Source organism: Trachurus trachurus (genome assembly GCF_905171665.1).
Source record: "Trachurus trachurus genome assembly, chromosome: 19".
Taxonomy (NCBI): Eukaryota; Metazoa; Chordata; class Actinopteri; order Carangiformes; family Carangidae; genus Trachurus; species Trachurus trachurus.
In genome coordinates, this window is record NC_139913.1 from 20,536,029 (window position 1) to 20,587,536 (window position 51,508).

The 51,508-nt window shown below is 42.7% G+C and overlaps 2 protein-coding genes across 2 annotated transcripts; one reads left to right on the forward strand and one right to left on the reverse strand.

Moving 5' to 3' along the window:
* Positions 1–23,548: 23,548 nt before the first annotated feature.
* Positions 23,549–26,953, forward strand: dlx4b (distal-less homeobox 4b; the record flags this gene model as incomplete). The annotated part of the gene is made up of 3 exons (XM_083994759.1): positions 23,549–23,873; positions 24,834–25,027; positions 26,699–26,953. The coding sequence occupies 3 exons, from the start codon at positions 23,549–23,551 to the stop codon at positions 26,951–26,953; spliced, it is 774 nt and encodes a 257-aa protein (XP_083850885.1).
* A 6,608-nt stretch (positions 26,954–33,561) lies between these two features.
* Positions 33,562–35,482, reverse strand: dlx3b (distal-less homeobox 3b; the record flags this gene model as incomplete). Its single annotated transcript, XM_083994642.1, has 3 exons — positions 33,562–33,876; positions 34,170–34,354; positions 35,140–35,482. 3 exons carry the CDS (start codon positions 35,480–35,482, stop codon positions 33,562–33,564), a joined length of 843 nt encoding a protein of 280 aa, XP_083850768.1.
* Between the last annotated feature and the right edge of the window lie 16,026 nt (positions 35,483–51,508).

Genomic DNA, 51,508 nt, shown 5'->3' on the forward strand with positions numbered 1-51,508 from the left:
TGGCAGCTTTACTGTAACCCTCTGAGCTCGGTGTTCCTGGAAGTCCCACACAATGTCTCCGATACTGTTTCATGTCAAAAGACCTAAATCTTAATACATTCTGCTCACAGTGGTCAGGGCAGCCGCTCTGAGGTGATTCAAAAGCACCAGCCAGAGCACGATTTCACTCTTTTAACCTTTTCTCTGCCCCTGTTTGGAAAATCGTCCTCTCCCTTTTTTCCCACTGTCACCGGCGGTTTCGGCGTGGCAGAGCAGAGCTGCTTAGTTCATATACAGTTGTGCAGGAAGTGATTAACAGTAAAAGATCAAAGGCGGTGGACAGGATAAACATTCTTCCCTGGGACCCTACTGCTCCGGGGTACACAGCACCACTTCCTCTTTTTACAGACTGACTGCTGCCTCCACCGCCACAGCACAGCGCACACATTGTCACCACATGAGGCACTGACCCACAATTCAGATTGTGTGTGTGTGTGTGTGTGTGTGTGACAGACAGAAAGAGATGAAGTGACATAGGGGGAGAAGTGGGGGTCGCGATGGGTGCGTGTGTGACTCCTGAGAGCCGAGGCAACATCCAAGCAGCATTTAGAATTTGAAATGATTATGTTGTTATGTTGTGCAGACCCAACAATCAGTCCAGGGCCTCAGCTTATGCTAATTTCCCATATGATTCTCTCACTGGTGCACAGCTGTTGCACTAAAGGACCGCCATTGGGAGGTGATTATGTGACTGCAGCTGCAGGTGTAAGAGTATAAGCAGGAAGTGAAGGAAACCCTTTTCTGATGTCAGCAGCACTGAATACTGAATGCAAATTTGAACCAAAGCTGTTAGTGTGCAAAGCATTTCAGCTTCATGCGTAAGCTGATCAGGCACCAGACGGAATGAAGTATGCGTGCGTTACACAAAAGAGCGAGGCGGACAGACAGACACACACAATCACAAGTGAATACCACACATCTGATACTGGTATTAGAATGAAAACAATCTTTTGCACAACATTGCATACCTGTCTGTGACCTTCAACAGGGAGTACCTGTATGAATCATCCAACTTTGAACTTAACATTCAAATGTCAATTTCTTCAGTGCTGTCAATCTATATTAATGCATTGTGCAATTCACATGACATTATGTGACTCCTCCACTTGTGAATTCAGTGTGAAATCTGTGTTTACATCAATGTAGAGGCCTTCCTTTTCCTTTTCTGAATCTGGGACCATCTTCGACAAGCAACCACCCCCCCCCCCCCCCCCCCCCTCTAACCTGAGGTGAAACATAACCTCCTTCTGGGCTCAATGGATGGCAGATCACAGGCCCTCGAGATCTAAAAGAGACAATTATCCTCAATTGAAGGCTGACAGGAAGAACAAACGCTTCATAAGTGGTGCAGGGGTCTTTCTTCTCTTGGGAGGGGGGGGGATTAATCCACTCACAAGGGGCCACAGGAGTGACCAGGTCACCCCACAGCCAGGTGAAAGACCTCATCACCCATTCTCTGAATAAAAGGATGATGGCTGAGTGATCATACGTCTGCATGTGCAATATATACATGCATGTGGAGAACCATCATGGCATGAGGTCCAGTTTGCCCTACAGTGTGGCCCAGCACCAGAGTCTAAAAATACAGTGTTTGACCTTGATGTTCCTTTGAAGCTTCACTCTCAGGGACAATGTCTTTGTGTTGGGTTTGATGGTGGCTCCAGCAGCTTTTGCTGTGGTAGGCACATAGCAAAAATCCAAATGTGGGTTTAAAAATAGCGAGGTCTCGGGATGTGTGGCTTGCTCTCACTGTTTCTCTTGGCAGATTGAGGTCAGAGCATAATCCGCTTCATATGTAAAGCAACATAATGTGAGTCCATGTCTTAACAGCCTGTCGGTTATTCTTATAGTCAATCAAATTTGAGAACATGTCGATTATGGAGCAATATTGACACAAGGAAATAAATTGTTACACTGCTGTTTTTGCGTGCTGTCCCTGAGGTAACAAACAAGAATTTTTCCTCCACGTATCTGCCAGAGCTTAGCTTTTCATTCACATATTGGTTACAAATGAGGCTCATTTGGAATGATAACCAGAGAAATGCACATATGGCTTCTAAGTGAAAGACCCACATTAGGCCTCTCTGCCTGCCATTAAAAAACATTTAATCTGATAGAATCATTTGTCTTTGTGTCTGGGGCCAGGCAAGTCCAAGGGCAGCTTCCAGCATCTAATTGGTCGACAGGATCATTGACATCACAAAGGGTGAAAGGTCAATCTGGGACAACCTTGCAGGTTCTTTGGTGCCAAGTTCTGTTTGAGAGTTGCCAGGTGTGAAAAGCTTTACTTGTTGATCTTGGGCCGATGTGCACATCTGTGCCGGACTTCTAGCCAGTGCAGAGACAGAGAGTCATGCTGAAGCTGAGGATGTTGAATTCCCCTTAAAACATGGATAATTTCGGGAAAACACACTTAAGGGTGGGGAGGGGAATTGGGAATTAAATCTCTGTGTAGCTATGCATCAGGGGTCTTGTATTCCTTCAGAACACTTACTCTATCTGGACTTTCTGACATGAGTATTCCTGTAAGCAAATGAAATGCCTAAAGACAAGTGTTTATGAGCTATTTGTTGAAGCTCAAGAGTTTGACCAGCTACATTTATATCCTTACTGAATTTGTGTGTAAAATCCATGTAAATTCCTCAATATTTACACTAGTTTGAAACTATATTGATTTACTAAGTCTCAGCAATAATGAAATGCACCAAATGAGAAATAGTCAAAGACTGAAGCAATAAGATCAGGTGCTAGGAAACCATCCGGCCAAAAGTAGCCAAAAACATCACAAATTGAAGAACAGAGCATCCATATTGGATGACATATCTGTAAATGTCTCTGCCTCCAAATATAGGTGGTTATGAGGTTATGATACGCCCTATATGTGGCAGCACATCATCGGGTCAGATTGTAGGCTACAGTGAGTCGCTATTGGAAAGTGATGAGAGGGGCCTGGAGCAGCTGGTTAGCATGCTAACTTAAGTAGAATAAAACCCATGAGCAATGGCCTTTCTTTCCTCCACTGGTGGAGACAGTTCCTGTGAATAAAGAAATGACATTTAAAGCAGGATGTGCAAAACTGCCCCTTTATACTTAGCCTACACAATTCTTTTATTTAGCGTCAGGTGATATGACATTAGCACTGCCATTGTTTCAGTTTGCTAGCAGTTTCACTTGGGTGTATTGAGTAAAAATGTAATCTCTATGTACGTAATATGCACTCAATTTTAATGAAATGATGAAATACATCTCAACTTGGTAGCTACATATTCCAGCTGCACATATGCTTACATTTTCAAAGAGCTGGTGCAACATGTAGCTATCCTTCATTTCAAAGTTCAGCTAACACTAACTAACACTGCTCTCCTGATATAAATAGACAGTGTTTACTCACACATCTAGTTTACCCAACAATAGCCCGTCTCTACGCCTGACCCCTAACATAAACACAACATGGCTCCTATTCTCACTGACCCAGAGGGGTGCAGGTGGTCCACATGGACACCTCTATATGGGTTCTGACCCGGGTTCAAAGGTCAGACCCCTGAAATGACGGCCTTCCTTGCCGCCCCTAATTGCCATGTTTATTTTTAGTCCACACTGGGCCGTGTTGAGCTATTAAAAGAAACATGAACATGAGGCCGTCCGCTAATTACTGTTGGGCCAGCAGACCCTCACTTTCCCTGATTGCTACCATATGCTAACCCACTCAGAGAGGAGAGTCTCATCTGTCACCTTTGCTGTCTCTCAGTGGCTTCACTGTTTGTGTAGCACTGCAGGATGGCATATTTTGCTGCAAGTGTGTGTTCACAGAAATACCTACTGGCTTAAAAGTGTAAAAGTTCAAATTTACGGAAATAAATCTTTCGCCAAACAGGAACATTTCATGTAATGTAGCCATGAAAGTCTATCTGCAGGATGGATTTATCGTAAATCTCTGAGCTATGATTTCTTTCACTCTCCATGAGTTTACGTAATGTGTCACAGTCGTCTGAAATTCCCCCAAAGTCACAGCGGAGACACTCGCATGAGGACTGTGCCATTTGACAGGATACTCAAGAAGACAACAGATGAAACAGATAGCTATCACTGAGTCATTGCTGGCGAGTATCAGTAAATCTGGTTTGAGCATGTAAGGAAGCAGTAAGTAATTGGGTCGATTTAGACCTATTTGTGGTCAAAGTGAGGTTGAAATAATGCAGCAGAGGTGGCCATCTTTGTAGAAGTTGTGAAGTTTACTAAGGTTTGATTGCAGTGGGAAGCTGGTTGTATGGATTAGCACAGATGGGTCTGGACAAAGAGAGTACATGCTTCTGTTTAGTCTTGGAGACTGTTAGAGGAGCTGCAGACATCTGATATGACTATTAGAGATCTGTCAGTGGGTTGGCATGAAAATATTTAAATCTGTTGTTTCAAATCAGAATAAGAAGAAAGCAGTATGATATTATAGGAGAAAACTAAATTAAGAACGATAAGATAAGCTTATTTATATGTTTTAGTTGAAAATGATTTAAAAAAATTAACACAGTGGAAATAGCTACAGGATGTTGGATTGGCATGAGTAGCAATACTTTTCAGTCTTTTTCCAATGTTTATGTGTTGATACAGGTCCTTCAACTAGGCAGACTCCCTGCTGTACAACAAACCAGTTCTTTCAATTCCACATTTTCAGATATGTAGCTACTTGTTTCTCAGTCCTCGTCCCTCAGTGCCAGCTTACGTTGCTCGTAACACATGTGTCAGCAGTGAAGCTGGAGCTGTCGGGGAGGTGTCTGGATATTGTCAGACAGAACAGGCCCACCCGCCTCGCTCTGCCCTGATGGATTGGGTTTCCGCCGCACCTAGATGCACCCAAACCTGCAACTTCCTGCAGAAATGAATCACTGAGTAGGAGAAAATAGATATTCACTGGAGAGCAATGCATTATACTACTTAGACTTGTTAGAGTTGCTATGATGTGATATTATGCTTCCTGTGCAAATAAATGACTTTGGAAATGTCAACGCAAACCCAAAGGCAGACCTGTTCATGGTCAATATCTGAAGGTGGTGTTTAAACATGAGGTCTGGCAAGTTTAGGAAATATTGATTATGACCGGCAATTCATTTGCATGATAAGGCTCGTACTCTGGAAATGCTCATTTGTTTAAAACTGTGTAATTGCCTGTTGTTTAAAACATGCAAAACCATACTGGGTAAATGTTAGTGAACCTGATATCAACCTGTTCTGTTGGTCTTGAAATTTAAATCCGTGGCTGTTGGGTGGTCACGGACAGATTAGAGAATGGGTCCACTGGGCATAGACACAGGCTTCACCTGCGAAATGTAGTTTAAAGAGATGCGTACTATAAACAAAAAGACGTAAACAACCACTAAGACGTAAAATTAAACGAAAAAACAACTGGAATAGCGCACAAACAAAGAAAGAACAACAAACATTTATGATAGGTCTAGATTATGATCCAATAATATGTCTTATTTCATAAAAATCTAAAGATCATTTCTGAAATTTCCTAAAATTGACAAACAAGTATAATAAAAAGCAAAGTGGATTTTAAAAAGTGATTAACCTCACTGGCACCAGAATTGAATGGGTTCTTCCTTGGCCCAGAGTTTTACATGTCCTGTCCATGGTGACACGTAGGATATTGGAATCAAGCATTCACCATTTAATCAAATGTCAAATATGCACTATGTGTATGTTTATGCAAAATGTGTAACACTAACTTAAAAAACAAAACTGCAAACAAATCTGCAGATATTATCCATCTAAATGATCTGAGAATAATTTTACACCCCCAGCAAATACAGACCAATGTATCAAGACAATCAGAGACAGTGTGTGGGAACACCAAAAGTAAATATATAGTAAATTAATCAAATACACACATACAGTTAAAGGTAAATATCAGCACATCTCATAACTTGGGAAAATGCCAGTAGCTTTATCATGTCACCAGTGTATAACTCGAAGTGTTTGTGGCTGCATTTACAGGGACTTTGTTTGCTAACGTCACTCACGTCACCATAATTACCTCTTCCCCGACAGTTTGAGACGGTGAAAGTCGACTGTGTTTGGAGCTCCATAGGAAACCTGAGGCTCGTCTTTGCCCCTCTGTTAATCCCCAGACACTGCCACCACCCAACTGCCATCAGCTCAACAGAAACACGAGTTTCTCTTACATTTCCTATAATAACCTCCACTGTACGAAGGCAAACATTGAGCAATCATTTCTATGCATCACGTAGACTCATATGTTTAATTTCTGTCTGTGTGCATGTAAATATTATCAGACAGTCGCAGCATATCTGGTGCTTAAAGCAGTTGATTGGACATGAGGCGAATGTGATATAAAGAAAGCAAAGAGCAAAGATTTGATAACCTGGAGACTGATCATCATGTTGTGGCAGCATCTGGTAACACTTTGTAATAATGGCCATTTAGCCTGGTTATCAGGACTGAGCGCCGTGGATTACTCTTTTATCTCAACACTGGAATTTCAACCTCTCTGCTTTGTGAAAGCTTTAATTGTGGAAAACTCAGAGGTTTTGGTTTGGTCTGCTGAGGTAACACCCAGCTGTTGCAGAGATGTTAATATCTGGAGTGCGTCAGGAGCTTTTCTCGCCACTATTGCTGTTGTTTGTCTTTTCACCCCTGCGTAACATGGTGTGACTTTATATGGTTGAGGTAATCCTTAAATGTGCCGTGCAGATGTACAGTAGATTTTGTTACAAGGCTTTTTTAGCTGCCCGCTTTAAGGCATTTTGTTTTGGCATGCGTCACTCCTTAGGACATGAATATTTGATCTCAGACTCGAGTCAAGAGCCTTTTTGTTATTTACAGTCCCAGCATCGTATGTTCAGCATCATTTTATATGTTTAAACGAGGGTGAAGAGAGAATTGAGTACAGAAACATGTTTGGTTTGTGGCTTATAATGAAATAATACCAAAATGCCACTTTATATATTATATTATTTGTTTGTGAGTTTTCCTCTACAGGCTGTGGTTTCACTATCTAAGCAGTGGTGTCCATGTGATGTCAGCAGCTGGTGGGCCACTGTTGCCACCCAGACAGCTGTCGCAGAGCAACAGGCCACCTGATGAGCGCCTCGGCGTGACGAACGCACCTGATGGCGCTCGCTCTATAGCTTCTCTCAGGAGCCTCACAGACGGCAGGAACGTCGGTTTTGGGCAACGCTCCAACAACAACACAGAAGCCAACGGAAACCGAGTTTGAAAGCAAAGCTCATAAAATCACCAATCACACTTTTATGTATGCTAACAGTCTGCTGCCACCGAGGAGAAGCCCCTTTAATGAGGCTGCGTTCTGTTATTTATAATGGAGGGCTCGGTAATCGAAAACTGCTGTGTTGCAGTGGCGTTGGTTTCACATTTTTGAATATTAGCCAGACCAGTGAAGCGTAAAGAGTGTACAAGGTTGTTGCAATACAGCGAGGAATTTGAGACCTGACTGTTCCAAAACCTAGTATCTGGTCCTCCTCCTCAAAAAAAAAGCTGGAATCCCTTCCAACGAGGTTCAGCACCAGACACTCCCAGTTCCTCTAGCACCTCCTAATCTTCCTGAGAAACCAAGGTGGGACTCGTGGGTGAAAAGGTCACTGTCTCCGACATTCCTGGCTTGGCAGGGGGGCAAGGGTTGAGCTGAAATGGAGGGGCAGGGTGAGGTAAGCAGGGGCATTGTATGTCCAGGGGAGGTACCTTGGCTGGGTTTGGCACTTTGGCTTTTGTTGATGTTTTTTGTTGTCATTGTTGGTCAGACTAAATACAGCATTCCTCTTGGCTCTCCATTGAGTGTGTACTGGAGAAAGGTAGTGGTACAGGTGGGGGGAAGATGACAAACCAGATGGGTTTTAAAATCTTACGGGGAAACAATAGAGGGTGACCCCCCCTGAGCCATTTTGAGCTCTTGTGGCCTTCAGGGCCTTGAGCAGAAAACTGCATGACAATGATAGTAAACAGGCAGAGAAAACGCAAGCGACCTGAGGAACGTCACCTGAGGAAAGATTTCCTGAATGCATTGGTTTACCTCTGAAATCAACTACATAGAAACATATGAGGTCCAAGCAAGCTCAATCATTTCACTGTAGTCACCTGTGATACTTCAGATAACCTTTGCTTCTTTGACACTTTAGTCCCACACTTCGAACCTCTCATAATTATTTTTTCTTGCTTATCCTAAATTCACACTTTCAATATTTCAAACTGTTTATTTGCTCATCTTAAAAAGCAAAATTCTTCTCTCTGTTGACCTACATTAAAACAAAAAAAAACAAAAATACATTAGTTTGCCTGAAGTGATGTAGCCAGAGCTAATGGGGTCAAGCTCTGGTCAATTGGAGCTTCTACCGCCTTGTCTTTGTGTTTTCCAGGTTTTGACGCATGCAGGCTCCCAACTCAGACAGCTTTCCCATCGTTAAAGGACTGCCTTTTTGCTCTGAGGCTGGTTTTAAAACAGATTACAGGTAAATGGATTGCCTTACCCCAGAGCCTTGTGTCACTGAAATATGGATGTGTTTGAAGCGCTAACCCCTACACAACCAAAACGAAGAAGTTACAAGCTTGTCGATGAGCAGGATCACTCTGCTACCAGTTCGTCATGTCATGCTAAGCTCTGGTTGAATTCCTCAGCCCCAGATTGCTGTTGCTCTCTCGGCCTTATATAAAACCACTCTGCGCGGTGTGGCAACAAATAACAGCAGACCTATGTTGGACGCAGGGTTTTTGGCTGAATCTGTGGTTATGAATTAGCTCAGAAGAAACAGCGAAGTTATTCAACTTGCCCGCCAACCACAGGATATTTATTTGTCTACACATGCAGATTTTCAGAGGTAGCTATTTCTGTTATCTGAAGTTCTGCATTGAGAAAGAGAGACTTTCCTTTCTGCCTCATTCGAACAGGAGAACTGCCAAAGCTCCATCCATCAGATAAGAGATTTAGTTTTTTTTTTTTTTTCATCTTTGGGTCAGGCACATAAGAGGAACATTTTGCTTGGAGCATTTCTATGCAGTTACCAGGCAGGAGTTTTTTTTTCGTTTTTTTTCGAGGCGGGCCCCGGGGAGCAGATTATGACTAATGAGGTCCAAGTTAATGTGACCAGAGGAGGCAGCTGGCGAGAAACAGGCCCCAGTTTAAGCGTTATCGTGAAATCTCACTGTGGGCCAGACTGAGGGGACAAACCCACAGGAAGTACATCACTGCCGATTCCGGTCACGTCCGCAACAAATGAGCTACAGTGACTTATAAGGAAATGTTGGAGAAGACAAGACATTTGGGTTTACGCGGACCACTTTCTTAGAAAGAGCTCAAATCATTTTATAGTGCCTGTGTGCACAGTAAAGTTCGACACAACTGTAAGAGGTGATACATGTGATTGTGGCAGATGGTGGTGCGGTTTCACTGAGCTGCCTCAGTATATGTACAACACCTGTTCCCCTGTCCCCTGTCCCCTGTGCTCCTGATTTTGTTTTTGTGCTCATGTTTTAACACGATTATTCACAAGGGAGCTTTAACAAGTGATGATGTTTCATACACTAAACTGTATTCATTGCTATGCTTTGTTAACTTTTACGATCAATTATATGTTTGTAAAATGAACGCCACATTAATCTGAAATCATTTTGAATGAAAAAAAGTCTTCTGTGATTTTTATTCAATGTAACGCTCAGACAAGATGATTGCCATGGCAGTGTTTTCCAGCGTGAGGTGTTGGTCCCCTGTGACCAGTTCTGTTTTCCCCTCCTGCTGTTTTATTGAAACCCCTGCTGTCAAAGCTGACAAACACAAATAAGCAATCAGTAATTGTTTTGTGGTTCTGGGGCCAAGAATCAATTATTATGGCTCCCTGGCAATAATTTCCTTGTTTGATTTAAACACAAGCTCCCACTAGGTAAGTCATCAGGGCTAATTAAGACCTGGGGAGCTCCGCTGAAGGTTGATGGCCCTCGTTGCATGTTTCATCAATGAAGAAGACATCATTAATTCAGGCACACAGAAAATTAATCTGAGTTTGTCACTACAACATCATTATAACTTTGATTAGTTTGTACACTGACCTGCTCTCCACCTTGCAGGCCATTCATAGTGCCAAGCTAAGGTGTGAGCAGCAGGTGTGGGAATAATCCTGGACCCACCCAGTTTGCCAGAGCCCCTATTCACACTCCGCCTAAGCTGCCAGCCATTGTGTCGCAGACTAGTGGCTGAAGAGGAGCAGAGGAACAGGACAATTATGACATTATGGCTGGATGGCTGAGCAGCAGTCCCAGTTGGTGAGAAGCAGGAGGGAGGAATGGGCAACCAGGGGGCGAGTGTTCCCAGAGGGAAGCAATCCACCACATACAGAGACTATATTCTGTCTCCATCAGGGAAAGTCGTTGACACTGGTGCGCTCTTTTGGGGGTAGAGAGTTAACGATTTGATCAAACAGTGATTTGATCAGTTTTGTACGCATAGATTTATTGTATTTTAGTCTCCCATCCTGCCCTTAATACAGTTCAATTCAGTATTTATGCACAATTAGGTCCATAAATGTCATGTCTACGCTCAACTTCATAACAAGCAAATACTAGGTAGCAGAAAATGCTACTAATTTTCCTGACATGTCAGCCGATCAAAGCCTATGGAACGAGAGGAAAAGGTGAATTCGGCTGATAGTTTTGACTCCTGACAAGTTGCAGCGACAAGTGAGTGGCATTACAAATCAAAACAAAAATTGAAGGATAGTTTTTCTATCCTGGCTCTCTGCCGAGTCTATGCGCTTGAAACTTAACAGAACATGACTTGACTAACATGATAACCGCAATGGTTTCTGGGAACACTTCATTTTACACTCTATGAAAAATGGTCCAGCCGCCGTCACAGGTGGGCGGGCGGACCACAGCTCAGAGTCACCAACCACCGCCAGAGTTCTTGCAACATACTGGAAACATGGAATTTTCCAAATGGCTTTCGCTGGTAGTGTTTATCATACCGGTGCAGCATTTGTCACTCTCAGACTCAAGATTGCAGCAGCTCCTCTGCTAACATACATGCTAATGTTTAATGTTCATTATATTCATCATCTATGTTCGGTGTGCTGATTGATTGACCATTAGCATCAACACAAAGTGCAGCCGGGGCTCACGGATATTGCATTAATTTTTGTTGGAGTGCTCTGATCTTTTTTTTTCAGTCCAGAGGAAAGATGAAAGTGAGATTTTAGCCTTTTAGTAGCAATACTTAGCTACTGACCTTTGCATGTAGTACAAATAAAGCGTTAATGTTAGCTTTTTGGTTTCAATTCTAAACTTTTGCACTCAGTTTACAAAACAACTTATAAGTGTGTCTCTTTTAATTTTATAAAAAAAAGAGCTTGAGCTGCACCTGCTAGCTCATATCCTGACCTGTATTAAACAGGTCAAAGCTTTTCAAGTATTCAGAAGCGTTTCATAATGTGAGTCGCAAGATTTATGATGTTGGTGCCAGGTTTTCTGTTCAACAACCACTTCCTCATTGCTCATCTAAGGTAGTATGTAGATGGACCGACTAGTTCAGTCGGGATGGCTTCCAAATGCCTCGCTTTGCATATGAGCACAGATTTATTGTATGTATATGTCACTTACAGATATGACATCTGAGCTGCATTCCTGTTTAGTTCCAGTCAGTCCAGGTGTTTGCTTCTCCCGTGTCATTGCTTCATCCTCTAAACCCAACCACTTTGACATCAAAGCAGAGGTGTGTTGTTCCCCCTTTCCACACTGAGGGAAATGTCATGGGAGAATGACCCGGCCCCAGGACGATGTGGAACCACCTAAGAGGAGCGGTCAGTGCATTCCTCTGTGTGTGTCTGTGTGTGTGTACTAGTGTGTACTGTAAAGGTTCAGTGGCCTGATGCTTGGACAAAAAGTCATCACATGTCTGAGAGAGAGAGAACGTTGCATGGTGACATAAATAGCTTGTAGTGTCACGCTGGCATGAAAACATCAAAGATGTGACACCTGCATGACACTTACAATGATTGTCCTATTCCCAAAACAGTTTAAAGGGATAGTTCACCCAAAATTCAAATTTCACTCATTATCTACTCACCCTCATGTCGACTAAGAGCTGTGAGAATTTTCAGAGTCCTCCGTGCCTTCTCTGAGTTTGCAGCAGCAGTATTTGTCCATATAATGGCTGTGAATGGATACCAACTTTCTTCGTCCAAAAAGACACACCAAAAAACATCCAAATACCTCCATACTGCTCGTCTGTAATGTCCCTCTTGTATTGAAGCCCCAACATGAGAAATTGTTCCGAAAAAATTAAATAAGTCTATATTTTAAGCTTGTTTGTAGCAGAAGCACCCAGTGTCTCGGTTCACTGCTCTTCCTGCGTCAGTGCAATGACCGGCGGAACAATTTCTCATGTTGGGGGTTCAATACAAGAGGGACATTACAGACGAGCACTATGGAGGTATTTGGATGTTTTTTAGTGTGTCTTTTTGGACAAAGAAAGTTGGTATCCATTGACAACCATTATATGGACAAATACACGGACGGACCCCCCCGTAACTCAGAGAAGGCACGGAGGACTCTGAAAATTCTCCCAGCTCTTAGTCGACATGAGGGTGAGTAGATAATGAGTGAAATTTGAATTTTGGGTGAACTATCCCTTTAACGTTCATACTAAACATGACTTGGTTTCCTGACCCAGTCCCTTACTTGGTTTAAATTTAAACTATTTGCCAACTTGAGATGAGACACTCTCCTCAGTGTAAATGTCCTGCGTTTTCTTCTTTAAGGATCAAAGTTTGTGGCCTTTTGCTCTGTCCAGTTGCATACCTGAACTGACGTTGAAATAATAAAGCAGGTCCTCCTTTGATCTGATGTTCCACCCAGAGGCTTCTCCCTCCGAGCAGACAATACTCTAATTCATTACTGGACCTGCCTCTTCAAAGCTCAGCCACTCTGCAGCGGGAAACTCTAAACTTAGGCCTCAGACAGGCTCTTTTTTAAACACCCACTCACCCCCCTGGGCACTGAGGTGGCGGCTGGATGAGTCCACATAAGTCACGGTGGCCCGCACACATCCCCTCCTTAGCCCTGCAGCACCACACCTATCCCCCTCGGGTGACAGGTGGATTATTGGGCATCGGTATTCCTGCACTCTCCTGCCCAGTTATAAACAGTTCATTTACCCATGGGAACGTGTCAGCTAAGGCCTGGAGAAATGGTCTTGGGCAATATTCAATCAATTTGTCACCTTCAATTGATTTGTTTTTCTATGAGATGTTAACGAGACTGATAGATTTTAAAAAATAGCTTTGCGATAACCTAACATATAAAAAAAAATCAAAGTGAACCCATTGCATCCCTAAGCATCGTTTGGCGTTTTAATCACATGTTTTCAAAGCATTACTCCCCACTTGGATGTATTTGTTGTTGCTGTGTAATCCCTTGTTATGACCTCAAATGGGCTGAATGGCTGGTTGGGTTCTCTGAGGACCATTGAGCCACTTGAGTAAACTAGAAAGCGTTTGTCTTGTTCAGGAAAGGGGATCCATCCATAAAGTGCTGATCCATCACAACATGATTTCTGTTTTTAGTTGCAGTCAGCGCAACCGGGATAAATCTCCAGTGACACCAAAGACTCACCGAAAGCTCGACACAGCATTTTTTAAGTCACCGCATAAATTGAGATATGCTCTTACATAACTTGATATGCCGAGGAGGAGCTCACCCCTTGGGTGGCAAGAAGTTGAATATGTCAGGGGGAAAAAAAGCATCGGTACATCTCAGCATCTCATTTTTCACCCTCCCTCTCTCTGTCTCTTTCTCTCTGACCCTGTTTACCCACTACTTGCCAAGTCTGATGTCAGCCCACTGCACACAGGGTCCCCGAGCGAGTGTACAGTTTCTGTTTTGACACCCGTTCCTAATTACACATGTAAATGATTGATCACCTGGACTTGGCAGGGGAGAGCAGAGATGGAAGTCCCTGTTACATGATGGCAGCGTCCAAGTTCAGGACAGTTTCTGCTGCCGGGTATGAGGGAAACAGATACCTGCGATGGCCCGAAAGTTGGGAGATTAAGTTCTGAGCACCCGCTATTTGGACCAAAGACTCTCCCTATTAGCGGTCCTTGAGGAGCAAGTCGCACAGGTGTGGCTAGATATCTATGGCTCTTTGTTTGGTCTAATCCCACACAATTTAAACCAAGGCTCACTGCCCGCACCTTTAATCTGACACTGAGACACCTGAGGGGCCAGACCGCTGAAAGCAGAACTCCAGCTACTTTTGTGAAATGTGATTTGGCTAATTGATTTTGGAGTGGCCAGTCTTGAGTGCCTGGAGGGGGTGGGTAAAAAAAAAAAAAAACACACACACACAGGAATGGACTGTGATGGAAGTCGAGGCTGCTTCCTTTATGCATAGCATTAATGAACCTGCTGCTCTCTCCTTTCAGGTGCAAAATGATGCTAAATACAAAACAAAGACGTCTTAGCTCGGAGCCGTTCAAAAAATAAACAGTGAACCAGAGCCAGAAACCATACACTGCTTATACAGACCGGGGCGAGAGAGGCTGTGTTTGTCTGCTCTGTCCGGCAACAGCTGTTGGTTCGCTTGTGCTTTAACTCAGGTATGGAGCCAATCTGAAGGCCAGGAGGGTTTTAACCCCAATCTTCTCCTCTCTCTCGTCTCACAGCCTGGCACACATGGGCTGTGCAGCTGCATTTCCCATTGATCTACTGGGCTGCCTGGATGGCTGGCTGGAGGGAGATAGATTGGAGGGGAAATGGTTTAATTGTCCTCACTCTCACTGCTGGAATGCAAATAGCCCTCCACCGCTGGCCTCCACCAGGAGGAGAGCCCCACTTTGAGAAACCAAAAAAAAAAAAATATTAAAGCACATGGACTCACCTCTATGTTTGGTTATTTGACAAAAATATATCAGTCCATTTTGATTAAAGACACACTTTCACGAAAAATTCATATTTTCCTAGTCTTGTTTTGATCCAATTAAGGGGGGAAATAATTCAGTATCGCATCATAAAGTGCCAATACCATCTATCAGTCACAGGTCAAACTGATAGACAGGTGAGGGGTCGTGACTCACGTAGAAGAGACGGGAGATGAAAGAGTTAAATGCTGAGGCGTATGTATTCTGTCTGACTTTGATCTCTGCCTCAGGTAGCTCTTTCATAGCCATCAATCTTGGCGTGGAGCTGTTGGGAGGCTGCTCCCTCTCAGAGCGGGCCTGCTCAGACTAAGACTGTCTCCTCCTCGCCTTGACAGAGCGCCGGCGTGACATGCCAGACAACCACACAACAACTCTACAGCTCCACAACAACAACAAAAAAAATCCTCAGAGGTGTTTCTCTCTTTTAATTTTCCAATGCGGTTTGATTTTACTCTCTCCTGTATCATTTCTGTTTTACTGTGTGTGTTTTTTTTTTAATTAAGAAAAAAAAAAAGGCAACGTAGGGTATAGGAATGCAAGCAGGGAGGGAGCGGAGGAGAGGGAATGTTTTTGGTGAGGTTCAAAGATGAAATGAGCAAGTCTCCGAGGCTTTGATGTTTCTTGGCAGCCTTCAGACAGTCACTGACAATCTGATGATCTGGGAGCACAAGGCTTTTTAAATCCCCGGCCCATCCTGGCCCCAGTCGTCTAGCCCTCCAGTGACAAACGCTTTAATATGACAAGGTTAAACACCTGAAGCACTGCAGCAAAATGGTCATGACGAAGCCGGGGTCAGGGGTGCAGCTTTAAATGCCGAACAGCTTATGACTCTTCACTTATTCATGGTTGTTTTACACAGCGGGTCTCCCTCTACGTTCGTAAATCGATTCTTGTCAAAGAGAAGGGAGATTTTGTTTAAAAAAAACCCAAAGCTGCCAGATCAATATTTCTACATCAGCAATGGATCACGTGACCATGCGTATGAACTGCTTGTTGTAACATGAGCTCTACATTCTCTTTTAATTCATAACTCCTTGGTTCAATCATGTTCTCACATTATTGCCTCCCCTTTTTCTTTTTTCTTTTTTCTTTGGATTTTGTTCAATGTTTTCTCACATTTGATATTACTTGGCACCGTCAGTTGTCTAGAGGAGATCACTGAGGTAATACTGTATGTGGTTAATTGGAGGTGTTTGTTTATTATAGAATAAACTGGAGCACTCTGATTATTCCCAGTTCACAATAATTAATTAACTATCAATCCCTGCTCCTGGTTTAAATCTAGGGATCCTCACATGCTCTCATGCTGCATGGTGTAAAAAAAAAACTACAACAACAAATGATACATACAATAGACACATATCTTAATATCAGTTTGCCAAGTTCTTCTTTGAGAGACGCCGTCATTTGATAGGCAGTGTGGTACAGGCCGGGTGCTGCAGGGCCATTGTGTCCTATTGTAGGTCACAATGGAACTTAACACTTGACAGAGCCAGGGCTTGTTGGCAGGAGCTGAACTTGATCCTGTCAAGTTGTTCCCACTGAAGAGCTCTAAAGAAAGGGCTTTGACCTCACGGCTGTGCGAGCTCAGTATCAGGCCAAATATTAATTCACCATTCAAAGGATATGCAGGAGAGCTGCTGTACTTTATGGGAAACCTGTTATGACACGTATGGGCGCATGTTTCTTTTTTTTTTTTTTTTTTGAGAATTCTCACAAGATCTAGTTTTGATGTGAGATCATAGTTGGGAGAATGTGCATGAGTTGTCACCTGCACTGATGACCCCCTCCCGCCTCCCGCCCGGGCCACCGGTACTTATCATCCCCATCACCTCTGGCATTTCAAACCGACGCTCGCCTCGCACACTGTTGCCCTGCAGACCACAAAAGGGGGTTCACGTTACCCAGAGGGGCAGGTAACTTCAGATGGATAATCCTCGGACCTGGTAAACCTGTCTTTAATAGAACCTACTGTCTAAACCTGGCAACCCCGAGCCTTGTGTCATTGTGTGTTGATTGGGTGTGCATGTGTGACTCCCCCCTGGGCAAATCATTGTCCGGCATGTTCAGTATTTCCACCTCCATCTGTCAGCTCATCTGCTCACAAGAGAGAGAGAGAGAAAGAGGAGGGAAAAACAAAAAATTACTAAAGTCCTGCACGTCTCGTATTATTTTCTTGTCTAACCATCTGCAGCTTGTTAAACCTGTAGGCCATTCTAGTGAGTTTATGGGAACTATGAATCTTTTTATTGTTTCTTGAGGAGATTTATGGCCCGAACACATTGTCTCTACAGTCTTCAGACTTTATTTTCTTCACAAAAAGGTCCCAGTAGATATTCTTTGAAAGAACTGCTGAAATGTAACGTCAGATGCCTCCTCAGATATCTCCTCACACGCTTGTAAACAGACAGTTAACTGACCCGGGAGCCTCGGCAGCCACTCCCCATCCCGGCTGTTTTTGACCTCAGCCGAACTCGTGTGCCATCTCAGCCACCAGGCCTGGCACCGCTCTCCCACAGACACAGACCTCGCTCTCGCTCTCGCTCTCTCTCAGCCACTCCTCAGAGCCGCTGCCACCCTCTTGTCGCCCCACTGATCCATGCCAGCTTCCAGCTTTTGTTTTTCTACCCACTTCTCCCCTCGGTACTGGGGGCAAAGATTTACAGTGGAAAAATATAGTATATTCTTTCCCCCCATGTTGAGCTGGTGAGTCTGGAATGTGTGTTTGGGCAAGATTTTGCAAGGAGTGTGAAAAAACAACAGAGCTGTAAACACCAAGGGTAGACCCAGACTGGCTTCTTTGTTCCAGATGTGGAGCAGGCACACACTATTAGTGCAGCTCCAGCCAAGTGCGGGGCTGTAACCCAATACACTGCCACTACTGTCCCACTGCGTGTCCATCAGCTGGGCCCAGGCTGCATTCATATAGACAGGTTACTGCGTGATTCCACACTATTTTGAATGAGTAAACCCTGTGTGTGTGTGTGTGTGTGTTAGTGTGTGTGTGAGTGTGTGTGTGTGTGTGCCAGAGCCCGCAGTCAGAATTGGTACCAAATGCGCATTTGAGCCGCAACCAGATGACTGAAGGAAGGTTAGAAAAAATTAACAACGTATAATTTAGACATTTGAGCGCCGTTCTCTACAAATGAAGCCATTTAAATCAGATGCCCCGCGTGACACCGGGCTCAGGTTGCAGCGGAGCGGCTTACAGGCCCGTGCGTATTACGGTTAACGGATACCAGACTTTTTTTTTTTTTTTTCATTTCATTTTTACTTTACTCATTTTTTTCTCCCGATTTGCCAAGGCCTCTATATTCAACCAATCAATTAAAAGTTTAAGTCTAACCGTCAGCGGCAGTGGGCGATGCTGCTGTCACCCGCTGTCTGGCAACAATTATGCCAATGATGAATTCAAAGCTCGAAGCAGAGGAGCAGACACAGTCCGGCAGTTCCCACGCAAGTCTCTTCACTTTCAGTCACTTTGGTCTGAGAAGCTAATTGCTAGCGTGGCTTAGCCTATATTATTTCATTTTATATGATTTCATTAATGGATTTGATTGTTATTCTATCGATGTGGCCCACATATTTAGGCTGTGTTTTCTAGTTTAATTCTGCTAAATGGTGACATAAAGCTAATTCACTGCATGACGCAATTCAGAGTTGATTTTATTAGTATATATAAAACAGTTGGACTCGGTGATGAGAAGGTCTTCAGAGGAAATACCCAAACTGTTCAGGTGAACATGTTGGGACATGAGCGGTCCTGACGAGGTCATTTTAACGCCCAAATAAGGTCAGATAGAATTAAAATAAATCAGATAAAATTAAATTGATATATCAATAGCAAATAAAACTAAAATAAATATTATAAAATATATATGAACAAAAAACTAAATTAAAAGTTGTAGTATTATGGTGTGGGATGGTGGAAAAGGTTTTGCTTTACCTTGATATTCATAGGCACCAAATTCTAGATATCAGTTAAAAATCTGCTTCCATAATTAAATTAACTGTGTAGAATTGATTTAATGAAATAGGTCATCTATCTTGCATTTGGCATATTATAATTATTATTGTTGTTGTTACTATAATTATTACTATTATTATTATTATTTACTATTATTGTTGTTGTTTTACATTTAATGAATTATTGACATTTAGAGTCTTTTGTTTTTAGTTGTGATGTATAAAAGAAACTATTACAACAAACCAGGCTCAATGCAAAGTAAACAGCAGCTGCAACATGAACATTTGAAGTTAAGTTTAATATTTACAGACAAAAATTGCAACTGGAAACAGTCAAAACAAAATACAAAGAGTATTAATAATACAATTACAATACAAAATAGTAATAATACATTAATTAATCCTAATTGGAATTTATATTATTTTTAACTAGGAAAAAAATACATTCTCACATAAATACTGTAAATATATTCCCATTATATATTGCCTTTGAAATAGAAATTTGACAAGGTCAAACCACAAATAGATGTAAATCATTCTCACCTTTTAAGCTGTAAATCCTTATCAGTTGTAGGCCAGTGTGATTATGGTTAGAAAGCATTTTATAGAACAACCTTTGAACCATACAAATCCATAAATCAGTCAATCAAGTCTATTGTAAAAATGATTACCTTTAATGACATAAGTATAGACCTAAATTACATGACCAGACACAATTCAGCCAACAGTGTTTCTGTTTAAAGCAGCTGAGCCGGTGCGTAAACATCAGATGTGTTGGTTCCTAAGGCTTCACACTTGACTGATGCTGATCATGTAACACCAGTGAACTCTCTGGGCCCTCAGAGGCTGCCAGTCCAGGCACAACACACACACACACACATCACCGGCAACATGGCTGCACTTGAGGAATGAGACGCCGGCCGTGGAGATATTAGTGTTCCTGTGTGATGGCGCCTGGAGGAGAGATTAGGCCGTTCATCCTCTGCTCTGCTCCAGCTCCTCCTCTGCCCCCTTCTCTTTCCTGAGGCACAAAACAGCCATAGAAAAACATCAGGCCCGTTGTTTGCGTTTTGTGGATGCAAGAAAATTGGAAAACAGCTGCTATGTACAGTGGAGGGTGTTCCACTGACAGACACCTGGTTAGCGTGGGCATAAAAGCATACACAATAAATCCATATAACTACGACGTGAATATCTGATATAGTCCGAAAAAACAAAAACTGTTTTTTTATTTTATTTTGGAGTTATTTCCATGTTTCCCACAGCTTTTCCTCGCTTTGGTTGTGTGCTGCTTTTCTTGTGAGATAATTGTGTCAAAACCACACTTCAGCTTCACACCCATCATCGTGCGCTACAGAAATGGGACATGTGGGTCTTTATTTGTGTCTATTATGTGGTGAGCTGAGCCTATGATAATAAATCCTGGCATCCTGTCGGAGTCGTGGACTGTCAGTCTGAGTCTGGGCCTCAGCTCGGCCACAGCAACACAGGGTTACTTGTAAAACATGACGTGCCAATGGGGAAGATCACAGCCGAGGCAGTTGCCTGAGAATGTGCTCTGGGTTTGTACACAAAGAATGCTGTCACTCTGCATCGGTGCTGCGTGATGGACAAACCTGACTTATGTGTGTATGTGTGTGAGAGAGGAAGAGAGAGAGAAAACACACCTATGTCAAACACACCTTTGCAGGTCCTTGCCCATGCACACTGTGCAGCAGAGAGACGCCAGTAAGTCTGGGCGGCATTCAGGAGTGTGACTGTTTTTGACATCATCCTCTTGCGCATATTAAAAGAGCCACGGCAAAAGGTCCCATCCCTCCCCTATGACTGCAGGGCTCGCCTTTGTTCTTCACCCGTAATACAGACATAATTACAAGCCTTAAAGAGCCTCCTCACCTTGCTTTCTCTCCCTCTCCCTGTGGCTCCTATGCTCCTCTCGTGCCCACACCTTATCTCTAGACAGATACTTCACGTCCAGGTCTAAGTCCTGTGCATTCAGCTGCTAAAGTGCCTGTTGACATTATGCCCATAGGCCCCCTTCGTCTTCAAAGTCTTTGCATTTCGTGTTTATCTCCATTCGGTCCCACTGATCTCATTCATCCTGCTAAAGAGTGCGACAGCTATGGCGAGAACGGTTGTTTTTCCTGCTGATAACGTGGTCACTGAATGCAACACCTGCTCCTGCAGCAACAGAAATCTCTCAGCCACTCACTTGTTGCCAAATGCAAATATTGCCTGCACAATCCCACTACCATAATGCTGCAGTAAATTCCTAATAGCCATAGCCACAGCATTGCATTCTGCAGTGATATAATTTCCCAGTTAGGATTTACAGCCAGAGGCCCTAAGGCAGAAACTTGTTAGCCACAATATGAAACTGGTCTCTCAGCAGCCTGCCTTTTTTTTTTTTTTTTGGTTTTGTTTTATTTTTATTTAATTTTTTTTATTGTGACTGAAATTTTACTATGATAATAATTTGTGGCTTTGTTCTGGCTGGCTGCTCGGCTGAGGCGGCCTGTGTGAGGATTTGGGAACCGGTCCAGCCCCCAGCAGTCCTGTAGCACTGCTGGATTCCCAGTAGTCGCAGGCAGGGTAGGACATGACCAAAATGACGGGGTTGGACAGCAGCTTAGCACCACGCTCAAACCCACCAAACACTCTGCTTACAATTTCACTTGCAGCTTCCCATGTGAGTCAGCGGAGATGGAAGGTGAAGTCTGTATCAAACCGTGCTACAAACTCAGCAGCAGGATGTGCACGTTTCCTCCACCACCACCCCCCACCCACCTGTGGATGGACTCTCTGCTTGAGGGCGAGTCAATATGGAGACAGGGTTGCTCTTTGAGCCTGTGACCACACTCCTCTTCCCCCACTCCCACACTATATCCACATGCACCTTGTGAGTTTCGCTGAGTCCGCAGTCTGCACCACAATCCCACCCTCCTTTTTGGCGGGTTAGTGTTTCCCTTATTTCATAAACTCTTATTTACTCAGAAATAATATGTGTGTGTGACGTGTGGGCAGAGTATTTTTGTTTCATATAAAACTGAAATCAAACTGTGAGTTATTCTTTTGTCTCCATCCAGTCACCAGATCATGAAAATATTTATTTAGGAGTAATTACACAAATGACATAAACACACTGTGCTTGTATTAAAGCGTTTATCCAAATGCTATTTTTAAAAATTGTGTTATTGTATATCTGCATGTGCCTAATTTTTTAATCATGGTTACTGTGCATCAGTTACCTCCTAATTTGGATAATTTATAGGAATGAGTGTTGACAGAGGAGGAACATGTGTAGTCATCCTTGATATCAACAAGCCTGAGTCACCATGGTTGCTGCAGGGTTGGGTGGACACACTGTACACACCAAACCTCCTGTCTGTACAGAATCAATCTTTTGTTTTCTACTTTCTGTTTGATCATTTTATTTTATTTGCTGTTAAAATTATGTCAAGTGATAATAAAAAAAAAAGTCTGAATGCTTTGCAAAATGGGATTATGTACAGAATTTTAAAATATCTTTCTACTGATCACAAGGATTTTTTGTGTTAGTGTGATCTCACAAACTTTACAGTGCATTAAAATCTCATTAACGCCACTATGGGAAAAAAAACAAAAAGAAAAAATAAAGTTTTAGCAGCCTACACAGTTGATACACTGAAAGTAAGAAATTAGCCTTTAGGCTAAATCCAAACAGGATTTCTTGGCGAATTATTACATTATTAACAGTAGGCTATTATTAAAAAACAACAAAATACAACAGACATTTAAATTATTTTGGAGGGAATTAAACACATGAAACGAAATTGACACATTTTAATACTAGATCAATTAAAGCTGATATGTCACTAGATCAATTAAAGCTGATATGTCTATCTTGTATTTAGACTGTAAATGCAGCCATCAGACTTGTCATTTCCGTCCATATCAAATCCGTAAAATACAATTATGCAGATTTTTGTCTGGTCTCATAATCGCACCTTCCTTCTTCTAACGCTAAAATAATAATAACAATGATAGACTTTTATTTTTAAAATCATAACTTTTATACTTATTTGATAAAGTCCTATGATATTTGCTAAATCGGGTCAGCTGCCTTTGACGCCTTGTTATTTTGATGGTATAAATGGCGTCATAGAATTATGAAGCGGACCTGAATAAAAAAAATCTCCACCTAGGAGTGAATGATATTTATTTCAATATGTATGGAAGGAGGTCCCTCCTGGCTGCACGGCCGCATCCTGTATCATATGTTAATGAAGTTAATGGTGGAGCTCCAGTGACAGCCGGCTGCTGAAGACCAATCAGAGAGCTCGCAGATGGAAGTCAGTGTGTTTGAGGCTCTGCAGGCAGGAGGTGTTTGAAGAACCATGTCAGCTCCTCCAGTGATGTAAAGAAGGATCCCATTCGCTTTTTTATTCGATTTCCACCTCCTATACAGCCGCGAATATGCACACTGTAAGCTGTCACTGCGGAGAACGCTTTTTCTACAACAATGCATTGGACTTAAGTGTGGATTTGTTCCAAGTTTTCCTCGCTGTCCGACACAACTCATGAAACCCTCTTCAGAGCGACGGGTTTATGGACTCGCGTATTAGCTAATGATGTCTATGGGTTTCATGCCTGACAGTCTGAATGCCTCAGATCCCTCCAAATCGGCCTTTCTAGAGTTTGGCCACGGACACCCGGCGCACCAGCAGCACTCCCCCGGACTTTCTCACATTTACCCCGTCCATGGCTTGCACGCTGCTGGGCATTCCCAGCACGAAAGTCCTTTTCCTGGCAGCGCGTCCTATGGCCGCTCTTTGGGCTACGCCTACCCCGGCGCGGTGAACACTCATCCCCCGTCTGCTTACATGCCCTACCCGCACAGCAATCACTGCAGCAACAGCAGCAGTCTGGCTCAGAGCAGATTAGAGCAGACAGGTATGTGAGCAAGTCAAACCGAGTCGGACTAAATTGTTGTGTTATTAATGGCTATAAAATTCTGATTTACCATCATGCATGAGCGCAATTACGCACAGGACGCGCGCAATTTCCCTGATATTTTCCTGCTGATAAAAACGGTTCACTTGTGGGTTTACTAAGTACGCAAACATAAGTCCTTTTTTTGTCATATACTGTTTTATATTAAAAGTTTAATAAAGTTGTGAACATCAGCATGTAGATTCTCACTCAATCACTAATGTCCAAACAGGGCCCGTTCAAAATACTGCTCCCTCTTTAGCACTCATGTTATAAAATGAAGACAGACGGTGCCATTACTTTTATTGACCATAATTTTCTGTGGGTTAGTGCAATTATAGTCCATGTAGTCGGAGCCTACCTCAGGAACTCTTTTCTAGCCTCATTGTTAGTGCACATTAAGAAAACGGTTCCTGAAACAGGACTCCTTTCATCTGTGTGCTCAGCCCTGATTTCCCTCTTTTTTCTTTTTGCATTGTGTCTCTGCAGTGTGAAGGTATCACCACGAACCAACCTGCACTTGCTGTCAATAATAGAATAAAAGATAAATAAGATATATACGTAATTAAATAAATCTACATACAGGGGTCTGGTGACACTTTACTGTCACAGTCTGTCAAAAAAATCAGAGATGAATTTACAGTTTTAGGGTTTTTAGGCCCAGAAACTTGAGTTGTTGCAGCATGCAGTGCAGGGCCTGTGAGTGAAAGTGTCCAGGCACTAGGGTGTAAAATCCAACCATTCATCAGTGCTCCCGTTGTGTTTGAAATGGTGGGTTTTGTTTGTTTAAAACGCCCCGGCAGTGTGTTTTAACTGTCACATCTCCGACTTCTGCTGTTTGTCTTGAACCTGACGATGAAAAACACTGGACTCTTCTTTATTTGATCTCTCTTTTTTTTGTTTTCTCTTCAAACAACAAAGATCGCGAGAAGTCCACTGTGATTGAGAACAGAGATATTCGTCTAAATGGCAAAGGGAAGAAAATCCGGAAGCCTCGGACCATCTACTCCAGCCTGCAGCTGCAGGCCCTGCACCAGCGCTTCCAGCAGACCCAGTACCTGGCCTTACCGGAGCGCGCAGACCTGGCGGCAAAACTGGGGCTGACCCAGACTCAGGTGGGCCTTCACCTCAGCCTGCAGCCCTGAACGATACAGACAATGTGGCGGATGTAGAATTGAGAACAGACATTATATTATTAGCCTGCAATTAATAATACAAATATAGTTAATATGAAAATGACTCAAGGACGTTTCAGGCTAAAAATTAAAAATTGGGGGGGAAAAACAGGCCGGTAACATTTAACTGTTACTGAATTATTATACAGCACCGAGGGCTCGTTAGCTTAGCAAATATTTTATATTCAAACCTCCTCATTGATCTTATTTGCAGTAGCCTGGAGCTAAGTCTCACACAGTGTTAGAGGATGGTGCTGAAGAGGAACCCTCTCATTTGCTGTATTATAACGGATCACAGCGCGTCTGCAGATCAAATGAAAAACCAAATAGTTGTGATTTGTAACTCAATCCTTTAATGCGTGCCTTATTTACTGTACTTAATTTCGGGGGCCATATTTCTTTTGTCAGGCCTGGTCCTTGAAGTGATCCCTGTGAGTGAGGCATCATGGCTCCACTTACATGTTTTCAAAGTCATTGTGCTGCGAAAATGAAGGGTTGTCTGATTAATCATATAGGTGAAATAAAGATCTTTAGATCAGACTTCATTGATATTATTATTATTATTATTATTATTATTATTATTATTATTATTAATCCAATTATCTCTTGCATTGTCCTTTCTTTTTTTATTCGATAGATTTTATATTTTAGTGTTTTGGCTCAGCTTATTAACGCAGACCGTCTAATGTAGGTTAATAATTCTCATAATTTGCCTTGACACACATACATCTACACAGAAACACGTGGGGCTCTACACGTGCATTTTTGACCCAAATATTTTAAATGCTGACATATCAAAATTAGGACAAATAATAATTGCAATAATTTCACGTGGAGCCATTAACAGGTGCACGTGCCCTTCCCAAATGGGACAAAATGAGGTCTCCCTCTCTCCCTTTCCCCCCAGCTCTGTCTCTCTCTCTGTCGTCAGTGAAATGACTGACTTGTCTGGCTTCAGTTTACAGTTGCAAAATAAGAGATAAACAAAGGAATCCACTCTGTCATCTGAGCCGCCTCCTGCACATTTTCTTTAATCCCTCCAGTTACCTCGACTATTATCTCCCGCTTCTATGCAGCCTTTCGTGTTGCTGTTGCTCAGATGTTTATGGAGTGATTCATCTGGCTCGTTTGATGCCCTTTTTATGAATATTCACACCATTGTTCTCGTGTAAAAATAGACATTTTTACTTTGAATCAGCAGAAAACGCAGTGGCCCACCGCCGCGCTCTGAGGGCTGTTTTTATTTCACAATACTCTTAAGTCTCGGCTTGTTGCTGTCACACTCATGCATCACTGGACTCATAAAACAACAATAATAAGAGAGCTGAGTTTTAATGGATTGCACCGCTCAGCCATAAGGCTGCATGCATAACAATGCGCCAAAAACAGGCCTGAGATCTGCAAAAAAAAATAACACGGAAAAGATGAGAGCAATGTGGAGTTTTCTTTTTTTATTCTTCGCTATATTCACATCAGGCCAATTTTGCAAAGAGTGCTGAGTTTAACTGGGGGAAATATGCTCATAAAAGGGCCTTCACAGTATTATTTCCTTTATATTACTCCTGATTGTTAACCGCAGTGACAATTATGTGCATTTTCTCCCTTTTTTAGGTGAAAATATGGTTTCAGAATAAGCGCTCCAAGTATAAAAAGATCATGAAGCATGGCAGCGGATCAGAGGGAGAACATCTCCACAGCACCAGCTCCATCTCCCCATGCTCGCCCGGGTTGCCCCAGCTTTGGGAGGTTTCCATGGCGAACAAAGGAGCCTCAATGCACCCAAACAATTACATGAACAGTTTTGGTCACTGGTATCCAAACCACCACCCTCACCAGGACGCGATGCCCAGGCCTCAGATGATGTGAGTGGACTGTGTGTGTTTTTTTTAGGCCAGCTGCTCGGCCTGTGAGACGCGCACTACACTGAACCCGCTGGTCTCTCTCCCCCAAGGCCTCTTCTCAGAACTCAACTGCCTTTAAACGTGTGTCCCATATTCACTGTATTTCGTGTGCGTGTTTGGAATTATAATTTCACTGCAAAACTCTTCCAGGCATTAAATGCTTTTATTTCTTTATTATTTTTCTTTTAGATTTATTCTTAAGTCGTTGCAACTTCTATTGCTCGACCTCATCTCACTGACATGTGGATTTAGTGTGTGCAGTTTACTAAGAGAATCTGGATAAAGGAACTTTTCAAAAATATTTTGTGTGCACGGGTCTGATTTATAAGTGCTGGAGTTTTCAATTAAATGAACCAACAAATGCCACGGGCGTCACACACATACACACATAGTTAATGACTTATGTGTCGTGTGTCACGCCTCACGTTTTCATTTACACCTATTTTGAAAGATGAGAGATGATTAACCCTAACCCAATTGCGAGATACAGGTTTTTAAATGCATAAACTGCAGCAGCCTATAGCTGGTTCAGTGTAATGAGAATATTAACAACAGCTAATTTGTCAATTACCTCAGCTCAGATTTAGTCCAAACACCTCGGGGCTGAAAAAAATAGGTCGCCAACCAATTATTTGCTATTAATTGGAGTCATACCTCATAAAAACGTGCCATCATAATGACACCTACCTGAAAAGGCCAACGTAATGGATTCTGGCACCTTTACGCACAGCTTTTACGCACTGCAAGCGAGCTATTTGGTTCACATTGACTCTTTTAATTTGAAGGTCACAATGACAAAAATATACATATACTAGGGGGAAAAGAAAGAAAAAACTTTTCTCATATTGGCTGCATTTTCTGCTCCATCTGAAACAAAATAAAACTATTCTCGTGTGTTTTGAAAGCAGAACGAGGGGACATCTGAGGCAACATCCCTATTTTTTCCCCTCCTCATGCCGTGAGGAGAGGAGAGGAGAGGAGGGGAGAGGGTGAGGGACGTGCACGCCAACATTTCAACGATATTTTCCCTCTCTTTAAGTGAGCTCACTCAACTCGCCGTTGTCATGATAAAATGACAAATGGCTGCCCTATCCCTCCAATAAACGGCGCCTGATTTATAGTCGTTTGCACTGATTTGCACATTCTGGCGCTAACACTGTCTAAACACAGAAAATGTGTTATTTATATCTTTGCAAACACTTCGCCGCGGTCTGGCCTGATGCTCTTGATTTAAATGAGGGGCTAAGCTCTGATTAATGAAACTGAATGGTGCGTAAAAGAATCACCCAATGACTTCTTTTTATCTTTTTCATTCATCACCCTGCTGTCTTTACTGTCTGGCAAACATTAGGTGTACTCTGCCTGATGTCATACCCAAGGATTAAAAAAAAAAAAAAAAAAAAACCATGCAGTTTAAGAGGAGATATTCTCTCCTTGTATCTCTGAAAATCACATCTAGTAAGAATACACTGCAGGATATTTCTATTATAGGTGCAAATCTATGTGTGTGATGTCATCTTAAAGGGTCATGACGTCCAGGTTTTCATTCCTCTGCAGGAAAATAAATATCAGCAAATTCAATTAACTTCAATGTTGCCCTCACTGGTACAGCTGTTATCTTAAACATATGCATACTCTGACACTAATGCATTTAAATATACAGCACGCCATACCTATTATTAATTACATTCAAACAGCAATCTGCACTACACCACTGGTACATTAGGCTACGCTCAGTCATGCGGGCTACATTCAGTCCCGTCTTACCTCAGTCAGAGAAGTGCAGCTTTGTCCTGGAGGTGTTGAGCCTGCAGAGGTGTTTCTCTGAAGAACAAAGACGCACCAGAGCCCTGCGTGCTCTCTCCTCCAAGCCGATTTTCTCACACAACGACAGGCATTGTGTAACATTAACATCTCCTTCTTTATATATACATACACACGCACATGCACACACACACACACACACACACACACACACACACACACCCTCGTGCCCTCATCCCTCTCTCCTGATGATTATGCGCCTGGTTAAACATGCAGGCCCAAGGAAGAAGAGGCAAGCATTTCTGAACCAAGTGGCGGGGCATCAGGGAAAATTATAGGCAATTTCACATCTCCAGATTAGAATAATGGCCCGTGGAGTTGGACAGACAAGAGTGGGACCTTTCAAAACGGGGGCCAATTATCATGTGAGAAGATTGAAGGGAAAGTGAAAAGGGCTCCTCGTGTAAAAGACAAGCGAAGAGGAGGGGACGGAAGGCTGGGAGATGGGTTGAAGGGGAATGATAAAGGCCAAGTCTGACTGTATCGATGTGTGGATGCTGTGGTTATCAGATACGATGTGTCTGATGGGTTTTAATTGTAGGATAGCGACAATGGAGAAAATGACTTGTTATTAAATCCCAGTCGCTTTCGAACGGGCCGACGGCAAAGCAGGTCTCTGGGGTGATTATTGTTATTAACTTGAGTGATCCGACATCTCGGGTAATTGTGAGCAACATCCCTGTTACAGAGAGGGAGCGCATGATTTGGTTTCATCTGAGGGAAAGGCTTGACTTATAGTTTGGGACATCATCCACACACACACACACACACTGGATGGATTAAAAGATGGAATATATTTTGGCAGGCAGGAGGACATGCACACATTACACACACTGAGCTTAGATTCAAAACACCGGGTTTAGGCAGGACAGACACACCCAAAACAGAGCCAAGGTGGGGGGGGGGGATCAGGAATTACAACTCAATTTCATTTCTTTTCTAGTCCTTTACAGCATTTTCTACTTTTCGAGCCTGTCTCTGTGCTGAAATCCATTTCCAGAGGCCAATTCTTTCTCCTTCTAGGTCAAGGTGAGCTCATGGCACAGCAGCAGCAGCAGCAGCACCGGGCCCTCACTATTGAAAAGGCTTTATCATGATGTGATGACTGGCTGTGAAGCATCATCAGCACACAGCCCAGCCCAGCCCAGCCCAGCCCGGGCCTGAGGTCAGCCAGGGTTCATGGGTCCACAGCTGTCAAGGATGCCTTTCCCCCTTCATTTCATCCCAGTTTACTGCAAAATGGACACAGTGAGTGATCTTAATGCAGCCGAGGACTCGGCCCGGGCCCGGGCTAAGTGTCGGACAGCTGCTGAAGTCTTTCCATGGATGCATTTCAGTTCCCGACCTCCATCTCAACCCCCATCGCTGCACCCCAGAGACAAGTGCTGACACCACACTGTTGACTGTTGCGAGGGCTGGTAGGGGGAGGTAGAGGGGCTTACAGGGGCCCTGGCACCACCGGCTCTATTTAGGGTGCTGTGTGTGATGCTGTGCCATGCAGAGATCACATTCAAGTTCAGCAGTTCGCCTTCCGCCCCACCGTGGCTACTTACACTTGTTAATGTTTAAGAGATGACATATATGGACATGTCTGACGGCCCACACACACAAGCGCAGCCTGTAGCGAACACACGTTTGTCTTCGGCACAAATGTTTCCCCTGACAGCCACGGCCGAGGGGCCACACACGCTGAGGGAGCCACCGAGGGGAGGTCACATGTACTCTTGATGAGATTTCATTGATATTAAAATGCAATAGTAATCATGCTGCTTTTGTCAAATCAGCACAGTGCACTGACACGATGAGTGATGCTATAGACAACTGGGGTTGAGTTCAGGGAAATAAACCAGAGGAAAGACATTAGGGAAATAGAATCAGGGGCCGTGACACTGTATGTGCGTGTGTGTGTGTGTGTGTGTGCATGGCAGAACGATGAGAGAATGTGTGTGAAGTTTGGTGGAAGTCTGTAAACTGCCTTCTAGAATAAACTGAATGTCACAGGTGTCAAGGAAACCAAACAGCGCACTAAGGCTTTATGGGAAATTTATAAAAGTGAATAAAGTGAAACAATTGACTTCAGTCCAAAATCCTTTGGAGTGAATTTCAAATGACTGAAAAAAATCATAATCCAGTAATTTATTAAATTATGTCCTGACTGCATGGCACACTTTATAGGATTGAAATAAACAGAAAATAAAATAATAATTTGGAAATTTTAGCAATATGAACTACATGTCAACAAATACTATTCTTATTGGTTTCTATTACATGCCTTAACATCCCTAAAATGTTAAGTTAACATGTAGAGTAGGCTATGCTGCATTTGGATGGGACTGTGTGCTCATGAAGCAACAGAGAAAAATCAGATTAAGTCTTATTCTGGCCAGGTCAAAGATATTTGTCCCAAAAATGATTTAACTATATACCATATTTTTCCATTATGATGTACCTATTATATAATTTATTATTTCATTTCATTTTGGGGCAGGTTAATATGAAAATAGCTGATTGATTCTGTATCCAGAATTGTGCTGAATGAAGTTAGATCATCTGATCATTAGTAGAGATAATAAACTTCTTTCTAACATGTTTTCATTGGCGTGAAAGTTTAAAGGTTAAAATGTCATTTTAGGGCGCAATGTGACCTTTATTCATACACCCACCTAAAGCTGTAACGTTTTGAAGTGACTCATATGACACAACGACGCAATAAAGTTTGATACTGTAACACCTCCGGTCCGGGCGCATGCCATTCCAGTTACTAAGAAAAGAAAAGGTTCTAAAGCCACTAATGCCGGGGTTCTCCCCGGGTGTAGCGGCGCCTTGGTGGTCCATGTGGACAGGATCGCCATCAGCAGTGTGTCCAAAATATTTTTTTACGCATCATATTTAATAATGAGTAAGCTGCGTGGTGTTATTGTCCGTTAGTCATCCCTCCAGAAGAAGCAGAGGGGGGAAGCTGTTGTTTTTTTTATTTCTGTCTAGTTGTCGCTGTCATAACAGTCATTATCCGAGTAGCTGTCATGTTTATGCAGCATCTCTCAGCTAATTGATCCCAGTGTATTCTCCAGGTTTCACGTGCGCCATGCACAGTCGCTCCCACGAGCATATTTAAGTAGGTTATCAAGGAAGAGCTTTTGCTTGAATAAAAAAAAGTGCTCAATTTGACCACAAACTAGAACTCCATTCTCAAACGTTGTGCGTCAATGAGTAAAAAAAAATGCTTATCATGAGTTTTTTTTCCTAGAGGAACGACTTTGCCAAACACAACAGATTCCAGCGTCTAAAGTGAAACGCTCCAGAAACACAAAGGAGTTGTGTTTTCTTATACCTTCAATATTTGGCAGAGTTTCTATCCATCCTGCTGCGCCTGTGCGTGTGTGTGTGTGTGTGTGTGCGCGCGCGCGTGAGATTCCCTTGGGCAACAGACTCGCTTTACCCCCGCACAGCCCCACCCACTCACCCACCCACACACACACATACACATAACTCTCTCTCTCCCTTTGTGCAACGTGCTGAATTCTCTCTTGTTATCTGGCAACAGAATAGTAATAAAACCAAGTGACTCCAACATGTCTGCGTGTACGTCGCCTCCTACTGCAGCGCTTTGCACGCAGCTCACAGCCCAAAGGAGGAGAGTCAGTTCGCTATACTGTCCCCATCACACAACTATAGGTTTAAGTTCACTGCTTTGATCAGAGGATGAGACTTTAAAAAAATATCTTGAAAATAGAAAACATTATAAATTATAGGAAACATTACCTAAACAGCGCTTGTGTAGCTTGTGGGCATGGATACTCCTTCTTTCTCACACACATTAGGCCTAATTGGCACAAGACGGTTAATATTCAGATGGTTGAGTAAATATCAAAGCCTGATTGGTGTATTAGAATAAATTATGAATAAGGATTGAAGTTGCTTCCAATGTAAGCAATCATTTGGATTCCAGATGAGAGAGAGAGACTGTTTTATGAAAATTATTCTCCTTAGGCATATTGATTTTTATTTCGAATGTTTGCTGCGGTGTTTAGACCTTGTGGATGTGATCTGCACGGTTTGTCGAATCCATCAGACTGTTTATAAAGGCGCTTCACACAGAACATGCAATTAACACCTTTATTCAATTGACAAGAAGAACAAGGGGACTAATTACATGGATATAAAAATGGTTTTTGGAAGCACCTCGGTGCAGCCACTCCGTTTCAAAACAAATATGATCATAGTGGTTCTGCATATAAACACATATTTACAGCCTTCGACGTATTGTACAAATCAATATAAATATGACCTGAGTTTTCTTTTCCGTTTTCTTTTTTTTACGCGCGCTCTACAAACCCGCATGCATGCACTTGAATGTAGCATGAATCAACTGCACAGTTTTGTCAAAATAATTCGGTTTGTGGTCAGGCTAAAAAAAACAAAAAAAAACAACTTTGCATATTCATTTACAAAAGAAGGTAAGGAAATACAACAGAAGCGATAAATAATTTAAAAACCACGCCAGATGTCCGTTAAATATGCTGCCACAAGTGACCAGAAATCCCTTATGTGCTTTGTGAATGGAAAACCCAGTTCTGAAACATTCTTGATGATCCAAAAAAAAAAAAAAAAAAAAAACCAAAGGCAATGTTTCACTTCAGGCCAGCTCCCGGTCCAGTCGACCTTTTGCTCTGTGCAGAGTCATTGTGGAGACACCTCGTTTTTTGGGGGTGGGGGGGATACGGAGATAAATCTGCTCTTGAGTCATTGTCAATAAACAGCGCCCACACTTTGCTGTGGGACTGGGTGGTGCACGGTGCCCGGGTGCTGTAGGTGTGATCCCTGCTGGTACCAGTGGTTGTTAAAATCCTCCATGTATGGCGGCGACGAGCTGTGCGTCGGCTGTGCGACCTGAGGTCTGCTGATCGGGGTGCTCTGCGGGGTGCTGTTGTCCCACACCGCGGGGGAAGGCGGGGAGTTGCAGGCCATGGAGTCGCTGGCGTTGGGACTGTGGTCCAGGGGAACCTCGCCGTTTTTGTACAGCTTCTTGAACTTGGATCTCCTGTTCTGGAACCAGATCTTGACCTGAGAGAGAGAGAAAAAATGTGTATATTAATTTCAATGCAATAGAAAATACAACATGTATAATTTTATATTGGATGTTTGCTTCTAACAAAAACACAGACTATTTTAAATGCTTTACTCCAGTGTAAATAAAGGAAATGAAACCGGGAGGCACATCTGTTGTGCGTAATTACGCATCGATGGGTAATTACAAAGAAACTCGCTGACTAAATTGGGGAGTCCTGACTCACGCGACATTAATAGCTTTGGTGAACTAGAAAATCCCAGGTGTTGCACCGGGTCAGGCAGCTTACCTGTGTCTGAGTGAGGCCGAGCTGAGCCGCCAGCTCCGCTCTCTCGGGCAGAGCGAGGTACTGCGCCTTCTGGAAGCGCCTCTGCAGAGCAGCGAGCTGGTAGCTGGAGTAGATCGTCCTCGGCTTGCGGATCTTTTTCGGTTTTCCATTCACCATGCGGACCTCGGGCTCTGGCTCTTCTTTCACTATAAATGACAACGAAAGTATAAATTAAACCGTCACTGGTGCTGCTTTGAGTTTCACTGCGAGTACAACAAATTCTGAGTATATAATTAATCAAAGGACAAAACATAATAAAATAAAATGCAGGTTAGACATTCAAATGTCTTAGAATATTGTATTACTTTAATGAGAATAATGTTTTTTTTTAAAGTTTAAACTAAAATGTGAGGACATTTAGAAGATAGAAACATTTCACAACAAATCAGCTAAAATAAATCTCCAAATTATTGTCTTCAATCTCAGCAATCTGGCAGCAGTGAGATGTTCAAATGGATGGAGTGTATATTATTAGCTTTAATCAAACCATTATTGTTTTATGACCAGCTGTTAATGGCTGGCCCATCCCAGAGTGGGTATTAAAACACGACATTAACACCAGGCGGTGAACTACCGCTGAACAAATGTCTAGTGCGTTTGGGTTTTTTGTATTTTTTGACCTGTAAATAGTCAAATATACTGGACAGTGAATAAAGCATTGGTTTTGTAAAGTCAAATCTTCAAAGACGGGGTCTGGGTTCAATCAGCACGTCGCGTGTTATTTAATTCCAAGAGAATTAAGGTAAACTCTAGATTAAATATAGAATAAAACTAAAACTAAACACCCTGACTGCTGTTTTCTTATGTATCCACGCGCAGATCTCAGCCCACACAAGTGACTCGGTCTAGATAACACGATGCACGCTGCAGATAAGGACGAGCAGCAGTAAAAATAAGAAATAAAATAACAGGAAATTTTCTCAATATTTACCTGAGCTCGGGGGCGAGGCCTGCAGGTGATCTCTGTTGTAATGTCCGTACTGTCTGTAGCCATTTGTGTAGGGGTATTCAGATTTGGTGGCGTACGCTCCAGCGGCTCCCATTCCGTTCAGATTAAACTGATGGTGGTAAGAGTTCATGGGCTGTCCGTACGCTTGACCCTGATAATATTCGTGATGGCCGTGGGACGTCTGTCCGCTGTAGTAGCCCATGTCCGTCACCGACGACTCGGGGAGAGTAGGGGAGTCCTTGGAGTTCGGGTGGCAGCTCATAGATCCTGGCAGATCGGTCAAAATACTCGCAATCTTCTTCTCGTACGTCTGTCCGGCGCTCATGGTGAAAGCAGCCTCTCCAGAGAAAACCAAGTCCACTGGTGACTTCCCTCAGCTGAGGAGCGCGCAAAAGCAAACTCGCGCCGAAGAACTGGAGTGTATGTGCGTAAGTGTGTGTGTGTGTGTGCGTGTGTGTGCGCCCTTTAAACGCACAGCTTAGGAGAGCCTATAGTCCACTGAAACTCTCCCAGCTGCAAGAAACTCGGTTGTGGCACAGCGCAGTCCCTGTGACACAGAGTTATAGAGAGCGGGGCTGGATGCTGCCTTCCCATTGGCTCCTCCGTTTCTCCCCCCTCCTCTTGCGCTCCAGGCGAAGTCGTGGTGAAACCCAGCCTTCAGCCAGTGCACGCATACCTCAGCACCCTGAGTTTTTTTTCTTAAGATTTGCATTTACCTGCTCACTGCATGAACATACGTCAAAAACACAAGCACCTATAGGTCAAGATTTTCTCAAGAGCTGAGTCATCTATTAGTGCAATTTGGCACCAAGATGCCACAGCTCATAACTGCCCCAGAGTTTTTTCTTTTTGTTGTTTTTTTTTTAAAGCCCGACTCCTCCAGCCAGAGCGGCTCCTTAATGTTTTTATGCAATGTTTTCTTAACAGTGCCTAGAGATCACGCTGCATTCAGCCCATTGAGAGGCGACCGGCCAGTCTCCCACAGACTCCTTTTGTCATTCAAAGGCGCTGGCGGACAGTGAACTTTACGTGAAAGAGATGGAACAGATAGGCAAAAGACTCGCTCAACTGATGTTTGCCTGTGGGTAAATTCCTATGCACTGTGTGTAACATGGATGTTGTGTGAACGTGTGTCCGTGGGTGTGCATGCGTGTGTGTAAAATGCAAATCAGATCAACATTGTTGTTCAGAAGATGATGGTAAAGTCGAATTCACAGTGTAGGAGGCGCAGTAGCCTGGTCTAAAATGATTAGATTTTTTTTTTTTTTTTTTTTAATTTTGATTAATTATTTTGATAGAGAACTACATAAATAATGTTTTGTTTGAAATTTCAACAAGGGATTTTTTTTTTATTCTGCAGATTTTTAGTGTCAGTTGAAAACATGGTGCACATCGCCCCCTGCTGATTCCACTCCTGTATGTCACGTTAGTTTTCTGCCTGTACAATAGACACATTTACATATCTGGAGACGTGCAGGCTACTGCAGACACTCTTCATTCTCCACAAAGCTCTGTCTTAAGACTTTAAAGGACACTGTTGATGCAGCAGCACGCGCTTCATCCGTAGCGCCTCATATCTGATAACGTGGCGCCATCTTTCGGTCGACTTATGTAGCGCAGGAGTTTTAAAGGGCCAGTTCACCAAAACACAAACGAACATGAAAAACCGTTTGATTAAAACGGACGTCAAAAAATAAAATAAAATAAAGCTTTATTTCTAGCATCAATTAAAGCTGTTGTGATAGATGTTTGGCCTCTTACATGTTGCTCGTTATTTTTTAAAAATATGAACTATGGACATTAATGATAGTGATTTTTTTAAGGCAGGATTTCATGCTAAAAAGACACAAAGTTCAAAATGTAACTCAAAGGCACAAATAAAGACCTTTGTATAGATTTTGCCTATCCAATATTGATTTTAAAATATGCATGGATTTTTTAAAACTACAATAAATGTGTTTATATTTGAAAGATCTGGCAAATGAACTTTTTTTAGGACTTTGCAGCAGGTTTTTTTCCCCCCAAGTTCTTAAGCTCATCATGAAAAGGACGTTGAGACGTTGCACCTGACTGGATACAGTTCTGATTAATATGCATTGTCCCGACTAAATATACAAATAAAGTAAAGTAAGTAAAGTAAAGTGCTATAGTTTAATGTTTTTTTCTTCACTTCAAATCAACAGTCAATCAAAGAAGAGATATAGAGGCAAAGCTGATCTCAACAGATTAACTTTTCTCTGTGTCAAGAAAAACATTCATTAGATGTCCTTTAAAACAGGCTTAGACCATCCTGATCCCTGACTTTTCAAACAGAAGCTTTTTTTTATTTGTCAAATGCCCCCAGACCTGACAGATCAGATTTCTTTTTATATACTTTATTGCAAAGCTTCTTGCCTTCACATGCATACTCAGTCTTTCCAATCTCTTTGCATCTTTGTGCAATTTTTTCAAGTATATACTCACCAAGTAAACAACAAAAATGAATGACAGGTAATCTAAGCATGCCTGAGAGAGACTGTGCATGCCTCTGGCTGCCTCAAACCTCCCACTTCAAAAACAGCACTGAGCGCGTCTGATGCAGTCATGTGACTGGATAGATCAGAAAAAAACACACATTCAGTCACAGTCAAACAAGAAGGGATGAAAAAAGACCATCCAAGAAGATCAAAGTAAAGACATGTTTCACATCAGCTACATGAGCAAACATACACATATTAAAAATACATTTTAACACTACACACTTAAAACTACTCGCTTAAAGTCATGTCTACCAAAAATGTCTTCACTGCTGAAAACCTTATTAGATAGAAAGAGCAAATCAGCTGCTGTTTTACTGGGAAAGCATCAGGTTCTTGCAGTGTCACAGAACAACCAGTAGATGGTGCAAATGTCTTAAAATTGAATGTGGTGGCATCAGCTTGAATTTACTTGTGGAGTAAGTAAAGCACAAAAAGTAAAAATGTAATAAACATGTAAAATATGGGGAAAGTCTTTATAAAGGAGAAAATATAACAGATTTGCAACACTTTCAGGCTCTGACATCAGTTTGCTGTTTGTAGTTGCTCCTCTTTGAGGTTTAAATGTGTGTAAATTATCATTTGTTCCTTAAATATGTGATTTATGGACAAATGAACTCTCTAAATGTCTTCGGTTGCCAACTCAACAACCCCCCACACAACACAGTAATATGAGGCAGCATTCAGGGCCATTGTTTTGCACTTTCTAACACAGTGAATAAAAGTGGAACAGCTGGCTCGGATCCAACACAGGACAAGAGCTCAGACTGCGCACAATGAAAACCCAGCAATTACTGGCTAACTAGGTCTGATCACTGCTGCTAAGGTTTAAAAAAAATCTTTTGTACAGCACATTACAAATAAAACCATTTCCCCCCTCAGAGAAAGTAATTTTCCTCCTGTTTTCAACTTGTCAAATCTTCCTGAGAGTCATCAGTGTGATTATGGGAGCCCCTTCAGGCCAAAAAGAGCAGCACTAATGGTGGCGACCCTCAGAGCTGAAGTATGTGGGAGAATCAGAAACACCAGTGTAGCGATTTTCTCAGGACCTTGATAGGATGACAGTGGCTGCAGTTATCAAAAAGTTTCACTACAAGGACAGAGTGTAGTCTACCTCCTCTTTGTTTCTCTCTGGTTTTTCAATTTTAAAATAACAGCCTCAGCATTTCTCCTTCAGCCGATACAAATATTGCAGATTCTGTTGTTTTCTTGTGCTGTCTAGTGAACACTTTTGAAATGCCCTACACCTGTAAGCACAAAAGTCAAGAACAAATGGAAAGACATATACTGGATATGTATAGTACTATATTATGTACAGCTCAGTGTGTACAGCAAGGTCTTGATCTATAGCAACACTGAATGCTATATTTAACCCCCTACACACATGAACGGGTCAAAGGGATCCCCATCAGGCACACGCCCACACTGCAGAGGATGTTTAGACTCTAATTACGAAAGGGACGTACAGAAACAAAGTTCGCTCATTGCTTCCTATACACCCCCGGCCGAAACCATCAACGCAATTTCATCTCCCTTTGAAAAGTTGGAGGCAGCAATGTGCAGCTACTTCAGATAATGAAGCACCACTGGCCGGTCTGTGCTGATCTGATTGAATGGTCGACTCACTCAGGGAGTCAGGGCACTCTCATGAGTGGGAGACTTGGAAGTCTATTAGCCGCTAACTCTCTCTTCCTCCCACTCTCCCTCCTTCATCTCCAGCCCTGATTAGAGATAAAAAGAGAAAATGGCAACGGGTCAAGGACTCCGAGCCATTGGTTTTAATGTAGATCTGTGTGTGCAGACAGGGGAAATCAGCTGATGCTTTTTACTGCTACTCCTCTTTCATGAGTAAAGTCTTGTCTGTCTTTTCGACAAATGTTTCCAGATACAGACTCTCTGTTAGAGCTGCAAAATGCATTACTATCGAAACACTACTTACTGCGTACAGAATATAGCTCAAAATGAATTTCAAGGCTCTCAGATAACTATAGTAGGCTACAGTAATTGGGAGCGTGCCTATGTTCCCTCAGCCCTATGTTCCCTCAGCCCTATGTTCCCTCTGGACTCTCTCTACCTATCTGGACTCTGTCTATCTGGCCTGTCTAGCCTCTACCTGGTCTTTTTACTAAACTTAACCAACTCCTTTCTTCATTGCCTAAACCCAACCAATGGTGGGACCAAAGGGCTGTGGGAATAGGGCCTAATTTTCAGTGACGACAAAAGTTAGAAATGAGGGAACATAGGGCTGAGGGAACATAGGGCTGTGGGAACATAGGGATGACCCCCAGTAAATTGGCTTCCTCTGGAGCTAGCCAACGCTTCACCGCGCTCCCATCCCTCCAAACTAAAAATACTCCGCTTGATCTGGGATTTTTCTGGAATGAATGATTGCTACAACCTCCCAGCGGTGTTGTAAGTTGGCTCAGCTACGTGGAAATGGAGGCCCGTGTTGTTCTCATGCAGCTTCACACCGGGACAGTGCACTGTGCAGAAGGTGGCATGTGTGTGTTGTGTAGGCCACATCAGGTAAGACCTGGGTAATGTGTTCCCAGGGGTCCACAGCTGCCAGAGGAAAGGCTGATGGGAAACACATGTGTCCAGATGTTGAGGGGCATGACCTTTTCCCCCCAAACCCACTCATGCACATAAACATATCCCAAACACATTCTGAAGCTAAATGCTCTCCTGCAGAGCTGCTTCACAAACACCCACTTGTGAGCTGAAACACAAAGAAGATCCAACGCCATCGGCCATCTGCTGCGCTTGATGCTGCGCTAATGACACACTTCCTTCACATCTTCACTTACACACACAACACAGCACAACACAGCTTTAATGTGAATTTGTAGGTTTGAATGCTTGTGAAATGATGTTTCTTTAGTCAATCTGCATCTCACACAAATGTATAGAATCTGTTTCTCCATTTTAGAAAACCCGTTCCACTGCTAGCTAACTATCTGAAATCCTTATCAATTTACCATTTCAACCATTTATCCATCACTGTTTTGGTGTCTCTTGCTAAATTTTGCTAGCTAGCTTTCTTGTGCTCTTAAAGGGATAGTTCAACATTTTGGCAAATTGGCCCATTGCCATAATCGCTACAGTCATAGCAGTAGGTTCGTTACCTTGTTGGTGCAAGCTATTTTTAGAATGGCGGAGCAGAGCCATGAGCTGCTCAGAGCTACGCTACTGAGGCTAATGGGATTTCTTGGTCTCCCTCATCAAACTCATCAAATACACAATCCAACAACTCCAAAATGCTCTCGTGGACAAGTTGTGACCTGCACATTCACCACGCTATGAGATAATAACGGAACGTTACCAGACAGAGTTGTTTTAGAGGTAAATTCATGCAAAACCGCTGATGCGCGTTGTGTTCAGGGACAGTTTTTCAGCAAGCAGTCTCTGTATTTACCTCGAAAACGGCTCCGTTCCATTATTATCTCATAGCGTGGTGAATGTGCAGGTTGCAACTTGTCCACCAGAGCGTTTCGGAGTTGTTGGATTGTGTATTTGATGAGTTTGATGAGGGAAACCAAGAAATCCCACTAGCCTATAGCGTAGCTCTGAGCAGCTCGCGGCTCTGCTCCGCCGTTCTAAAAATAGCCTGCACCGACAATTAAAGGTAACTATCCATTTAACACATTATTTTTTATACATAAATAAGCACGAAATAACTGGTTGTTTTGTTAGTTCAAACTATATTCAGCATGAAATCATTCATGGGAAGTTTGTAACAGAATGTATAAATTAATGTGAATTTGTGTGTTTTAAGTGTGAGATGCAGATTGACTAAAGAAACATAATTTCACAAGCATTCAAACCTACAAATTCACATTAAAGTTGTGTTTTGCTGTGTTGTGTGTGTAACAGGGTGTAAGTGAAGATGTGAAGGAAGTGTGTCATTAGCGCAGCATCAACCCTGCTCTCCCTTAGTAGATATTTACTGAAAATGCTCAAAGTAATGCACAAAGAGTTATAGTAGAAGAAAGTAGCTAGTTAATGCTAACAAAAAAAGTACTTTATCAAGAAAAAGCTTTAACTATTGAATAAACAGTTTGTTTGCCAAAAGTAACAGATCTACATCTAATGATGACAATGCATAACAGTAAAATAGTAAGGACTTCTCTAAGAGATTAGTGTCCATATGATTTTACTGTCAGTCATAGTCTGACATACCCACTGATGTGCATACTTAAAGTAAAATCTATTTGTATTATGTTTGAAAGTGGGGATGTAAACAGACAGCCCCCTGGATGGAGCCAACAGGCCTTTGACCTGGACAGCATCCCATGTCAATCATTAGTGCACTGTGCTAATTGAGCTATGACACAGTCAGCTGGACGGTGGCCACCAAAGAAGCCTGACAAAGACAAGACGATCAAATCAATATCTGATTCATGTTCTGATTAATCATCACATCCAGTCTCGTTCCCACTCTTTGTCTATTGTGTTTTTATTACATCCTCTTCTTCTGCTCTCTCTCTCTCCCTCTCTCTGGCATCCACTGCTCCTCACTCCATCCATCAAACTGGTCCTCACCATCTTTTTCCATTCAGCTGGCACCGCTACGAGACGTTGCACAGAGGCATCCGTACAAGTGTCCCCGTCCTGGCAGCCCCGGCCTCGCTGACAAGAATGCATCTATTCTCTGGTTCCACTCTGCCAAGAGTGGATGAGAGCGGCCCCAAGAAACAGCTGTTCAGGGAGTGATCAAAAGAATGAGAGGCTTCTTTGATTACCACCTCTTTGTTTGCCCCCCCACCCAAACTTTCGCAGTGACATTGAATGGGCTGCAAGCCAATGTAATAATTTGCTTTTAGAAATGAGGAGCTATTTGTAGGCCCATGTTTTTAAGTTCAAATTAATCTGCTGAAGCTAAAATTGGACACATCATCTCCAAATGATGCTCATTTGAACTATGTTTGTAAATGTGCCAGTCTCCGAGCTCCCGCTATCCCACAGTTCATCTTGACCCTTCACCCCTTTGTTACAATCTCTTTTGGGGCTTATCACTGAAGAGTGAATTTGTAGCCTTGGTTACAGATACACTCTTCTTGAGTCTTGTAGGTTGAGATGCCCTCTCCCAGGATTCTCACAGGAAGCTCCACCCTAATCCCAGCATGTTTATTTTGGCTCAGATGAAAATGCATCTAAGACCAGTGGAAACTGCTTCCTTCTATCTGCTGATTATCTGCTGGCAGGATAACTTCTGACAATCAAATGTTTCCTGGAGTTTCTAGAAGAGATTGTCATTCACTTTGCGTTTCAGCCTAGTAATGCAGTCTATTGCAAATAGTGAACCTTCTTAGACTAACAAGAAATTCCCAGAGCGTTAAAGTTTGCTCTTTCTAATCTCAAACATCTTAAACAACATCTTAAATTTCCAATTCACACACCGCTTAATGAAATAGCCTATTAAATTCAAATGGTTCAGGGCCACATTGTGAAGGTGTTTGTCTCCAACCAAATCTGAATGTGAAGAACAAAGGTACTCAAATGCCTTTGACTGGGAATCTTTTGTAGAGAGGAAAATCTTGAGTAAGACATGTACCTAGTCATTTGGTGGGCTTGTTAACACTGCACAGAGAGCTGTCATTTTTCTAGGCATGCCTGAGCACAGCAGATGTTGGGAGTTCCCGTTCTGCCCACTCTGTCCTCCTCAGCTTACACAAAAACCTCCATGATGGTTTCTCATCTCCGTGTTATAAACTCACAGTCGCTCTCATTAAATAAGACACGGCAGAGTGAGTCAATCAGGTTCAGTCAGGTTGAAACAAAGCTTCAGCCGCTCTAACCACCTGACCATGAGTGAGTTTGTGCATGAATATTTGGCCCCAGGAGGTGAGCGCCTTCCCTCCAACCCCCACTCCCTCATCTCCTGTGCAGGTTTTTGTGCTGGATTCGGTGTCCTGAGGGAAGTGATGACAACATGAACTCCAGTCCTGGAAACAAGGGATACACAGGAGCTGTTTTGCCTGGGAGCAGGAGTACTGATACTTCCAGACTGCTGTAGCTTGTAGATTGTAGATTTTTGCAAGCTACTGCTTGCAGAATCAAAAATTAAGATTTTTCACATGTCTCTTGAGAGAAACAGCTGTCCAGTAAGTGAGAAGAAAACATGAAACCGTTTGTTAAAGTGACATGACTAGAAGTTGCTGATGGATAATTAGTTCACATATCCTACAGTAATGGGCATGGGATTTAAGCTGTAACTAAAATGCAAAAAAATCTGAATATTTTACTTGAAGTAAGGAGAGTGGTGTATAAATAGGAAGTTTAAAAAGGCTTTTCTCTGAAAATATGTGGTTTCTTGATGGGGCGGGTGGTAACTGTAACTTAACAAGAGCTTCAGCCATCATAGTCTTTATAATATTAGAGGTTAGAGTACAGTCTGTGAGCAGTGCTACAGTTTCAGGGCAGATTAGAGGCTACAGCGAGTCGCTATCGGAAAGTGACAAGGCAGGGCAGGGCTAGCTGGTTAGCATGCTAACTTCAGCAGAAGAGCATGAGGTGATGGAGACAGGAGTTAATAATGGAGATGCTTTCTGCAACTGGAGACAGCTGTTGGCAAGTAAAGGAGCAAAGTTGGATTCCGACTCTCACACTACACACACGCACTCCCAATGTTTCTTCCAGGCTGGTAAGTAAGTACACAGTTGTTAATGCTAATCTTGGCAATGAAACAATAACAAAACTTACAAATACCTCCTTCACAGTAGTGGATAAATGGTGGAAATGATGGATAGATTAAAAAACAAGCCCAGAAGAAAGCGCTAACTAAAGACTGTAAACCATGAGATTAAGAGCAGATTATATAGGACATTAATTGTAACTCTAACTATATATTATCAATAAAATACAATTTCAATAGTGCCCATAAAATCTCAGCTAGCTTCAAGCACCTTCTCATCATGACAATGGCTAAACCTCAGGTGCTCCACTTGAAGGCTGCCACCACCCACAGCGCTGCCGGCCTCAGTGTGAGGGACAATGTCCCCCAGACAGGCCTCTCTGTGTTTGGTTTGCCGCTGAGTCCCCGCCAGTGTCCCTCGCTAATGAATGGCCATTTAATGATCTGAGAGAGGCCATTCAATTGAGTGGAAAATGTGCAGGTCTGTAGAGTACAGCTCCACTTGTCGACGGAAACAAAGGGCACGGCTCTGTATTCACACACATACACACACACACAGACTGAAGAGGGATGGAGGGGATTCATGCACCGGCTTGAGCAGTATAGGCCACGGCAGATTTTCACACACTTCAGCAAATCTCTCACAAATGAAAACCTTCACGGGGAAGACATCCTCACCGCTGTGTGTTGTTTTTAACACATAACTTAAACAATGATGATGCACCACTGCACCACCATATCAGGGCTCTACAGTGTGAGCATTACACTCGCATTTGCCCCTAAAAATATATATATGTGCAAACCAGGAAAATGGTTTTAGTGCACATAGTGCAGGTAAAAAACAACCTCTTTTATCTGCTTTGTTCAAAACTACAAATCCCAACATCCTCTGACCGCAACACACCAATCACAGTAGTTACATGTAAGGGAGAATGGAGCTGTCGGTGAAGAGGCAACAACGCAACACTTAACCTGTGTGACTGGTAATTGAGTTGTATTCATATCTACATCAGGCTAATAATCATGATAATCAATACATGCTAAGCAGCAAGCCTGTACGTTTAGTATATACTACTGTGATTTAAGTAGTTAAATAAAAATGTGGTAATTCATATCAGTTCAAGCATTATTTAATATCATAATATATAGGAGTGGCCTACAGGAAAGACCAATTTATGTTTAATGTATCAAATATTGTGCTGGTCATATTCTAGAACATGTTATTGTTTATGTCTGTTGATTAAAAAAGTTGAAATTTTCCATTTTCCATGTTTGTATATTCTGGGTCATCAAATGTCAGGCTAAAGGTGAAGTGTTTAGGGTGATATTACTGTTCTCAAACGTAAAAATGGGTCACATTGGACCCTCAAAATTATGTAAGGGTTAAAAAATAATGTGTTACTTAAACATTTTTCAGTTTGCTGTTTTTTGTGCTCCCAAATATTTTACTTAAGGAGCACATGTGCCCCTAAAATGTTAGCGCAGCCCTGCATATGAAAAGTCTTTCTAGTGTGAACAATAGTAGAGTTCAACAGTAGGCTATTCCCAAACCATCAGAAACCTCAAATCTGCTGAGCACACACAGACACAGACTCCCATGAATTTATTAACATACAGCAGTTTCTCCACCAATCAAATCTGAACAATCTGCCGGGCTCAACACGTTCACCACAAACAGACGATCACCACGGGTTCAGCTTTTGCAAACTAACACATATGTGTCCAATAAAAAAGCCATCCTTTTATCTCCTGACATTTATTTACGGGTTATACAAGGCCAGTCATAAACAAAGGGGCACCATGTGGTTACTCGGGATTGACTGCAAACAGTCGATCAAAAGACAGGAAAAGAAATCCTCCCGAGTGTTTACAGGAGGTCTGAGGGAAGGCCGGCGAGGCTTGCAGGGGTTCGGCCAACCAGACAGCCTCGTACGCTGCGCAGACAGGAAGGAGGCTTTATAAGGAGAATTGTAAATCACCGCAACTCACTTTACCACAGGAGGGAAGATGAGCAATGTGGGAGTGAGCTAGCATTGTGTTTGCTGGCCAGATTTACTGCAGTTACCCTCCAAATTGTGTCATTATTCAATGGTCTGTCCATGAGATTACATTAGGCCTGGTCGCAGCACCATGCATCAGATTTACTGCCCTATATATTCACCTATTACCTGCAGTGAAGAATAGCAAGGCTGTTAATAATTGCATTAAGTGGAGGTAGATAGGAATATAATTTTCCAGTTTGTCAACATGGCAGTATCGCTTTCAAAGACGTTTCTAAGCCTGTCCTGTCAGGATATTTAAACTCAAGTGTTAAGTGGCATGAAGTGTAGCCACATGTGTTTGTATTTCCTGCAGTGTGAGTATAAAGGTAATGTAGGTTCCTCACTGAAAGACAGTCCCACAGACAAATAACTGCACCTTTGTTAAACACTGCAGACAAGTGATGGTGAGGGCTTCACAAGGTTGTTAAGTATCAAATTCTGAGTTAATATGTCCCATGAGAGGAGGGGAAAATCTCAGACTAAGGTGAAACGCACCCGTGACCTTTTCCAGCTCATGCAGCAGCCAATCGCAACAAGTAGCGTGGTCTGATGGAAAAACTCAATGGGAGTCCTGTTGGTTACGACTGACCTCAGGCTAAAGGTCAAGCTGGTGTTGTTCCCCGTAGAGAAAGCCCCTTCATCCACAACTCCCTTAAACTTCAGACATACTGTATCCCCAACAAAGCTGCACTATATGAAATATAAATGTGAAACTTTTAGGGATTTTTCGTGGTGGTTATTGCTTCTCTATTTCTTTCAGCCTGAGAGCTTATGCCCAAGGTTATCAGTCCTCTGGGCACGGCGCCAGATCAAACCCAGCCTCCCCTCAAACACGTCTTTCTTTACCTATGACTCCTCTGCACCGAATTGTTCATTTCAACAAAAGTGTCTCTATAGGCACAGGAAGGAATGCTGCATGAAGTAACTCCCTTTTTAATGATTAAACACAGAGTGCACCCAGGGAACAACAAGTGTCTCAATTTCATTTTCCCTTTGGTGAATCCTTAAAGGGATAGTTCAACATTTTGGCAAATTGGCCGTTCCATTATCATCTCATAGCGTGGTGAATGTGCAGGTCACACCTTGTCCACAAGAGCGCTTTGGAGTTGTTGGATTGTGTATTTGATTAGTTTGATGAGGGAAACCAAGAAATCCCATTAGCCTCCGTAGCGTAGCTCTGAGTAGCTCGTGGCTGCGCTCGGCCGTTCTAAAAATAGCTTGCACCGACAAATAAAGGTAACAAACCTACTGCTATGACTATAGGGATTATGGCAATGGGCCAATTTGCCAAAATGTTGAACTATCCCTTTAACTCAACCACACATCCCTATTACTGTTAATGTAATGTTTCCAGAAAGAGGAGGACAGTTGTTGCTGTTTGTAATTTTCTCTGCTGCCCATATTTAAAACAGTCAGTGCAGGATTGAACTGCTGGGTGGATTTCACTAATCACCTCCAACATTTTTGAAATGTTATGCTAAAAGTTGTTGTATTACTTTCTGGTATTAGTGGTATCTATGGGGAAGCAACTATTTTGTTATTTGTGCTTCTTCTTTTTGGAGTTTTCTAACGTAGATGAGAAAAATTCTGTTTTATTTTCTGTGCTCTCCTACTACATCACACATGGATCATCCAGTCAGCTGCCATGTTTCCAAAGAGGCCTTCCTGGATTGTTCTGTGTAACAAACACTAGTTGGTTTAACCCAAACTACCTCTTGAAGGAATATTATGACATTTTGGCAGATACTCTCTCTCTTTGTGTCAGACTCTGTCTGACACAAAAGATCAATACCACTTCCACTTCTGTCTGTTCTGTATGATGCAACCAGCAGTCAGTTAGCCATCTTAACACAAAGACTGGAAACCACTAGCCTGGTTGTGTCTTCAGATAACAAAACCAGCTCATGCCAAATACATTACTTCTTTGTTGTGCTGGAGTTCTGTTGTCATCATGAGGTTGCCAGATTTACGCTGTCAATTCTCATCTAACACTTGGCAAGAAGTCAAATGAGCTTAATTCCAGATTGTGATATAACTCCCTGAGCAAAAAGAAAATCAGAACATGAAAAGCTCTTTGTCATGCCTGTGGTATTGTATTTATTACATGAATTTGTGTAACAGCTGTTTTGTTTCCACCACACAGTGACTATGTGCCCTGCTGTCTCCCATCACTCTATCTGTCTGCATGGGAGCTAAGCTGAAAAACAGGTGCCACTGGACAGCAGGAGAGTGTGTCGGAGCCACGCCTTCCACCTTAGGCTATACATTCCTACACAAGAGCACGAACTGAAGACCTGAGGAACAGCCAGACCTTGTGTGGGTCTCAAACCCCATGCTGCATTTCCTTCCTGTTACACACATACACCAACACACCAAACACTCAAAGTACATGCACATGTGGATGCTACCATACAGCCCCCGCACCCAGATGAACAAATGTGAACATATGCTCACAGATATTTCCACACACACCACACACACACACACTATGTATGAAAACACCAGGGGAAACAAATGCTCAGTAACTTAGAGAAGTCATAAAACAGAGACAATGTATAGAGAGGTATCATATAACATCAGGCCAGTTGTTCTATAGCATCAACATTATGTGGCTCATTGTTGCTGCATATTACAGTTGCGTGTTATTGTGTGCATGTGTGTAAATGTGCGTATCTGTGTTAATTTCCCGCTTTCTTGGCCCTGATACTTAGTAGATCATGTTTTATTCCTGTGAAAGGTCAACGGAGCCCAGCAAGAGCCCTGGCTGGAGTTTAAACAGACCACACTGTCCTTCTCCACAGCGGCTACCAGCGCTCAGAACATACTGGCTTCATAGCAACTCCCAGCTCCATGGCAACTGCCGGCTCTGTCGTCGCCGTGCAGCGAGGACCCGGCGTGAGAGCGTGCTGTGTTTCAAATTCAACCAATGTCCTGCTCTGTATGTTAAGTTTAGCTAATGTGGATTAATATTCATGGAAATTCAATGCGGAGCAGGCGTCCAGTTATTTAGAGGCCTGGTTTATTTTCATGTTTAAAAGCCCGCACTGTGCAGTCGTTGTGCTGCTCTTCTCCTGACCGCTGCCTGTGGGATTTCAGAGTCATTTTCAGCAGAGATAAGTCTAATGGGACTATTATGGAGCATACTGATACTCTGAGTATTTCACAGCACTTTACAATAGCATGTCCATTTCTGTTATCACACATTCACATCAGGAACTCCACATAGCATCCCACTCACCCAGCCCATCCCATCAGCTCCGTTTCAAAGGATGCCTTGAGGAGCCGGGGTCGGTCGGGATACACAGAGAAACCACAAAGCAGCAGGAAAGTTGAGCGGGGACCATGTTATAATTATGTAGGATTAACCTGCTCAATTAAATGGTGGATGTTATGAGACAGGAAGATTCTTGGAGTAATAAGAAGTGAGGGGAGGGGGGCGTGGTTGCTTTTTCCTGGGACTGTATGGTGATGGGGGAGGATGGTGGTGGGTTTGGTGAAGAAAACAACAGGAAACTGGGAGCTAAATTGCAAATTACATTCCATGTGTTATGTGTGGGCTAAGACTGGAGGTCCCAGAGCAGCCAGGACTCTGAGGGCAGTGAGCAGTCGCTGCATTTGGGTCTTTGTCCCCAGTGGTTCACTATGGCTGGTGTTGGTTTACAGTAGGGTCGGGGGAATACACATTTAAAGGCCAGAACTGGAGCTGTTTTTTTTTGTTTCTTCTGGGCAGGGATTGAAAGTGAACTTAAGCCTTGTGCAAAGTTATCAGATACATTCCTGTACTTTCTCACTGCAAAGCGGCTTTTGTATGAGTAAAGGGCCATGAGAGCATTTTACACCGCAATTACACAACGTATGGAAAAAGACTACACTACCCTGTTCATCAGTATCATCTGTCACTTTTCAAGAGTGACACTTTTCAGTTGTTAATGGGCGGGTCCAAGACCTAGAGGGGTTAAGGATCAGGTGCATGAGAACCAGTCGCACACAGAGATGGAAGTGGGAAGGTCAGATTGCTGCTCGTCCTTTGTGGTTTGGTTGATTTTAAATTCCTCAATGCTAACATCTCTAAAGACATTTTGTTTAGCGTGGAGTCTGGTAAAGACGGGCCTTTATTTGTACGATCGCGTGGCTCTGTTCTGTGTCAGCGTTATGCCAGATGCATGCCTTGATAAGGCCACAACGGGATGTTGACACTGTATACACGGGCATGTTGTGCACTCACCTTTGGGCTAAAAAGCATCGACTTGCATGATAACACGTGAATGCAAACACAAAGTTTAAGCCTGGATTAAGTACAAAAAGAAGTTCAGATGGGCAGTCCTGGGTGGTTCATTAAAAAGGAAATTTGTATTATTTTATACTCTTATCAGCTGATTTGAATGAGTTTTCATTTAAAAGTTATGTTATAGAAAGGATATATTTTATGCAGTTCCTCTAAATACAGAAGGCTGTGTTCATCTTTGCAGTCTGTGGAATGTGCACAGTGAACCACTACATTCCTCATTGGGCATTATTTCACTCGGGATGGAGGAGAGTCTCCTGAAGCGTGAGGAGATGCAGAGTGGGAGCTCAGTTCATCAATTAGAGGAGGTCAGAGACGCCAGATTTCAGGCAGGAGTCGGCCAATAAAGCCGACACGATGAAAGGTCGCGCTCCGACTGTGGAGATACAAGCGAACTGGGAGGAGATGGAGCTGCAGTTGGTCTCTCGACAACCGGGAGGGTTCCTCAGGAAGACAGAGGGAGAAAAAAAAAGAAGGGAAAACTGGCACAGGGGGGATTCATGGAAAGGAAAGGATACTTTTAAAACTGTGGCCTGTTCCTTGAACTCTCTAAGGGGATTAAGGATTTAATGAACTGCCTATTGGAGGCCAGAAGTTTGAGCGATATAGTCAATGGTGCAAAGGGGGGTTGCTGTCACAAGAGTGCTCATGTGAGGGCGGGCCATGCGTCTATTAGTGGGCTTGGGAGACTTTTATGATCAGAGGGCTTTCTCTCTCAGAATATCCTGCTTCAAAATACTTATTATGGTTTGAAAAAAATAAATTGCAGCATCTTATCTGGAAGGTGATGACTGAAAAATATTTTAAGTTCAATATGTCTGAGTAGTCTAGTAGATGTAATATGATGTGGATGTGGATTTAAATTTGAAAATGT